This window comes from Taurulus bubalis (assembly GCF_910589615.1).
Source record: "Taurulus bubalis genome assembly, chromosome: 5".
NCBI lineage: Eukaryota > Metazoa > Chordata > Actinopteri > Perciformes > Cottidae > Taurulus > Taurulus bubalis.
In genome coordinates, this window is record NC_136593.1 from 13,531,553 (window position 1) to 13,583,217 (window position 51,665).

The 51,665-nt window shown below is 37.3% G+C and overlaps 4 protein-coding genes across 4 annotated transcripts; 2 read left to right on the forward strand and 2 right to left on the reverse strand.

Annotated features, from left to right (window-relative positions):
- Positions 1 to 2,262: 2,262 nt before the first annotated feature.
- synprb (synaptoporin b) lies at positions 2,263 to 5,706 on the forward strand (the record flags this gene model as incomplete). The annotated part of the gene is made up of 5 exons (XM_079218316.1): positions 2,263 to 2,286; positions 2,801 to 2,922; positions 4,733 to 4,931; positions 5,070 to 5,261; positions 5,350 to 5,706. The coding sequence occupies 5 exons, from the start codon at positions 2,263 to 2,265 to the stop codon at positions 5,704 to 5,706; spliced, it is 894 nt and encodes a 297-aa protein (XP_079074442.1).
- Positions 5,707 to 12,753: 7,047 nt separating this feature from the next.
- On the reverse strand, positions 12,754 to 14,346 carry LOC306736170 (green-sensitive opsin-like; the record flags this gene model as incomplete). Its single annotated transcript, XM_079217775.1, has 5 exons — positions 12,754 to 12,852; positions 12,959 to 13,198; positions 13,319 to 13,484; positions 13,686 to 13,854; positions 13,962 to 14,346. 5 exons carry the CDS (start codon positions 14,344 to 14,346, stop codon positions 12,754 to 12,756), a joined length of 1,059 nt encoding a protein of 352 aa, XP_079073901.1.
- A 6,840-nt stretch (positions 14,347 to 21,186) lies between these two features.
- Positions 21,187 to 22,789, forward strand: LOC306736171 (green-sensitive opsin-like; the record flags this gene model as incomplete). The annotated part of the gene is made up of 5 exons (XM_079217776.1): positions 21,187 to 21,571; positions 21,679 to 21,847; positions 22,049 to 22,214; positions 22,346 to 22,585; positions 22,691 to 22,789. The coding sequence occupies 5 exons, from the start codon at positions 21,187 to 21,189 to the stop codon at positions 22,787 to 22,789; spliced, it is 1,059 nt and encodes a 352-aa protein (XP_079073902.1).
- Positions 22,790 to 34,031: 11,242 nt separating this feature from the next.
- Positions 34,032 to 39,936, reverse strand: LOC306736666 (sodium- and chloride-dependent GABA transporter 2-like; the record flags this gene model as incomplete). The annotated part of the gene is made up of 14 exons (XM_079218317.1): positions 34,032 to 34,199; positions 34,755 to 34,925; positions 35,237 to 35,337; positions 35,540 to 35,642; positions 35,836 to 35,973; positions 36,056 to 36,168; positions 36,265 to 36,389; positions 36,487 to 36,590; positions 38,010 to 38,144; positions 38,253 to 38,385; positions 38,464 to 38,548; positions 38,648 to 38,788; positions 39,365 to 39,499; positions 39,741 to 39,936. The coding sequence occupies 14 exons, from the start codon at positions 39,934 to 39,936 to the stop codon at positions 34,032 to 34,034; spliced, it is 1,848 nt and encodes a 615-aa protein (XP_079074443.1).
- Positions 39,937 to 51,665: the final 11,729 nt, after the last annotated feature.

Here is a 51,665-nt window from a genome sequence, read left to right on the forward strand (position 1 = left end):
TAAAAAAAAAGCCAAAATCTCCATACTTTTCTCATCTTCTAAAAAGAAACAATTGTGTGCAGGGACTTTATCTGTGGTTAATGAAACCACTTGTTTGAGCTCTATTCCCCTCTTTGTTACCATCCTTATTGGACAGTAAATTAATGTGTTAGGATTTTGATCATATTGGGCTCTTATATTGTTTATTTTCTGTCTCTTCATTTCAAATTTCAGTGGGTACGTTTGCTTAAAATATGTGTGCGTTGTCTCGTAATTTCAAAGTAATTTCCACGGTCTCTGAACATGAGACATACTGGTTTTGAACTATACCCTATGTAATACTTTTTAATAATCTACCGGTTGTAGATGCGAGTCCGGAGACAACGGCGTCTGGGTCCAGACTCAGACTCCGCCTTTTAGTGACCCCTGCACTAAAGGAACAACATCACCCCGTCCTCAGGTGTTAATCGCACAACCAAGCCAGACAAGTGGACAAAACTCAGCAAATAATCTAAAATAAATAACCTGTCAATATAACAGCAGAATAAATCATCCCCATGGCAGCCAACACAGAGGTATAGAGGCAATATAAACTTGACAGCAGCAACAGATCACAAACATTCACCTTAGCAAGAGAGAGAGAGAGGGCATGTTCTACACACCGTGTAGTGTGACACACACAATGCTACATGTAGGCAACGTAGTGGTCGTTGACATCCTCCTCTGTACAATGAGTTACAACAGTCGGTGTGTATTCACTCTGGACTCCATCTCAACAACATCTCTGCTTGCTTATTCTCAAAGCATAATATAACTGACTGTAAAAAAAACATAAAAACATGCAGTATATTATTATATTATTAATTATTATTATAGCAGTGAGTGTTTTTTTTCTTCTTTTTTTTTCGCACTCTGTGGTGAAAACTAGAATTTACCAAGACTTAAGTTGGTTAATAGATTGACTCAGTAAAAGTTTAAAGTAATTAATATACGGCAGTTTTTTGACACAGATATTTGCCATTTAAGGACATCAGAGCAAATGTATTTCAAGGCACATGTGTTAGTCAGTGATGTGCACAACAATAAAAGGAAATCTGTAAAACAGACTTGCTACCAAAAGAGGTCAGCAGAATCCTTTTTATTACAATTCAAATGGGCCGATCATCAACGGATCATTAGAAAAGAAAATGTATTTAAAGTATACACGTTAATTACAAGAGAGTAAAATTGTTATTCTATTTTTTCACATTAAGCATTAGTTCAGTCACACAAATACGTGTTGATTTATTACAAATATTAGCTGTATTGTTTGAAATCCTATGATTATGCTATTCAAAATCGATGTCCTTGATTACTTTGTATCAAATACCAACACAAGTTATGAAACACTTTGAACACTTCAATCTGATTATGCATTGGACCTTGGTGTGATATGTCTCAGGTATGTTTTTTGCCTGCTGATGCAGCTAATGTATATGAGTCACAGTTCAGAGCCTTTCTCTGTGTCAAGTTTGCATGATGATTTCATCTCATGGCCTGACATGGTAAGTCATTTTAAATGAACCCATGTTAATATATTAACTTAAAGGTGCTGAGAAAGGTTGTCGTAATGTTGAAAAAAAGTGACTTTTTTTGTGAAGGAGCATAAATGAACATTTTGTAACACACTGCAGTTACTATAGCAACACAGGATTTGGGAAGGAAATTGCTTGGTGTAACGTATATTCAAATACAATTATTGAATTACCTCCAAACACAAAACTGTACGTGAATTCAAAAAGAAAAAGAAACTAATTTACTCAAATAATTATATTCTAATAATTGTATTTTCCAACTGACTTCTTCTTCTTCTTCTTCTTCTTCTTCTTCTTCTTCTTCTTCTTCTTCTTCTTCTTCTTCTTCTTCTTCTTCTTCTTCTTCTTCTTCTTCTTCTTCTTCTTCTTCTTCTTCTTCTTCTTCTTTTGAGATACATAGTTTTCATTGCAGTGACAAAATGCGGCTGAAGCTTTAATAAAACAACAATGTCCTTACGGTCTTACTATAAAAAGTAAACAACAAAAACCTGTTCACACACATTCATCATTGCATTTACAGTGTATTGCAGTCTGTGTGACCTTAGAGGTACAGTACAGACTCCTCCCTGGGGAAGATGTCTCGTGTCAGCCCTCCCCTCCGCTGGAACAGCAGCTCTCTTTCTCCCTGTCTACATCAGTAGCGCTTCAACCCTGATGACAACAGCTGTCTACACTGTGTGGAGTTGGACGGGAAAACTGTGATTTTTAAATGTGTATGGTTATATTTGCTCCGGTAAGTTTCAATTCTCCAGTCTTGTTCTACATTTTTCTTCTCGTGATTTCTGCTTCTATACACAGCATAATACATTGTATGAATTACAATATCACATTGGATCTTGATGTTTTGACTTGCTGATTGGTGAAATGTCTGCCAGGTCTAGACTCAGTGCTGCTTGTTTATGCGAAATGTGCCACATAATTAAAAGTAAAGAAAAATCTATTCAGAATAGTGAACATGGAGTAAATCTGTCATTCTTAACGCGCATATTCTGCATAAGATCTATAAAGATAAAATGACTCCCAACCTCAGATTTAATCAGTACTGTACTGCTGTGGCCACCCTCCAGCACACAGTCAGCAGCTCCGTTAGTTGTCTTCCGACCTTTAAATTATTCAGGTTTTGTTTTCAAAGCAATTATAGATCTTAAACAGTCCAGTAATTTATTGATGTTATACCTAATACTGGATCAATCAACTGTATGAATTATGAAAAGTTCCTCAACCTTTTGTGACATTGTTTTTCCTAGATTTTTGCCATCTGTGCTTTTGCAACATGTGGAGGATACTATGGTCACCTCCAGGTTAAAGTGGACTGTGCCGACAGGAGGAGTAACCTCAGCATCAACATTGAGTTTGGCTATCCTTTCAGGTAAAGTACATGTTTGTGCATTCCTTTCCGTACATTCTTTGATCTCATAAGGTACTTAACTTGTGAATCTACAAAGAACAAATATTAATTGTGATTCAATATTGTTTGTTTGTGACATTTCGTATCATTTCATCTTTTACAATTGACTAACATGTTTCGATGTATTCAAAATGTGAATTAACAGACTAATTGACGAAGAGTGAAGATTTTATTGGACACCCAACATGATGGTTTTGGACAAACAAGACATGACCAGACAATCATCATGTTGTCGGGCTCCTCAGAGAGCTGTCTCTTAAAGCTTAGAAACAGGAAGCCAGGATTGTGTAATGTGACAGCACTTTGGCACTGGCATCTTTCTATGTCCCTGTTTCATTTTGACTCCTGCAAACCTGCATGTACTTGGGGCCGTCTGGGATTTTATGCTGAGAAAAAAGAGTGACTCTATTTGTCATCCTTGCTGCTATTTTGAGTGAAGAAAATATTAATTTATAGCTACAGAGCTATAATATATTATCATTTAATTTAGTGCACAAAGAAACTTTGCTGTTGTGGTGCAGTAGTGCAGTTGTGTGGTTGACCAAACCCAAACTGTATCCCTCAGAGTCAGTGATGGCCAAACTAAACTGTTAATTAATCGTCCAATTAGAGTAAGATGGCTTATCTGACTTGACACTGGTGTCAGTGTCTTAGTTCAGTGGTACCCACATGTATAAATGGACTAGTAACTCAATTACTTCCAATATAATTGTATTGTACTTCAGTTCTTCTAAATGTTTCGATTCCTTGCAGTTTTTTAGACTCAGCATAGGGACAAGAAACATGTTTGTGTGTTTTGCACATTGCTTGGTAAAATAAAGCAAAGACTAAAATATTTTAGATGTGTCTTAAGACACGTCATACATGCAACAAAGCCACATTTTTGGAAAATGTTTTTAATTGTGTTTTTATTGTTAACTTATAAAAAGAAGATGCAAGCTGTACCCTACTGTAATTATTGAGTAAACCCTCCTGCCTATAATTAAGTCAATATGGTCACGGTAACACAGTAATTTAACTCACTTAAGTCATGCAGCATGATAGACCATGTGGCCAAGGAATTTATGATTTATAAAACAAAATAAGATAAAACAATAATTATCCAAAGAGAAATTGTTATGCAGCAGTTGCAGTACAAGGAATAAAGAGTGGTGCAAATGTAAATAAAAAAGAAATACACTACGGCAAAAATAAACACACACACTTTTGCACACACACGCACACACTTTTGGCATTTATATACACATTTTCTTTTTGCTGTGGTGTTTTTTTTATGTACATAAGGTCAAATGGGCCATTGGATGCCATGATTAATCCAATGTGTCAAAAGGAAAATACAAGTTACAGAACTTTCCACTGGCAGCTTCTTCATAAATCTTGTAGAATCTGTTCCTTTGTACGCAACACCAAATAAAGGTTTCTCAGCTGTTCATCTATGTTTTCTGATCTTGAACTGTACTATTTTTGTGTGCTAAGGAAAGGGCTCTCGGAGCGCCAGTGAACAATGGGCAGCTAAAGTGATGTTTTTCCTACAAACTGAAGCTCATTGCATGCCAGTTTTAATAACCTGTTTTTTTCCATTATTATTAAATGGTTTATTTGATAAGGGGACAGTGCACATTAATAAAAACATTTCTGAGTTATCCAAGAGGCTATTTTCCATCTGTAGTCCCAAGAGGCAGATGTTAAAAAAACAAAAACAAGCCAAAAAACAGAAATAAATATGCAAGGTTATAAAATTTGCTGTAAACCTCTTATTTCTGTCTTGTAGATTACAAGAAGTGCATTTCAAGGCTCCCTTGTGTGAGGCAACAAGGGAAGAGGTTATTTTCCTGGATGGCAACTTTTCCTCATCTGCTCAGTTTTTTCTGACTGTGGGGGTTTTTGCTTTCCTGTACTCTCTGCTGGCAACGATCGTCTATGTCTTCTACCAGAACAAGTACTTGAGAAACAACAGAGGCCCGCTTGTGGTCAGTGAGTTTATACCTTCAACAAACATTCCTTTAATGTCCACACCTGATATTATATCCAATATACTGTGTTTATGTTTGTGTTTGTATGAAACAAAACAATGATTTGTTTCCTCTCTACTCTTTTGTCCTGAGCAGGATTTTCTTGTTACAGTCATCTTCTCCTTCATGTGGCTGGTTAGCAGTTGCTGTTGGGCCAAAACTCTTTCTGAGATCAAGACGGCCACAAACCCAACACACGTGCTTCTGCTCATCTCGGCCTGCAGAGCCCAGGAGAACAAATGTACAGCCACCCAGGAGCCTCTCTGGTCACGACTCAATACTTCTGTGGTAGGTGTTAGGTCAACAAATAAAGCATCAAAACACAAAACTGGAAAAAAGCAAAATCATTCACTCCTGTCCCATCTTCACTCTACAGGTGTTTGGTTTTGTAAACGTCATCCTCTGGGTTGGAAATATTTGGTTTGTCTTCAAAGAGACGGGCTGGTACAAGACAGGTCATAGATATCCAACCAGGAGTGCTTCTGGGAAACGCGCTAGTGAAATGCGACAGCGACTTTACAGTGAGAGCAGCTTCGAGCAGCCGGAGGAGGGTTTTGGTCCACAACTCAACAGACAAGAGAGTTTCAATCAGCAGGTCACCAGACAAGTTAGCTTCAACCAGGCACAAGTAAGCTTGAGCTTACCACACTCATATCTTGGCAAACCGGTAATTTCTGTGAGAGAGAATGAAGTGGCTTCTCAAGGCCCGATTATACTTAACAACAAGATGTGATTTAGCTCTTAGTATAGTGCTGTACATGGACATGATTATTATAAAATGCACGAGTGGTAAATATTGGGCAAATATGGTGTTCATAATGTGATGAAATATTTATATTATAACTTTTGAAATGAAGAAATTTGAAGTGATTACTTACAGCTTTGTTTGTTTATATTAATTTTCAAGGTGAGCTTTGTCACTAAGCAGGCATAGCTGTGAGCGTTTTGCTCTGCAATAAATCATCTCACAGTCAAACTGAGTGGCCAATGCAATTAAGGCATTAAAAAAAGAGAAAAATCATATTAATATTTTGTGATATTATTGCCATCAAAATGTATGTCCCATTCATTGATGAGGACATAAATCATAACAAGACAGTTTTTAAATATAATAATTATACTTGATGAGCAATGCAATATTGACATAATATAAAACAATAGTGACAAAGTGGTTGCAAAGTAAAATAGAGCTTGCATATAACTGCGAGAGTTTAGACAACATTATAATGATCTCGTATTTTTGTCAACAACATGTATGTATATTATGTAGGTATAGTGTAATACAATGTATTTACAAGTATTCATTAACTATGTTAAATCAAAGATTTTACTCAAGTGATGCAAAGTACTGTTCGCACTCAGATCTGATCTGCAGGAAATGCTCTGTGGTGCTGTAACTTAGTTCTATTAACTACTTTATTAATTATTATTATTAATTATGTATTGATGATTTTACAAGCTAATCCTTTTGTAGCTCATTGGTATGTCTCTGTGTCGCAGTGTGATTTCCTTATTTATCCTGAACACTTTAGGATTATTTTTTTTAACATTTTAACATTCTTTTCAACTCCAAATCCCCAAATAGCCATTTAAACAACAGCATTTTATTTAATAAATGCCCAGTGGTGTAGTTGTTTGAGGATGGCGTTATAGGACTTACATAGTGTTGATATTTAACTAATTTAATTTGCAGCTGTTTAATCACACGTCCTAATTTCTTACCTTTACATCGAAAACGTGCAGTATCAATATTAGTTTGAAAATATGTCTAACCAATTTGCTTGAGTCCTCTATAAATATCTAATATTTGATTGTTACATACATTCACTTTGTCATTACTGATAGATTTTGTTAAATGTGGCATTCCAGTGTTTTTCTTAGTCCTTCCTTTTTTAATGAATATTGATTTCAAATGGATAATAAGTATTGCTTCAGTGGAGCCTTGACATATTATTATTATTTAACTTTTTTTCTTTCTGTATTTCCATGTAAATAAGTGTATATTCACATTGTATGATAAATGTGTCAAAGCTGGATAATGTTCTTGTTTTTCAGTAACTGCTATCAAAGTGAGCGTATCCCCTGTGTTGCTGGTGTTGACATGGTTTTGTATGTTGTCAGCCTCTTCATTTGCATGGACAAATGAACAGAGCAGAGGAGACTTAAAAAGTGAGAAAATACTGAAAAAGAAATGTGGTTAACCTATATAGAGATCAGTAATGAGTATTAACTTTCATGGAGACATTACAGTATGTTTCACACCATTAGGATTATCTTGATTGCAAAGGCTGGGATAATCCCTGAGGGTATCTGTTTCATTCTAACTAATGCCCAAAACCTCTTGCCGCTCCAACTATCGTACAACCAGCAAAGTTTGAAATGTGTTGATGACGAATAGTTGGGTTTGCGAGTTCATAAAACATAAATTCAATATGTTTCTACGTAATTCCGAGCAAAATGGAGACTAAATATCAAAGTTACGAACCTGTAATGATGTTTTTTTGATAATTACAATTTAAAACGAACAAATGAGTGGTGGGTTAATGATTTACGTTAAAACTTAGTAGGTTTCAATTCCAAATATTTCTGATTTGTGATGATGATTGTGAATAAACTGTGTTTGTCATTGACTTAAAAGAGACTCTTCACCAATTATGCACGTGAAGTTCAATATAATCATCATGAGTATTTTATTGCTTCTTTTTTTAGACTGTCCAATACAGTAAACGGTCTGAAGATGTACACATTGTAAAGCTCTCTGAGGGAGGCAAATTTGTGATTTAAGGATGTATAAGTAACATTTTGTTGACTTGGATATGGACAGTAGTTTCACTACCAGTTTTTGTTCTTCTTCTCATTAACATCACCTGCTGCTGCTGTTTAGAAGCTTGACCGGAACTTCTGGAGCAAACAATTGTGTCTATTTCTTTATTGTCTGTGGAAAGCTTACATTTGCAAAAAAGTAATAATTTCAGTCCCCAATAACCAAATTAACAATAAAGAGAACAAATAAATAATGATTAGTTATATTAAAATAGTATAGAGCGCATACATGATCGCATAAATAAAGTGTGTGCATCTGTTGCTCATCCAGCAGAGCCAGTGTATTTTTCCCACAGTGAACATTAGTCTGTAAATATATTCAGTACATCCCCAAGTTGGTTATTAAAACCTCTGTATGCAGCTTTTCCTTTCTGATCCGAGCAATTAGAACAAAGAGAGCCGACCTTGCCTCAGCCCCGCCCCCTGACAGAGACACTAAGCACATGCAGGTGTCCAGACCAGGATCTTTCAAGAAAATTACAGTGCATGTGCAACAGCATGACAATTAGGGTCAGATTATCAGCAGGAAATAAAGGGCTACATCATGAGATAAATGGCCTATCTGAGATGGAACAAAGGTATATTTATATGTAATTATTCCCCTGTGAGCTGCAACATGTTACACACTGGTGCATGAAGCATCTATATATTCTAAAAGGAGCACAGTGTGGAGCATATATGGATAAAAAGTATTTGCAGACACCTGCAGGGGGCATCATCTGCCAGTCTTATCATCGGAAACCTCTCCAACGGAGGATTTAGCTTGTTTAAAATAATTTAAAAACATTCAATGAGCTTTCGTTTGCTTAATTTAGCACATTTATTCAACTAGAGCAGAAACTATGTGTAATTGTCCACTTTCAAAATATATACATGGTACTTGAAACAAGTATGTCCAAGGTAATCACACATGGTATTTTTCAGGTAGGACTGCCTTATTTAGACCTCTATCATTGCTCATGTCATGAATCATCTCAATTAACTAAAATCGCAGAAAGACTGTAACCCAGTGGTTCTCAAACTTTTTCTGTCACGCCCCACTTTGGAGGAAGAAAAATGTTCGGGCCCCACCACCCTAACAAAATTGTAACAAAAAGGTCCAACTTGTTGTGCAATCACTTTGTTAGAACAATGAAAATAAAGTTCTATCTGTGCAAACAATAACTAATATTTAGCAAAAAAGATTACCTATTGTGGCTGCAAATAACCTGTTTTGCACTGAATATATTTTCAAGATAATAACAATAACGTTCAACCTGTGCAAAACAAAATGAGTGCAGATATGTGAGCCATCATGTTTTATCAGTATTAGTGGCTGCAATAAACTGCTTTCCTCTACAAATCGTTTAAAACGGGGTTGATATGGCCGCTCTCAATTCATGCTCAATGTTGAGCTTAGATCTGTATTTTTTTTTTGAGAGACACAACAACGCAAAGAATTGCGCATGCGCAAGCGTAGCCTGTTAACGTAAACATTTATTAATGACGTTTTATGTCCATGTACTTTGTACTTTTGTAATATGTAAAGTTACTTGAGCAAGTGTCCTTGAGCAAGACACTGAACCCCCAGTGCTTCACAGCAGTACACTGCTCCTTAATTATTAAGGATGGTTATCTTAAATGCAGAGAATAATTTCCTCACTCTGGGATAAATAAAAGATTTCTTTTTTTTTTATAAAATAAAATAAGGATTATTTCTTTTCTTTGTTTTATGAATCTGCATCAACTAACCTCTGCAATTCTCCAGCTGTGATCCGTGTAGATTATTTTGCCGCACGGTGCGTGGGGTCAAAGTACACACACGTCCTCTTGCAGGCTGATTCTTAACATCTCCTGTCGTTTTAAATTTCTTAATTATTGCCTGGACAGTGGACATGGGTATTTTCAACTGTTAAGACATTTTCTTATATCCATTTTCTGATTTGTGCAGCTCAACAACTTTTCTTCGCAGATACTCACTGTTTTCTCAGGTCTTTCCCATAGTGATGAATGACAAAGGGAATTTGGCTTGTGTCACCTCATATTTTTACGTAAGAGTTCCTAATCAAACCGGTGAACTAAAAAATGTAAAATATGACTGGAAATATACTTCAGTTAGATTTGAATCATGAGATGTTGGGGTGCCAATAATTGTGGCACACATGTTTATGAGAAAAATATTTTAAAAAAATCTTGAAAAGATTTACTTACGATTTGCTGTACGATTTTTGTCAATATTTTGAGTGAAAGACCAAGAGGATAAACCGCAAAGAATTTTTTTCACAGCCTGTTTTGCTCATATTTACTCAGGGTGCCAATAATTCTGGAGGGCACTGTAGCACTTAAAAACAACTACACACTATTTAGCATTAGTAAAACATGAGTAAACACTTAATTGATCATTTATTAAGCATTGTTCCAACATGAACACTCATTAGTAACTCCATCCATTATCCGAACTGCTTATCCTGTTTAGGGTCGCTGGACGCTGGAGCCGATCCCAGCTGTCATTGGGCGAAGGCAGGGTTCACCCTGGACAAGTCGCCAGTCTATCGCAGGGCACACATAGAGACAGACAACCATGCACGCTCACATTCACACCTACGGGCAATTTAGAATCCAATTAACCTAAGCCTCATGTCTTTGGACTGTGGGAGGAAGCCGCAGAACCCGTAGAGAACCCACGCTGACACGGGGAGAACATGCAAACTCCACACAGAAGGACCTGCCAGACTGGGATCCCAACTCCGGCCCCCCTTGCTGTGAGGCGACAGTGCTAGCCACTACACCACCGTGCAGCACACATTAGTAACTCATTAGTATGCAATTCATAAACACAGTTATACATGTTTTATTCTTGATTAATAAGCTTGACTATTATGTGTTTCATGATTGAGTTTTCATACTTTATAAATGATGGATTCCCCATTTGTAAATTAAGTATTTAGGACTTATAGATGATTAATAAGATAATTTATAAAGTGTTAGTAAATGATACAAAAAAATATTTAAATTCATTTATGCATGCCTTCATTTATACATATAATTATTTAGATACTAAACAAACAACTAGTAACTACCTGAATTATCATGAATTGCAGTAATAATTATTATTATAATTGGTTTGTAATATATATTACTTAATTGGTTTGCAATATATATTACTTATTTTTCAAATGGGGAATCCATATTTTATAAAGTATGAAAACCCAATCGTGAAACACATAATAGTCAAATTAAACTTTTCTCAAAGAGGACATTAATGCAAGAATAAAACATTTATTACTGTGTTTATGAATTGCATACTAATGAGTTACTAATGAGTGTTCATGTTGGAACAATGCTTTATAAATGATTAAGTGTGCATGCTTTACTAATGCTAAAGAGTGTATAGTTATTATAAAGTGCTACCGATAACTAGAAGTGTGTTCAGAACTGTTGTATATTTTCAGAGGACCCTGTACTCAGCTTTGAAAGAAATGTAAAAATCTGACCTTTACCAAGGAATCTTGATTCCAACTGTTGACTTGTGGGAATTTTCCCAGAGTAGGATACTTTACTTAAGAAGATCTAATCCTTCACTGAATCTAGTGACTGATCTAAACAACTATGAATTTGCTGCTAACTAAAATATGTAATTTAATGTTTTTTTTTTTAATAGCATAGCTCAGGAAGTCTCTGTTGCTTTAAACTTGTGTTCATGTTACACAAAGTAGTAACTGTAAAACAATTACTGTAAATCTAACACAAGTAGGTGGATGAGCAACAGTTTCTAGAACGCCTTCTGTTATTATGACTCTTTCAGAGGATTTACAAGAGATTTACAAGAGAGGGATTAGCGTGGGAAGACGTGTGATGCCTTTTAAGTACACTTAGATTAGTGGTTCTCAACCTTTTTTCAGTGATGTACCCCCTGTAGAATTTTCTTTCAGCCAAGTACCCCATAACTAGGGAAAAGCATTTTTAGTTGAAAAATAGCGCTGTGCCATCAGTGTCTGATTTGATATAGATATATACAATTCAGTTTAAGAACTTACACTTATATTATTGAATATTTATTAAATGAATAGTTTTAAAGGATTTTTGAATTTATGCTAATTTTAAATATATATATTTTTTCTTTATCTCACTCCCGGGGTGCCTTCAAGTACCCCCGGGGGTACTAGTACTCCCATTTGAGAACTACTGACTTAGACTACGGATTGTTCTCAACCGCTTGACAATGAGGAGGTGACACTGAATGTGCCATATTTTACATTTCTAGATAAAATCCAAAAGGAATACAACCTCTGCAGATAAAAAGGGATGCATCAGCTGTTCTTCCTTTTTTCTTATCAATGGGTTCTTAGTTTTTTTCCAATTCGAGGATAGATTCTCTCAAATACTTTGGCTTAAACAGCAGGTAATCCAATCAGCAAAGTTAGAGATAGTTCAGAAATGAAATGAATACAGGAGTACATTTCTTTTCATGCATGCATTTATTATCTAGTCAATTCTTTATATTTTTTTATTTTCATATTATACCTGAAAATGTTGCCACTGGTAGCCCAGTAAAACACATAATTACAAGAAAATAACTCATGTGTGACACAATCAGCATAGCAGAAAGCGTTGTCACATTTCAGCAGGTTTAGCTTGACTTGAGATGTTTTGAGTGTCATCAAGTCCTGCACAGTGAGTCACACTTCATTCTCTCTCACTCACACTCACTCACTCACTCACTCATATATGCTCTTGCGGGCACACAGACACATAAATGCTGCGCAAGAAAACCTCCTGAGCAAATGCATTTCATTACATTTGTTAATTTATACATATTAACAGATTTAATTCCTCATTGTGTTTGGTCCAGAGTCCGTTCATCGAATCCATAAATCCATTTGGCAAAAGTTTAAGACTTTTTTTTCACTCGACCTTTTTAAAAATCTGGAAGGGATCAGTAGGAAAAATGTCCACAGATTTGAGGATGTCATCGTGATTATGACACAGAGGACACTTCTGTCTTGCTGGCAGAGACTGAGGTCTCATCATCCACCATGCCGCCCATTCCAATAGTGCTCAGCATGCAGTTACGGAACTGAAAATGAGAGGAAAGACAACGACTTCAGAAACAAGTTCACGGTTGTAAGATTGACCAAACAAAAAAGGCAAATACTAGAAACTAGACAATATATTGAGCCAACCTGTTTGTTCAACAGCACGTAGATAACAGGGTTATAGAGGGCTGAGCTCTTTGCAAAGAAGGCAGGGACAGCTGCTGTCATGGCTGAGAAGGCAGCTCCCTTGTTCATGAAGATCCAACCGGCAAAACTGGCATATGGCACCCAGGCTACGAGGAAGCCAAAGACCATCAAGATGCACATGCGTGTCACTTCCCTCTCAGCCTTCTGGGTAGACTCTGACTCCTGCTGCTGGGCTGCGGCCTGAAGGGTTTGATATAATAAAAGATCAGTTCAACAGTAGTGGACATTTTTGTTGTGAGTTTATCTGGAAGTCAATGATATTAACAAAGGAAATGCCTAAATAACTTCAACTTCACTTACAGCTTTGACTGTCAGCACAAGGCTTCCATAGGTGAAGAAAATGGTGAAGACGGGAACGAAGAAGTGGACGACAAACATGTAGATGACGTATGATTCATTGTTGAAGCCTGGAGCCAGAGTGTAGTAGTCCGGTCCACAGGAACACTGCATGCCCTCAGGAATGTACCTATGTGAAGTTTAAGAAAAACAATAATGCACACATTTATTCAGTTTTATTAACAGATATTTACCCTGTGCATTGGCAGTATCAAGACAATCTGAATGGTGCGTTTGAGAGGTTTAAAAATATATACATCTTTGCAGAATACTTTAAAACGGAAATTCATATTAAACTAAAATGTAAGATTTAAAAGAATGTGCTAATTACCTGGACCAGCCAAAGAGAGGGGGAGCAGCACATGCCATGGCCATGATCCAGGTGAAAAGGACTCCAGCTCCTGCATGAGTACCAGAGAACTTGAAGCTTCCCATGGGTTTGCAGACTACGATGTATCTTTCAACAGCAAGGACTACCAGGGACCAGAGAGCAACTTCACCTGCAGAGAGAAAAGTTACATTGATTATATGAAGCAATTTCTTTTTTCTTTTTTCAAATACATTGAAGACACACTGAAGAAGAAACTTTTTGATTCGTCTTTCTTACCTCCTAGTGTAGCCATGAATCCCTCAACAGCGCAGGCAGTGGATCCGAGAATGAAGTAGCCGTTGACAGCAGACGTGATGGTGATGGTGAATCCAAAGGCGCACATGATCAGTCCAGCCACAGCCAGGTTGACCAGGATGAAGTTGAGAGGTTGCCGGAGCTTCTTGTTCTGAGCTGTGACCAACAATGTCAGAGCGTTGATCGGAGTTCCAGTGCAGATCAGGAAAAACATGTAGAAAGCTAGAAGCTTGAACATGATGGGATCAGCCAAATAATACTGTTGATATTCGAATGGATTTCTAACAATCCCAGTCCTGTTGGACATAGGGATGTAGAAGTTCTTGCCCTCTGTGCCATTAGCCTCGATTCCTCCTTCCCAAACCATCTTCAGTTGCCTTTTCTGCTTGAGCTTCAATCGATAGACAGTGGCGAAGTGTGCAAAGTTACTCAGTCACTAGTGGTGTAAACCAACTTCCACAGCTTATGGTGCTCATGGGGCTGTTTTATACCTACCTCGGGTTATCCTCAAATTGACAAAATTAGATTATAGGAGGATTGTGAGTAAGTGGACAGCTCAAGCCTGATTGATAATTGACTTAAAAGCACTAATGGCAGTGACGTTTTTACCTTACAAAAATATTTCTTCAGTAAAATCAGTCATTTTAGGACGTAGTCAATATCTATACAATATATTACCAATTAAAGTAAATGTTTTTAAATCAATACATAAAGTGAAAGTAAATACTAATTTATCTTTATTAATGGTCCAAATGTTTCATGTTCTTAACTTCAGAGTTAACTGTTAAATTGTTTGTTGTCTTTTATTTTTTATAAGATCTACCACTGCAGCTATGTATGTGTATTTATGCACTGTTAGTTTGGACTGAGCTACACAGTTTCAAGGCCCTTTAAGTTAGTTTAAAATTCAAGTAATTTTTTCAGATCGGTGAATGCACTTCATCCGTTAGCGACCAAGATTTGCGAAACGTTTTGAAGGGAAAAATTCTGTTTACCGTGTAACTTTGAACGGACAGGAAAATCTTTGTTAAATCTAACACAAATTGAACATTCTAAATGCATTTAATACTATCCTACCCTTTTAAGAGTAGTCGAGAAATAAAGATCCCTGAACATAGTTCTGTTTTTTTGGTGTCATACAATGTCACCTGCCTACACAGATGAGAGGAATGGTTAATGCATTTACTGAGTTCAGGAGGTCAGTGAAGGTCTCATGACGCTTGTTGCTTTTAAACCAGTCAATCATCCTAGCTACCTGTGGGGGTGGGTTGTACAGTTGAGCACAATAAATCCTGGGGGATTTAATTTTTTAACAATGACACATGGAACTGAACATTTATTGATCCACTCAAACTATATCAGAATCAGATCAGAATCAGATCAAAATCAGATAATCAGAATCATTTATTGGCCAAGTACGTTGCACATACAAGGAATTTGATTCAGTGCATAACAATAAACATAGACATAGAATAAAACAATAACAATTAAAATATAATAAAAACAATACATAGATACATATGGTAAACAACAAACAGATAACAGTACTTTAATATCAACATTCATGCAGTCAAAATTCCTAGATGCATTAGTCATAATGTGTGTTGTGCTCACATATCAATGGCCACAGTGCAAAACCTCCTATCTGCAAAATGATCCAGGAAAAGTGGGGGGAACCTCCTAAGTTTTTTTTTGAAATCTCAAAAAAGTGAATTTATCAGATAGGAGCTTTTGCTCTTCGGCAATCAATATGACTCATTTCCCTCGAATGAGTACAGGAGAGTGCACCTCCAGCCGGCTATGCGTTGCTCCCGGCCACCTCTAGCTGCATCAAACCTCTCATGGCAGTCCCATTAGGAACTTATGGGCTCGCTATCTCTCTTCCCTGGCAAGAAGCTTTTTATTATTTTTGGCATTCCTCATTCAAACATAAGGAATTAATAAAAGTATAATTTCAACAACATTGTTGTAACGTAATTCAGGGATAGATTCACCTGTTGCAGTATGATCCTTGCCCAAGATTCACAATATTTCTTTAATGTGATTTTCTTGAAGAACCAATTAATGCATATAATGCATTATTACATTAGGAATTATAAACCATAGCATTACACTTTGATTTACACATTTTTTGTGCAAGACGTAACGTGTCAATGTCATTAATCAAAACTTCATCGACACAAATAGTAAACCGCATCAGGGATCCTTTGTTCAGTGGTTCTCAACAGATAGTGAGCATATTAAGTTGGTTGACTCACAACTTTACTCGCACAAATTACATATTTGCTGCAGAGGGAGGAGCGGCTCTGAGACATTCAGCTTGACATAAAACCAAAGAGCTTTACAGTTAAGTAGGCTAGTCTGCTTGTGGGTTCGGGTTATTTATATGCATTTAACAGCAGTGGTGGAAGAAGTAGTGAGATTGTTTATTAAAGTTAAAGGCTGACTTTAAGTGGGAAAAAAGGTATGTATCAACCTAACCTATTTTCTCATGTTTTTGTGTCTAATTGACTAATGACAACAGTTTTTGAAATTGTGCAATAGTGTCAATGTAACATATGGTAATGGACTGAGTGACATGTAATGGTAACCTGTGTTGTTATAAGTGTTATTGTGTTTACAAGAAGAAGTTGTTCCAGACATAACCTAGTGGGAAAAATGATATCGCCACTAAAGCCACTAGAGCGCGCTGTAGAGTGACTCCAGAAAAAGCTACAGGAAGCACGAAGTGAAATCCTTCTTTTCGAGTGACTAACCTGTGGCGTTCATGAGAGGACTGCAAGGCTTATAACATTTAGCATCTTAAGACATTCATTATGTTATCATTCGTATGTAATGTGTGTGCATTGTAACGGAAATATTGTTTATTTTCATTGTCGTAGTGCTGTATGGGATTGGTGTCCGTAACCGCCACATGTGCACTTGAGCTAGTACAAAGATTCAATGTAGTGAGTATACTGCATCAGGGGCTGCGAAGAAAATCAGTTTACTACCTGGTGTGGGTTGCTAACCTGGAGGACTGGATACTGGGACTGGATATTCTCGAGGCTTTGGACTGTGTCATAAACACAAAGAGATATTGCGGCGACCGGCCTGGCTGTGTCACAAGCCACATTGTTGCCACACTGATGGCTGAGACAACAAACTCTGCTGCTACCAGCACTTGCATCCCTTCAAACGAGCCACCTCCACTGCCCTCCACCCTGCCAGCTGCTGAGCTGCACACACCACCAACCACTGTCCGGCCAGCTGCAGGTTCACACACACAGGTGACAAACACCTCTCCACCTAACGACAGTGAAAGAGTCTTGGCAGTGAGGGAGGTCTGGCAGAAAAGTTGTGATGGTCTGACTCCTAGTGAGCAAAGTCTGCTGTGGTAGCTTCTACTTGAGTTCAAGGACTGATTTTCACTGTCAGAGGACAATGTGAGCCGCACAGATCTCATCCAGCATAACACCGAAACAGGAGATGCACAGCCGATAAGGGTTAGGATGAGACCTCGTCGCCTCCCACTGGCCAGACAGGCTGTGCAGACAGAGCCCTGTCAGGGATACAGCGAGCTGGAATCATTCAGCCTTCCACCAGTACTGAGCTTTCCAGTCATTATGATCCCCAAAAAGGAGGAGGCGTGACATTTCTGTGTGGACTTCAGACCCCTCAACAAAGTGAAATATAAAACATAAAACAGAAATATAGAAACACTAAAGTGAAGTCGGCTAGTACCTCAAGTTTGTACATGAGTAAATATTCAGATACTTTCCGCAGTAATGCTGTACCCCTGTTTTGCAGGTAGTGTGTGAGTTTTGTGCACCAGCATAATAGTGTGTTATTGGCTATTAAAGCAGAGTAAACTGTTCAAAATGGATAATGTGTAATATACTCAAATGTGTCTTACATTGTCCTAAAAGAAATCTCCCCATTTTTGATGATTTTGTCAGTTTAATCATATATCTGGTCCTGATCACCTATACTACCTGTTTTCAAGGTTAGATTAAACTGTAAACATATTGGATCCAAATTTTAATTGAACCAAAGTAAAGAATACTGTAATAATTGATTTTCCACATTAAATCCTTCCACAAACACGAGTCACAGACCTCTGGTTAATCCTCTGGCTTTAAGGATACTTAACATGAGGGTTAACTTCACAACTGGGGTCTGACAAACCCTGCAAAGTCTGTCTGCGAGTGTCAACTCAGCTCTCTAGACTTCAGTCTATTAATAAGTGTCTCACATATGATATCTGTGTGGCTTCTAAAAAAATAATTATTCTAATAATAATGTACACAATTACAAAACAGTAACATTCATTTGTCACAATGTTTTAAAACGTTAATTTTTCTCAAAGTAAAACAGTTTAAATCAGTCCACAATAATACAGTCAGAAAATGTACTTTATTCTTAGGAAGCAGTGGAGACTTCTGTCTTACTGGTGTACACTGAGGTTTCATCTTTAACCTATTAGCTAATATTAGCTGATCAACCCAAACATCTGAATAGGATTTATTAAATAGTATGTAGGCAACTAATAGCTCTGCACAGCTTCTTCAGCCACCGGCTGATTCATCCCCGGTGTCTGAGGGAGAGGTACCGAAAGTCCTTCCTTCCCGCTGCTGTCAGGCTGCATAACAAGCTGAGCTCATAGTAGACCTCAAACACTTAACACTTTAATCACTTTTGGCCACTTTAATTGCGTTCATCTTGTGCAATATATAACACGTTTAAGCACTTTTATATACTTTTTGTTTTTATATTCGGTCTGTATATTTAATATTGCTATTGTATTCTTCTTACTGTTTTTATTACTGTTTTACTGTTTATTTATATTACTTGATTATATTTATTTTCTATGTGTCTCTTGTGTGCAATGTTGCTGTAATCCTGCAATTTCCCCACTGCAGGACTGATAAAGGATTATATTATCTTATCTTATCTCTTATCTTATCTCTTATTTTAGCATGGATGGATAACTGGACAGGATCTCTGGACACAGATCCTACAAAATGTCAAAGAGTAACAACTCTCAGAGACTCAAAAGGACCAAAAATAAATATCAAACCACTACAAAGAGACACAAAATGACCTCAAAGAGAAACAGAGACACTCAACTATGACAAATATTAAACAACTATTAAAGTGGACAAAGCCACCACAAAGGGACACACGATGTTTACAAAGAAACACCAATCAACTACAACCAGACCCAACATGTCTACAAGGAGATAGAAAATGACCACAAAGAGATGCATATTGCTAAAAAAGAGACACAAAACAGCTACAAAAAGAATAATCCACCAATGCCTATTAGTCACCATCTCTTGTACTTTACCTCCATGTGTGGCTGTGAATCCATGGATAGTCAGATATTTGGTTTGTTGGAGATGGTGACCCCAAAGCAGCTCATCAGCTCATTCAGTCATACAGCTGAGCTGAGCAGGATTTAGATGAGAGGTTGTTTGATCTTTGTTCAGGAACAATGGAAGTCCAAGTTCAGATCGGAACAAACATGCAGAAATGTATGATGATCGACCAGATAAAACTGCGGTTACTTAAAAAGACTTCTCACACTCACTGTTGGACATGAGAATGTAGAAGTTCTGATCCTTGATACTCTTAACATCTTCATTAAGTGAATGGGCGTAATAAGCTTGTTTGTGGATGTGCGCAATCACCCGCCACTTAATTAAATGAATTACAGTTACTTAATTCGTATTAACAACAACAAACTTTTAAGTGCCCTTCAACTAACCCAAGGCCACTTGGCATGCAGGAAACAAGGAAAGAATAGCACAAACGCAAAAACTACATTAAACAAACATGAACTACATACAATAAGCAAAATAAACTACATTAACAAGCAAAAGCCTAAATCATCAAGGCTGGACTACATTAAACTGGATGAATGTAACAACCAGGTTTTCCTTTGTAGTGAATTCAAAATGGTGGATCATCTTTAACATCGGCATCATTTATGGTGAACATATTGTTTAACAGTGGACTGAGAAATGTATTTCAACTGCAGTCTACTACTACTGGCCAAATTTGCCAGTTTTGTCAGTGAGAGTGTCTTTGACTTTTAAGAATGGGCTCTCTAATTATCACTGTATATTCTGATTCACTGATAATTATGCTGCGGCTTAGTGAAAATAACAAATTACAGAAGTCTGTAACTGACATTTTCTTTCCAAGCTGTGACAGTACGCTTTTGCTACATCACAGCTAGGTCACTGCAGGTGAGACAATGAGGTTAATCCAATCCTGATCATGACAGTTCCTCCATATAGTGGCGGACATTTCAAATGGTATATTACTGGCTGTAAAGATACACACGTAGCCCATCCATCCATCCATTATCAGCCGCTTATCCGGGGTCGGGTCACTTCGGGTCGGGGCAGCAGGCCCAGCAGGCTGACCCAGGCTTCCCTCTCACTCTTTCCAGCTCATTCTTGGGGATCCAGAGGTGTTCCAAGGCCAGCCGGGAGATATAATCCCTCCAGCAGGTCCTGGGTCTTCCCCGGGGTCTCCTACCAGTTGGACGTGCCTGGAAAACCTCTAATGGGAGGCGTCCAGGAGGCATCCTGATTAGATGCCCGAACCACCTCAGCTGACTCCTTTCGACACAAAGGAGCAGCGGCTCAACAGGTAGCCATTCAACATAATGTGTTGAGGGGGAAAAAAGTAGAGGGAAATAAGGAAATGCAGAACCTTTACCTGCCCATATTATTGAAAATAAAGTAGAAAGAAAAGTTATAAAAGAAAGTAATTGAGATGAGGATTTTCACTTTCTCAAGTCCATTATCATGGGCCATCCTCACATCAGAGTGATCAAAGTAGGGTCTATTGATATACTTAATCATAAACGTAGATAGACATGTGATTCCAGATGTAATTAGCTTGTTTAGAATAAGTTTACTAGATGGTGTTAAAAGAGCTGTTGACTGAGCTTAATTCTGATTCTTTAATCAGGATTAGAAGAATTCTCCCGGACCTCTAAAGTGGAGCATATTACTTTGTGCCAAGACCGCTCTATCCGGTGTTAAGATTAATTACTATCCTCTTTCAATGTGTGTCCTTTAATCCCATGTTGGCACGTTGATAGTTAGTGGTGAAGTATAAAAATCAGACTGCGCAACTCTGACTGTTGAGTCCACCAACACTCTTTGGTTCTTGAGGCGAATAAGCTCAACAGGACAACATACTAGTGAAGATGGTTTGGGAAGGAGGAATCGAGGCTAATGGCACAGAGGGCAAGAACTTCTACATCCCTATGTCCAACAGGACTGGGATTGTTAGAAGTCCATTCGAATATCAACAGTATTATTTGGCTGATCCCATCATGTTCAAGCTTCTAGCTTTCTACATGTTTTTCCTGATCTGCACTGGAACTCCGATCAACGCTCTGACATTGTTGGTCACAGCTCAGAACAAGAAGCTCCGGCAACCTCTCAACTTCATCCTGGTCAACCTGGCTGTGGCTGGACTGATCATGTGCGCCTTTGGATTCACCATCACCATCACGTCTGCTGTCAACGGCTACTTCATTCTTGGGGCCAATTTCTGTGCTATTGAGGGATTCATGGCTACACTAGGAGGTAAGAAAGACGAATCAAAAAGTTTCTTCTTCAGTGTGTCTTCAATGTATTTGAAAAAAGAAAAAATAAATTGCTTCATATAATCAATGTAACTTTTCTCTCTGCAGGTGAAGTTGCTCTCTGGTCCCTGGTAGTCCTTGCTGTTGAAAGATACATCGTAGTCTGCAAACCCATGGGAAGCTTCAAGTTCTCTGGTACTCATGCAGGAGCTGGAGTCCTTTTCACCTGGATCATGGCCATGGCATGTGCTGCTCCCCCTCTCTTTGGCTGGTCCAGGTAATTAGCACATTCTTTTAAATCTTACATTTTAGTTTAATATGAATTTCCGTTTTAAAGTATTCTGCAAAGATGTATATATTTTTAAACCTCTCAAACGCACCATTCAGATTGTCTTGATACTGTTGATGCAGAGGGTAAATATCTGTTAATAAAACTGAATAAATGTGTGCATTAATGTTTTTCTTAAACTTCACATAGGTACCTTCCTGAGGGCATGCAGTGCTCCTGTGGACCTGACTACTACACTCTGGCTCCAGGCTTCAACAATGAATCATACGTCATCTATATGTTTGTTGTCCACTTCTTCTTTCCCGTCTTCACCATTTTCTTCACCTATGGAAGCCTTGTGCTGACAGTCAAAGCTGTAAGTGAAGTTGAAGTTATTTTTACACTATTTAGGCATTTTCTTTGTTAATATCATTGACATTCAGATAAACTCTAAAAAAAAATGTCCACTACTGATGAACTGATCTTTTATTGTATCAAACCCTTCAGGCCGCAGCCCAGCAGCAGGAGTCAGAGTCTACCCAGAAGGCTGAGAGGGAAGTGACACGCATGTGCATCTTGATGGTCCTTGGCTTCCTCGTAGCCTGGGTGCCATATGCCAGTTTTGCCGGTTGGATCTTCATGAACAAGGGAGCTGCCTTCACAGCCGTGACAGCAGCTATCCCTGCCTTCTTTGCAAAGAGCTCAGCCCTCTATAACCCTGTTATCTACGTGCTGTTGAACAAACAGGTTGGTTTATATGAAAATGATCTTCATTTTTCAGTGTTTACTTTAAACCCATCATAATACACAATACAAGCTTGTGGTTTTTACAGTCATTGTGCTCTTTTTCAGTTCCGTAACTGCATGCTCAGCACTATTGGAATGGGTGGCATGGTGGATGATGAGACCTCAGTCTCTGCCAGCAAGACAGAAGTGTCCTCTGTCTCTTAAATATAGAGATATTTTCATATACCTGGACATTTTCTTTTTCTATCGTCTCTTTGGTTTGGAATAATCTTGGATGTGGACTGAGTGAAGTTCAGAGATGTCTGGACTACTTGACCAGTGATGAACGGCGCCAGCAACAAACTCTTTTCTCATATTTTATTTGATGGATGGTGAAAACTGTTTGTCACGTCGATGTGAATTCAAAATCATGCAAATAATGGGAAAATCTGTGAACACATGTAAGTGAATGCTCACTTTGACATGAATCATAGCAGCCCCTGAAATGTTTTAGTTATTTGGCACCATTGAATCTACATTATATCCTTAAAGAACATGTGGTTTGATTGACACAATATATTTGTTTTCTCTCTTACATCAGGGGGAGCACATTTTGTACATTTCGAACTGTAAACATTGTATATATATAAATTAATATAGATAAATAAATGCATGCATAAATATGTGTTGTCATATTGAGTTCATTTCAGACTACAAATACTATAAAAAGGTGTTCATTCATGAGACAAACAACAAACTGTTTATCAGGATTGTAATGGTTTCATAAAACTCTTAGAGCAGTTTGGGATTCTGTTGTCCAAGTTGTTCAGAGCTAAACTGGCTGACTAAATGCTACTTCTCTACGTCTCAGTCTGGCCTTATACTGTACATGCCTCTGGGCTCTGTGCCGAACGTTATTTTAAAGTCATCGGGATTACAGGATCATGACGATGTGGTAAATCTAGAGTAGGTTAATCCAATTAATAAGGATAAGATATAACACTTGGGATAAGAACACAATAGTGTTGCAAATGGTATTTGACTTAAGTACATTGGCTCAGGAAAGTGGACATTTAGTGTGTTATGTTGAATGCAGAACCTTGATTATTCTAAAACAAATAAAGTAACAAATTATAAATGGCTCTAACTTGGTACTAACTTTTGTATTTACATCTTTTCATTACTCTTTTAAGTTAGTCTAAATATTTGCTGGTGTATTTTTTCACATTCTCCTTTTCGCAAACCTTCTTAGTGGTTCGGAACATTAGCCCACTAATGTACTATTTTACCATTTACACAGGGTTACCACTTTTGGGTTTATTGAATAGTATGCTTAGGTATGCATTGATAATAGCTTTATATATTCCTATTTTCTGGCCAAAAAGTGAAAAATAAGGCGATACAATCATATGAACTGTGAGGGCCGAGGGGTTATGTATTACATTATGTTTTTAATGTGGTAATAGGTAATATGGTAATAATTATGGTAATAGCCAATGTTTAAATCAATAAATGTTTGAGGCTCAAGTTTCTTTGGATAAGAACTTCCAGACTGCATGAGTCTGTTTCAATGTTGAAATGAAACATACTCCATTGGTGATGGGTTTCTGTTCAATAGATAAACATACATTCTGCGTCAAAAGTGTTGCAAAGGTATTCCAGTCAGACTTATATATATATATATATATATATATATATATATATATATATATATATATATATATATATATATATATATATATATATATATATATATTTTTTTTTTTTTTTTTTTTTTTTTTTTTTTTTTGCCTTTTAAGAATTTGAGCCCTGAGAGTAGGGCTGGAGAATATCCTAACTCAACATTGTGCAAGAGGTGTAGTACAACTGGACAGATCACCAATCTATCATAGTGCTGACACATATGGACAGACTACCAAAAACTTACTTTAACAGTTCACCTGATATAAATGTCTTTGTACCGTGAGATCTGCCACTCAGTGTGGCCATGCAAATCTTTGCCCCAATATAACAGCTGCAATAATAATAATAATAATTGCCAAGGGTTTTTCTTGTACAGTGTGTACAGCCAGAAGGACTACAGTTTAGCAACACTTTAAACAACTGTGATTTATCAAAATGAACAAGAAAAAAAACACATGTGCATGCATTAATGTATTAGACTACATTTAAAATGTAAAATAAAAAAATAAATGTGGGATGTAAGATAAAAAATGTTGACATTATATGTTGCAACCTTTCTGTGTCTAACCTGAGAGCAAGCAGGAAAATAATATGAAAATAACTAACTGCAGTTTCAAGTGGGACAGCAATTGTGTAACATCTCATGTTAAAGGCCATTGTACAGTGAAAATGTTAGGATTGTTGCATGAGCTTTAAAAAATGTAAAGCATAATGGCAGTGTAAACACACCTATTAAAACTGTTTTCTCCAATATTTTGGAGCATTATATATTAAGGCACTTTGTTCACATTAATGGTTAAAAACTGATTTGAGCTAGGCTGAAGAATAAGCATTGTATCCACGATCGTGAATTTGTTTTGGTTTTATGTTGTTGTTGTTGTTGTTGTTGTTGTTGTTGTTGCTTTTTCGAATCTGGGTCGCACTCCCCTGATTCCTTTGAATCATGTTTAGATTTACTCACCAACATGATTGTTAAGATCTCTCGCTGCAATTGTTAAGGATATTGGTGGTTAACAAACCTCTAGCTTTAAGTTGATCATCTTAAACATTTTGATGTACGCCTACACAACTTTGGGAGTTCGCTTGGTTAAAGTTGGCCAGATAAATATTATGTTTTCAAAAGAAAATGAGTCGTATAATCTTTACATTATACATGATTACATCATATTGTTTATTTTCTAATTCAGTGGTGTAAATAACATGGCTTACCTGGTGTTTCCCTGACTGTGATCATGTGACTGTTGTGTCCCTACTTAACCTATTCTAGTAGCATCACTACATCCCAACATCTTGGTTGTATCTCTCAATAGCTAGAACCACAAGAGACCACAGAGCAACTTGACCTGTTGATAAAAGAAAAAAACAGAAGTTATGATGAGCACCTTTAAATTGTGCCATATGTTGTACTAGCTTAGATCTGTCTTACAGCTTTGATTTAATATAAATACAAATAAGACAGAACTCTGGTACAATATCAATGATAACGGCCAATAAACATTTATTTTCCTAAGGTTTACCTCTAAGTGTAGCCATGAACCCCTCGATAGCACAGCCCATGGGTCCCAAGGTGAAATAGCCCATGAGGGAAGTATAAAAAGTGACTGTGAATTCAAAGCTGACCATGATCAGTCCAGCCACAGCCAAGTTGACCAGGATGAAGTTGAGAGGTTACCGGAGCTTCTGGTCCTGAGCTGTGACCAACAGTGTCAGAAGGTTAATGGGAAAGCCAGTGCACATCAGGAGAGAGACAGTAATTTGAATTGCCATGGCTCTGCCAAATAATACTGTGGGTACTCAAAAGGACTCCTCACAAGCCCCGTCCGGTTGTTCAAGGGGATGTAGAAGTTCTTGCCCTCTGTGCCATTCTCCATCTTTGCTAGGTTAGGATTTGGATTGTATATTGTATAAAGGAAGCTTGAAACACTTTCAATGCAGCCTGAACTCTGAAACTGCTGCTATTAAATAGCATGGATCAAGAGGATGAGCAAAGATGATATGCATGAGAATTCATCATATAATCTGATGTCACTGTAAATCCCTTGTTTTCCAAACCAAACCCATAGTTTCTTAGAATGTGTCTCACCATTGGATGTCACAAAGGCCACTTAGGATTTGAGGGATTCTTGCCCCTTTTTGCAAGTATGCAGTACATTATACTGCATACTTTAAAACATTTCTTGTCATGGACATAAATTAAACATATAATTGGACTAGCTCACTGACAATTTAGATTTGATTCAACTATAAATAACTATAATAACTTCTTAATAGGATTTCAGAATGCAAGTTATGTACGTGGTGAAGCCGTGCTGCAGCTGCACTAGTACTAGGGAAAGACGGGGTGTTATTCATGTTTCATCGAGAGAGAGAGAGACTTAAAAGTCGCAAGAAAGAAAAAGTAAGAAATGGCTTTGTTTCTCATTACGTTTCTGTTGATATCCAAAAAGAAAACAAATCAAACAGGTCCTTTTATAGAGGTACTTGGGTGTAATGATAGACCATCTGCTATCCTGGAAAGACCACACTGAAAACAAACATATAATATATATATATATATATATATATATATATATATATATATATATATATATATATATATATATATATATACATATATATATATATATATATATATATATATATATATATATATATATATATATATATATATATATATATATATATATATATATATAATTTCATTAGGCCGTTTGGGCAAGTAGACATATTCTTCTTCAAAGTGACTACCCAAAACTTTAAAATAAAAACTGCTTCATCAAGTGAGAATCTACTCTAAATGCAGATCACATGTACGTTGAAGGGTCTTAAATACATATTATCTCGACAGTGTCTGTAATGTTGGATGTATTCTTGTTTCTTTTCTAAAATTCTGTGCCTTTGTTGATGAAGAGAGAAAAATTTGATGATGTTGATCTGACAATACAGAAATATCACAAATATGTTCGATGTTAATGATAGGAGACTCAAAGGCAATAGTAAAAAGATGGATCTTAACATGGATTTCAAAAATGCCAAGATAAGGAAGACCTGCAAAATTTACAAATTTGAATTCAACCGTATGTACTTATTGGTAAGCAATGGGATCACATTGGTCTCTTTGCTATACTGTGATCTGAAGTTCCTGCAGGTCTGTGTGATTATTACGTCTGGGTTAATCCACTTATTGTCGTAATTTCTCCAGCATATAATGGGGATTGTCTTCTTACTTCATTAGTTAAGCCAGAACCTATGACTTTATTTGCCTACTATTGGCTTGCAAATGCCATTAGTTTATGGTAAACCATTTATGTCAACCGGCTTTTTGGTGTGGAGAGTGTTGTTTGAGTTTAACTATCCCAGATAATCTATGAAAAAACAACATCAAGCCAGACCAGAGTTTGCTTTGAAGATGTATGAATTAAAGGCAATGAATGCAGCTAAAAACAGTTATCGTTAGCTAAAGCAACTGACGAAACTCTGTTCAGTTCACATCCTGTTAGTGTTTAAAAACTAAAATTGATGATGTATGTTCTCGTCTTAAATAACCAGAAGCCCATCCGTCTTCAATTCAGTCTTTCCAAAGATGCTGTTTTGTGAGCACAGTATTACATATTTAAATGTTTAGATATCATGCATAGTTTCATACATTCATTGTCTTTAACTCAATATGAAATACAATTGAATCACCACCATGTGGACAAACATTTCTACAGCACTTGGCTGCTCAACATGCCTTTAGTTTTAACACTGCAACAGGTTGTGCATTCAGGATGACAGACTGTTTACTACACACTTAAACACCCAGATTCCCTCATCTTGTTGCCAGGTCTGCAGTTGTTCAGACAACTAATCCATTTACTGAATCAGAACCAATTACCTAATTATTACTGGCCTGTAAATTAATTAAACACGTCTTATTCTGAAAATTAGCTCTGGCTGACTCAGTACCCATTGCAACCAAGATCAGTTTGATTGGTCAGTTGTTCATGCGTGACTTTGCCATCCAACTTAACTTTGTTTTAATGTTGGATGTTGTTCTAAGCTATCAATTAATTCACCATCATTTATCTATTTAGAAATATTGTTATTGGTTAAGGCCATTTTCCCATAAAGCCAATCTCATATAGTCACGCTTTATACATTGTTTGTACTATTCACCTGCAATATTGGAAGGTTAAGACAATTTTTATATTTGAGGCTTGTAAATTTGGTTAGGACTTGAACAAATTAAGTCTTCAACATTTGAATTGCATTTGTGCTGTTTAATAATGGTTCAATTTAAAAAATGTATTCTTGTGAATGGAAGTGAGCCTCATCTACTTAAAAAATTACATAATTATTCATATTTTAAAAACTAATTTATCTTTGGTCAAGTTGACCATTTCATGATGTTTGTAAGTTTAGAATGGCTCATTTATTAAATTTATTATTTAATAGAGTTATATGGATTACAAACATTTTTGTTTATACAGTATACAGAAACACATTCTAAAGTGTCATCATATAAGCATGTAAGTGTGAAATTTAAATGGAGGTTGTAATGTATATCATGCTGCAATCCATTGCATTGTTGTGATCCATAAAGATATTCTTGCGAACCAGCATGTGATGCAGTTATCATTAATGTTACATGTTGAATAGCGTGGCAGGAATGAGTCTTAAAACCCGGAAAAGAGTTTTATACTGTATACTTGTGCTCATGCAACCGTGGTGTAGTTGGTTTATAGCATTGGCTTTTTCTTCTTCGTATTGCATTCACACAACAAAAATATTAAAATAGAACATTATCTTTCTGTTTAAAATGTGAAAGTATCATGAATTTGTATAATGCTACTGAGTTTATTTTCTGCAATAATTCAAAATCATATGGACAAATCCCATTGGCTCAGGTCGAGGGTACCAGTGAGATGCTTACTTCTGGGTTGACCTGTAAAAAATATGTTATCCCTGCAGCACTTTATACACCTGTGCTTTTCCTACTATGGTTTCCTCTATGAATATTAATATTTTATCTTGCACAGAGGGAAAACAGACTGTTTGGCCTGCAGATGCAAATCAGTAAAGATGATACTGCACTTTGTATTGCTAATAGATCATCTAATAACATCTCTCCACAGCAAATGTGTACATTTCTTATATTAAACAATCAATATAAGGAATAATTTTATAAGGTCAGGGAAAATATAATTTTAGAAACATATTAATTTAAGGATTTGACTATTTTTAATATGCAAATATATCAAACTACTAAGTTATTTTGACTAAATATATGATACTTAATTATACATGTAAATACATATCTATATAACAAAATTGAGGATTCACAGTTTATGAAAAAAAACACTAATCAGCATACTTTCAGTTTCCAGCAAACACAAGTGAATTCAATTATCCTTTAAAAAAAAGATATCTTTGAGGCTATCATTTAATTAATTAATTAATATGCTTATGGCTTGTTGGATTTAGTATTTCAAGGTTAATTAATAAAATATGTTTTCTTGACAACTGATCTGCATATGTAGAAAAGAAAGAGTGTTCACTGCTGGTTTGTTTTGATGGGGAGTAAAAGTGATGATGTAAAGTATTTGAAATAAAGACATTGTGTGTCTTTAAATAAAACATTCAAATTGTTGAACCTACATAAGAAAGTGATCTGGGGCAAAATGATAATACAACCGTGGTAATGCCCTGGATGTACAAACGGGAAACCATCTGTTACACAGCTTTCATAAGTATATGCCAATTCCCACATGGGATTTCCAGACCAAGGAGCTTGTGTTTATCTGCTTAGCATCCAAAAATTGTCACTAGCAAGCTGTTAAACCGGAGGGGTTTGGCCCTTTCTAATCTTCAATCCGAACAAATTGGATTCACACCTTGTACGTAATTCAAAAGCGTTGAGCAGGTTGTCTGGGAGTCAGGGCACATGTTAGAGGTGATACCTGTCTCCTTCAATTCACATAGTCTTCACATGTGATTACAGTGGTCACACACTGGCAGTTCAAGGACCTCAAAGACATTGAATGTCAAGTATATTTTACCTTACTTCTCTGATGATGATAATGAGATGTATTCTGTTTAGGGGACACTCTAGGGGCCAATATTGCCAATATAAAATCTAAGAACAATAAAATGTTATGCTGGCTGCTCTGTTTTTGTGATTTAAAACATTCTCGTCTAATTAGTTAGATGCAACGGTACATACTTAATACAACATACAGTGTGTGTCCTTGTCAGCAGCAGAGGAAGTACTCAAAGCTTTACTTTCGTAAAAAGTAGCAGTGTAGAAATACTTTTTACAAGTAAAGATCCTGCATTTAACATTTAACTTTACTAAACAAGCATCACAATACATAAAAAATTAAAGAAGTAAAAGGACTTATTATAGTCGACCTAATAGCCAATTATATAATCAATATATTATTGAAATATAAGTATTTACATATTTTGTACATAACTTTAAAGTTGCAGCAACAGCTTATTTCTGACTTTATATACTGTACTAATATTTATAGATACACTATTCAAATAGACCTACTATACACTAGGAATGCATATTAGTTTTCTCATACTGAATCATGGCAATGTTTTAATTTGTTAATTCGCTTCAACCTTAAAAATTAAACGCAATTCACTGAAAACATTTTATAACCACTGATATGATTCAGTCCAAATGTTTTTCAGTAGAGTTGCATTTTTCTTGAATTCTTGACCTGCTGAGCATGAAACAATCAAACAAAGAGCAACGGAAGAATACACTTCTTGAAAATAATGACAAATTCAACTACAATTATTCATACAAGAATAAAACCTGTTTAAGAATGGTTTAAAGAGGTCAGAGTGGTGATTTGCTTACAGTGTGCATCTGGTGCAACGACAGCTGAGCTCTAAATGAGATTGATATAGAAGCTTGGAGATACTCTCAAGCCCGAGGCAGGTGAGAAGTCTAAAGCTTAGATCAAAAGGGAGCCTGCTCGTGCGTAAAGTCACAAGTACACAACACAACAGTAATTGGATTAGCTCTCTGCTTTACAGCTATGCAAATACTAAACACACTCCTGTGCAGGTTAGGTGTTGAAACTATAACAGGAAGTGCTGTACCTGAGACAAACAGGGACAGTAGCTAATCTGTTAGTAGGTCAGGAAGACAATGTGTGACTGATCTGGAGCGCATTGTGCCACATTACAAGCAATCAATGAACACACATACATGTTGCAGAGCACACTGACGAACACTATTTTAGAGTTTTCTATTCATTTCCGCGGGTGAGAGCAAAAAGTGATGTTTTGAATACAGGTAAAGAAAGCTGTTTTTTACTGTGTGCAGATGCTTAGTGGGTTGAAGGTTAATATGGCTAACAGGGAATATAAAGTGAATACTCTCCTGAGAGTAGGCACCATGATGATAAACTAGTCTTTTTAAAATATAGTGAAAAAACAGAGCTTAGCATTGGAATGTATGTGAAGCATCCTTACTGAAAGTATGAATATCTTTTGAGTTGACTCTTGTATAATAATCCTGACAAACATAATATTGATTACAAGAAGAAGATATACTTTAACATTCATCGTAAATTGAATCTTTAGACACATTTTTCCTGAAGAACTCAAACGTATTCTACAAGGTTACTGTGTTGCACTCTCTGCTAAATCACAACCTCCAGATAATCTCTGCTCTTCAGAGTAGCCCAGCCACTCGTTTACACCAAAGGATTAGTTCTGACGATCTCCTCTCCCCACTTCATATACACCATTGATACCTGGTTCAACAAATTATACTCTTTAAAAACAAAGATCAACATCATTTATAAAGTATGAAAACCCAATCATGAAACGCATAATAGTCAAGCTTATTAATCAAGAACAAAACATGTATAACTATGTTTATGAATTGCATACTAATGAGTGTTAATGTTGGAACAAAGCTTTATAAATGATGAATTACGTGTTTACTCATACTTAACTAATGCTAAATAGCGTGTAGTTATTATAAAGTGTTACCGAATTTCTTTCCTACAGTGATATATGTCAACACAAATGTAATGATCTATATCTATATATATATATATATATTATATCAATACAAAGTTTTCAGTTTGATTTGTTTAACACAATATCTTGAATCCTAAATTAGCTTCAGGGGGCAGAAGACTCTGCTGGACTGTTAAGAACAATGATTTGAGCAAATTTTGATTTGCTGTTGTAGCACCCTCTAGTGGTATATACTGTTCAGAAACGTTCAATATTAGCAAATTAATGCTGGTGAGTGTTTGATGATGTTGTATGTTGGAGGGTCAGCATTAGTGCCAAAAATAGGAACAACATTCAAATATTTATTCATGCTGGTTCTATTATTGGTTCAAACAGTCCAAACCACCACGTTATAATTACCTGATAAGAATGCTTCACATGAGTACATATGATATTTGAATATATATATATATATATATATATATATATATATATATATATATATATATATATATATATATATATAGTTTTTAAGGTTTCATTTGATGTACATTGTCAATTGTATAGTTTTTTTTAATGTGATTTAATAGGATTTGCATTTTACTAATTAACCGTTGTATTTCTATTGTTTTCTATTCTCAGTATTCCCAGGTAGGAAGACAATGCTACAGTGATACATTGCGTATGTGCATAGATATACGCCTACAGAAAAGGACCAGAGGTTGGACACCTTAGTACAGCAGGATACATTGTTATTAAAGCGGGGTGTTTTGAACACTGACCGGCAGCGCCTCCATGAGGCCAAACCTTGGAATCTGCACTGGACTATACAATAGGGCAAATATGTCAGTTACTTGTATAACACAAGGTACACTACTACTGTTGCAGATTAAGAAAGTTATAAATATGAACAATTAATATACTTTACCAAAATCACGAGGTACATTTGACAAAGAAAAATTATAGATTTTAAGCAAATTACACAAAGAAATTTAGAAATATGGAGTGCCTTGGGTAAGGGGTAAATCAATCAATCACGTTTATTTATACAGCACATTTCATATGACAGGCTCAGATTCAAAGTGCTCCAAAAATAAAAGCAAAGGCAAAGATCATATGACGTAAATATAAAACTCAGTTGAGTGCAGGTCTCTGCCAGTTGTGTCTGCAACAACCACTGTTGTATTGTGATTGAATTAATACAACCAGTGCTAACTGAGATAACATAATTTAAGATAAGAAAGTATTTACATAGAGAGAGAAAATACACAAGATAAGAAAAATGTATAGTAAAAACGGAATACAATAAGACGGTATTATTGGAATTATTAAAACAGTGATAATAATAGATTCTAAAACAAAAGTTTGACCTGTTAATCACACACTAAACATAGCTAAAGGTTTTTGGAAAAATATGTTTCTCGTTTCCTTCAAAAGCAGACAATGTTTCCTCAAGATAACTAGTTCCTCAAGCAAAAATAAATGCTTCACAATGTAAATCTGTACCACTGAATTTGTTATGTTGATAGCTTTTATACAATGCATTTTATATTGCTGCCTACACTATTTTTATTTGCACTGTAATTAAGGTGTGACATAGCTGAACAAAGACGCTTTTTACTCTGAACATGCCTGCAATGTGTTATAATAACAGTCTGCATATCAAGTTTTCCCTCAGTTTCGGGTGTTAAAGCAAACAAGTGTGGCCTCATGAATTACAGAGGTGTCTTGGCAAGTTTCGCACTCACCTAACAATATTCTTTACCTCTATATGTGAGGCTTATTGTTCCATTTCTGTACCTTTTCTTGCGGTTTAGATAATGGATGATCTCTGAGCTCTGTCACCTTTGTCATCAGGACTTACTGTTGTGCGTAGTGTGTACAAGCCCGTGAAAGTATGAAATGTTTCTTTATTCGTTATTTTATTCTTTGACGTTGCAGTGGGTAAGTCCTTTGCTGGAGTGCAGAGAACTTTCACTCTCTGTGTGGAGAAAGAAAGGACACTTACCTATATGTTAACAGTGGTGAAATAACAAATCAGCTGAACTATAATCATAGTAAAAATGAACTGTCAGTAGCAACTACAATACAGTTGGGTCTTCTTTTTCAAGTAAATCCACAACATGTCTAATTATTACATTAAAAAAAGAGTAAAAGCAGAGCAACAGCAGCAAACACCACAAATCTTTGAAATCTTTACAGACTTTTTACTTATACATAACACATATACATACTTTGGAAAAACTTGGGAATAGGCATCAACTAAAGGTTCGGCAGAATTTTAACTGAAAACTAACAGAAAAACCTAGTAAACAATTGTTTGTCTTCTTTGAAAGAAGTTTGCCCTCACAACTGTGATCTACTTATTCTCACATACTTCATTCAACTTCACTCAAAACAGAAACAACGTGTTAATGTAGCCTCAGTTATCCTGTTACAGACTCAAAACTGAGGTGTTCAGTAAGTAAATTATACCTTTATTGTTTTTAGTTTCTATTTTCTGATCAACCTTTTTTACAGTAACATGTTACTGTACCTGTCTGAGTGTTCCTGGAGTTACACTCACAGCATACAGCATCCACAGAGGAACCATGAGGGTTGAAGAGAGAGTGAAGAATCCTCCAATGGTGTAGCCCCACCAGGGATATTCATACGTGTTGTTGAAGGTGAGCGGAGTATATTTGACCAAGGAGAAGAGAAATGTGAACTAAAAAAAGACCAGCAGAGTGAAGAAGGCGTAAAAACTCTCAAAATGAACAGATTACTCATTCTTATGACACACAGCAAAGACAATTCACAATTAGATATTGTGTATTTAATCACTTGGCAAAAACATACAATGGAAACTGAGACTGCAGTGTTTAGGCAGATTATAAATAGTATAATATCCGATCTTATTAACATAAGCATCCATACATATCTGTCTAACTCCCATCTGGCAGCTGCCAAATACACGTGTTTGTAGGTAAAGCATGAACCACATTACAAGGCAGACATGTCTTCATCTCCAGTACATACAGTGCAGAGAGCTGGTGTGAAGTACTGCCAACAGTATTTCATAAAAGGCCATGGTCGATAACCAATCATGTCCTTTATATTTTCATACTGACGATCTGCACCTGAAAAACCCAAATGTTAGTTACATATTATGGCTATCAAATAAAAAAAATCCCACTGTTGAATGATTTTTTATACATCTCCTCAAAATTCAGCCACACATAGTAGGAACGACAGGAAACTTTGGGATCTCATCTTGCATTCAAAATAATAGTTAAACAGGTTCAAACTATCCCATTTTACGAGGTTAAAAGTTCCCCTTACCATAGACCCATCCAATACAGAGTGACTGAAGAATAGCAAAGAGCAGGAGTGTCCTGCCACTGCAGGCATAGTAGTCAAACAGCTGGAAGATATATAGGCCTCCCTGCAAATGACAAGAACCAGGTCCTTCAATGAAAGTCAATGTCATTGCATCATCCACACTCCGTTTGTCCAATATTTTATTGTAAAAGTATTTGTCATATTCTGCTATATATATTACATATTTTATTTCAGTCATACTGGAAATGAATGCTTAATTGATTCAATAAATCAATATTACAAAGTTTAACTCTCACCTCTGTGACCATCAGAAGGCCAACAAAGAAACTTCCAACAGAAATGGCAAGAAGTAGGAGTTTGCGGCGACAATTGTTTTGAAAGAAATCAGGATACATGTCCGTGATGGTTGTGACCAATGACTCTTGACAAACAAACTATGGTGAAAAAAATGATGTCTTAACACAAAATTGTAGTCTGTGTCTAATTATTACATTCCGAGCAGATTTGTAATCCTACCTCACTATCTAATCCTAAAAAGATGATCATAATGAAGAAGAAAATAGCCCAGAGCTGGGGAAGTGGCATTAGAGCCACAGCACGGGGATAAGCAATGAATGCCAACCCTGGACCTGCAAAGGGGATGGGGAAAGAAATGGTCATATTTTCTTAAACTATTCAAACTGTATCACTCTGGGTTTCTGTCAGGGAGTATTGATCTTCCATACCTGATTCAGCCACCATCGATATATCCACACCTTGCTCCTTTGCCATAAAACCGAGCACAGAAAAGATGGCAAAGCCAGCTACAAAGCTGGTTAAACTGTTTAACAGGCAAAGGTAAACACAGTCTCTGTAAGAGAGTACAAATATAGGAAAATTAGACCCATGCTCTGATCCAAACTAATTTAATTTTGAGTACAATCTGTGTAGATGACAGAAATACAAACCTGTAGCAGTTGTTGCTGTACTTGTTGTAACTTCCTAAAGATGTCAGAACACCTGTGCAAACTCCATAGGAGTAAAAAACTTGGCTTCCAGCATCCATCCATACCTGAGGGGTTTGGATGTGTTTATGTTCAGTTTAGCTTTGTAGAGATGCAGGTAAATGCCACATTGCAAAATGTTCATATTTAGTGTATCTGCACAACGTTCACATGACATCATTTGTTTTGCTTCGATTTCGCAATTGCAATACACTATCCGCTCAAAGTAAATTAAGCAGTATGGACATTTTTAGTTATTGTGTTGTTTTTTAACTTAGTATTTTAAATTAGCCGCAAGTCACATGAGTTAAAAAGTTATCTTAATAAAAGGTAGTAACACACAATTAAATTAATTTACGTTGGTCAGAGGCCAACAGTGCTGGATTAGTGTTGTTGTTGTCTAATGTGTGTAAAAATAATTATGAAGCACAATAAAGGAATGCTATGCTAAAAATGTTTCTATTTGTAATGGGGAACACTTCATCCATTTTATCTGTTTTGTTAAGTTTATTTTGCTGTATTGGTTTTGCATGGGTTTTGCTGTGATTTGATTTTGCATGCTGTGGCTTTTACAGTAGAATATATATTCTTTTAATTCCTGAAATAAACTTTTGGACAATTTTATAAAACACGTCTCCGGCCCAATATCGGTAATGAATCTGTGTCCTTAGCGAATCCTAAACTGACTCTTAGGGTTGTTAAACGGATATTTCTTGGGGTGCAAGTCCCCAGGTGGCGTTGTAGGTTCCCTTCCATTCCCCGAAGACCCCGTCACATATTGTTTTAGTAAAATGTTTGCTAGCTGGTCGTTTCAGTTTTGTGACTTGTAGCTGTAGGAGTTGAGCTGCGTTTCCATGCAGTGCAATGCTCGCTTTATACTGTTGTCATTTTGTGTTTACGTAGTTATTTATAATACTTAAAAAAAAGGAAAAGCAAACAAGACTTCATGGAAATACAAGAAAATGTAGGCCTTCTGTGTTTCTTAGAGGACTTTTTAATGGTAAATGTCTGTCTATCTTTGCACAAATATGGAGGACAGAGTAGAGGTGTTTTCTCTCTGTAGCCTGTTACCTGTTTAACAAACTGCATACAGTACATATATTGTGTTCTGTGTCATGTTTATTAACGCAGATCAGATTTTTAAGTCAGAGTTAAGTTCTGATTAGCTAACCTTTTTAATGTGTCCAGAACTGTCGCATATTTAGTCAATTGTATCTTTCATTTTGGGGTTAAGGAAGTTATATTTTTGACTATTTTTGACTCCTCAAGCCTACCATTATGCTAATAAAGACTATGAACATGGTAAACATTATGCTTGCTAAACATCAGCAAGTTAGCATTGACACAATGAGCATATAACCATGCTGATAGCATTTTGCTCAAAACACAGTTGTGCATATGTTCAGCCTCACAAAGCAGCTAGCCAGCTGCAGACTCTTTTGGTTATAATAAGGCGCTCAAAGCACTTGGTTAAGGTTTGGTCGTACCTCTGGATCAGTGAGGCGAGATGGGTCTGGGTAGAGGTAGAACATGATTCCTTCTTTAGCCCCCGGTAATGTTAGACCACGAACAAGCAGCACCACCAGCATTACATATGGAAATGTTGCAGTAAAGTAGACCACCTAAGACCAAACCAACAGCATTTCTGTTAGTTTTTTAAGTTAAATATTTTAGGAACAGGGTTTACATGAAATCCAACATTAAAAAATAACATTAAGCTTGTACTGTACCTTTCCTGTGGATTTCACTCCGTTCCAAACACAAAAGTAACACACAATCCAGGCAAGAAGTAGACAAAGGGCCAGGTCCCAACGGACATTGCCAATTTTCTCAATCCCACTGGACAGGCCCAAGATTCTCCTTCTGCAACAAAGTTTATTTAGGAAAACACAGCAAAAACAATACCTGCCTTGTTATAAAGCGTTCATTATTGCTACTTACTCCCAAAATTCTACAACTGAAGACGTGTTATTTCCATACAGGTGCAGGGAGGATGTTTGATTGTGACCATGCTCAAAGCAGTCATCTTACATGAAAGAATAAGAAAGGTTGTGAAAACCTATTAAAAAAAGTGAGCACATTGCAGAGTTGTATGTGCCATTGCTGAGAAATAAATGCTGGGTACCTGTGTTCCAGCTGTTGCTGCAGGTCGCCCATGGAAGCTCTGACTTGAAGGATGAAAATAGATAGAGGAACGTCCAAGCCAGGATGATGATGTAATACACCCCAGTGTACAAAACCACCACTTGGCTTCCATAACCTAAACCTGCAGAGAGATACAAATGTCAAATTGTAATACCATGAAAAATCTTTATTTGTGAGGCACTCGTACTTTACTTGTACTACTTACTTACTACTCTTTTTTTGTTACGAGTTTATTTTCCAAAACATTTTTTATATTTATAAAAGCATTCCAGTATATTAAGATTATAAAATACAATTTATTGTTAAGGATTAAGCCTGTAGTTCCCAATCTTTTTGACTTGTGAAATGTAAAAGTATCTAAAATAGAGTATTTAAAAAAGAGAGAAAAAAAAAGGAAAAAAAGATTAATTGTGCAGCAGAACTTTTGAGGGGTCCGACCCCTATATTAACAGTGAGCCTTCCCACACACAAATAATCATTTTAGCCATTGTTTAGATGAAAATACAAAACTTTAAGTACATAAAACAGTAAGATAAATAAATAAAAACACTTCATACAGTTAATATATTTTAACAGCAGATTTATTGGGTTTTACTCTTAAACACAATCCAATCCAATGTACTCATATGCAGCCATATTAATTATACATAATCATTTTGAGCTGATAAAATAAAGTGCTTAAAAGCACTAGACTTACCTTCAAAAAGAGGGCAGATTTTTCTCCAACATGTAATTCCACCCTGACTGGTGTACTGGCCCAAAGATGTCTCCAGGAAGAAGAGGGGGATGCCACAGGTGAACAAAAACAAAACATAAGGTATGAAGAAAACCCCTTTAAAACAAAAATGAAATATCTCGTTAAAATATTGATACAATTGCACAAATGTGTGCATTTGCATTGCACAGTTACGCGGCGAGAAGAAACCATACTGAGTTGTAAAGTTGAGTTGTAAGGTTTCTTTTGTAAAATATTGTCATACAAGACAATTATTAACTGAATACAATCTTAATCCCTTCCAAGGCTGGCTACAACACAGTATTTTTTACATCTGGCCACAACAACAAATATTTACCTCCTCCATTTTTGTAACAAAGGTATGGGAACCTCCAGACGTTTCCCAGACCGACAATGTGTCCGGCAACTGCCAGGATGAACTCAATCTTACTGCCCCACTGCTCTCTCTCCTGAGGTTTGTGTTGAACATGTCCTGGTCTTGTCCCACAGTTCATCAGATTTTGTTTCACCTGTGAGTTTTGTCTTCGGTCCATGTCAACCTTTGGTAAGAATCTAATGTATATATAACATATATATGTATATATATATGTATATATATATACATATATATATATATATATATATATATATATATATATATATATATATATATATATATATGTATATATATATACATATATATATACATATATATATATATGTTATATATACATTTTTTAGGGTCAAACACATTTCTGATAAAAAATGAACAATGACATTTCAGATTTCTTGAGATGCAGTAAAAGAAAAACAGATTCAACTGGATAAATAAAAATTGCCTTCAATACCGTAAACAATATCTTAAACAATAGCTAAACAAGACCTACATTTTAATGAAATATACAGTCCTATAAAATCAGTCAAAGTCAAACCTGAAAGAAGTTTGAGTATGTCTTCCTCTGACAGTTGTATTCTGAAATAAAACACCAGCCCTCTCCAAGAATAAGTTGAGCAAAGTGGGTTTCTGTGAGGAGTGGCCACTGAGAAACTTAACCATTCTTTTCTTTGGAACCAACAGAAACCTAAAGTGCAGGGCTACACTTAGGTCATCTCTTGCTCTTGTTGTACATTTGAAAAGGTATCATCGTTGCTGTAGTTCGTTTTTCATGAATCAATAGAAGCCTACAATAGGAAACTCTGTACTAATCTATCTAAACAAGTATTTCAAGTAGCCACCTCAATCAGATACAACAGTAAAATGCTTTGATGCACAAGTATTATCAATCTAATAATGTAAAATAATAAATACCGCACTAACAGTCCTGATAATACTCATTTACTTAAGGATTTAGATTGAAGGACATATTCTACTTGAAAATGAATATTTAAACGTTGTGGTAGGCCTACTATTAATGTGTGTATGTTATCCATAATTCTGTTCAATAATTTCAGACAAAAATACACAAAGTACTGTTTAAAGCTACACTTTCACCTGAGTTTGAAGGCTATATTGGACTGGTTGTCCCCTTCTTTGTGTCACATTGCATAACAAGAGGAACAAAAGCAGCTAATCTGAGGATAAGATTTCTCACTTTTCTCCGTCTTGTTGTTCTTCCAATCCACGCCCCAAATCAATCATTTTTATGTGGGATTTGGGGTTTGAGGCATGGGTCGTGTTGCGTCTTTACATAGTTCTAGTGCATCTCTGAAGGGCTACCGTATTTCAGGTTTAAGCAAAGGAAACTGCTGAGTCACAAAAAGTCACACTTTCACTTACTGATTGTAGACACTTAGTATCTGGGGTAGCGCTAGCTGCTAAAAGCTGAAACTAGCCCAGCAGGTAGTCCGATCCAGGGAGTGTTAGACTACAAGGGACATGATGACTGACACCATATGGTTAGTTAAGACATATTTACAACCTTGATCTGAAAAAGTGTAGCGTAAGATGTGGCTAAAATTGAATAAAAATGTAAATTCGTGAAAAGAAAGGGGAGCAGAGAAGCAGACACGACACTACACAACGCTAACGCATAACCTCTGAAATTGGAGGGAAATTCTCTCTGACGTCAAATGACAGGGACTCAAAGGGGTCGATAGCAGCGTCTAATGAAACCTGATGGCGTGTTCACACCGGACGCGGCGCGAATTTGCGGCGCGACCAGATTACATGTAAAGTCAATCCACAAACACGCTGCGACGCAAATTGGTGATTTATTCGCGCCGCGGTGAGATAGACGCGTTTGAGGCGGCGCGAACAGAACGTTTGACCTGGGGCGAACAAAGCGAAGGACGCGGCGCGAATTCTAGTGAGTTGAATTCTCCCAACTTTGGCGGCGAAATCGCGTGACGCAAAGTTGAAATCAGCGCTGAGAAGCTCTGCCCGTCACCACCGCCGTCTCCCCGTTTCTGAATGAAACTGCTGCTGCTCCGCCTGAACCAGCGCTGATAGCGGCTTCATTGAGACGCTGTTGTGGGACTACGGATAACATTATGAACCCCAACACCATAGAGTTTGATGTTCCGACATATGTGGAGTTTACACAAAAAGTATAAAGCAGAACTGGTGGTTATTTCCATGGTGGATGGCATAATCGGTATCGTTTTACGGAGATATGCGAGACGCAGTTCCTGGAGGAGTCGGTGAAATTCATCGAGTTGTGTGCGGCTACGGATGATGTTATGAACCCAAATACGAGGGCGTTTCATGTTCCGACATGTTTGGGACTTCCACAACAAGTATAAAGCAGAACTAGTGGTTATTTATTCCATGGTCGATAGCGGAAATGAAAGCTTCGTCGCTTGTCTCTCACAGAGGCAAGCAACAGAGCTAAGCCACGCCCCCTTGGCACCGCGATTTTTCGCATCTGGTGTGAAGCCTCGTTTCACTCACGCGAGTAAACTTCCGCGAGTAAACTTCCGCGAGTAAACTTCCGCGGTGGACGTGTTCACACCGGACACACCGGACGCGGCGCGAAACTTCGCGCCGCGTCCGGTGTGAACACGGCATTACACTAGGCTCGTTTGAAAGAGCAGCGCAGGGGGGCGTTGACAAAAAATTGCGATCAAGTCGGACAGTTTTCAGCTGCCTTCAAAGAACACACAGAAAGTCCTGTTCAGCAATATTAGGAACAGTGACTTAGTTGTTAGTTCCGATCTGATCTGACTCATATAGGGGTTCCGATCTGATTCATAAGGGTGTGGCAGACAGATTCAACATTTCAAAATCTACACTTTCAACACATCTTCACCACTTCTGTTCCATTACATTACATTTAGCTGACGCTTTTATCCAAAGCGACTTACAATAAGTGCATTCAACCATGAGTACAAACTCAGAACAACAAGAATCAAGTACAATTTCTTCAATAAAGTTAAACTACAAAGTGCTATCCGTAAGTGCTATTTAAGTGCTACTGAAGTTGTTGTTCCCTGGTTACATCTGTCCCATCGCATCTTGTGGCAGCTGGATTTCCAAATACAGTCTGCTGTTGATGGAGGTCATATTCTCATTGTTAAACCACATTGCAACAATCCCATAGCCTATTATAACAGAAAATTATATTGCATCATCCTCACTGGTTTCTGTGACAGTGAACGGCGCTTCTGTCACATACAAATTGGTCACCCTGGTAGTTGGCATGATGCCAGAACATTTCGCAACACAGATGTTGCACAACTTTTGGAAGAGGATCCTCAGGCCCTGGTGATTTGCCCTTTGGTGATTCAGCTTATCCTCTGTTGAGATAACTGCTGAAACCCTACAGGGATAATGGGCACCTAACCGCCAGGCAGAGGTGCTTTTACCAAAAGCTCACTGCAGCTCGTGTGGCCATTGAGCATGCTTTTGGGATCCTGAAATCCAAATTCAGGATAATCAAATGTCTACACATGAAATAAGTGGCACATATCAGTGCAACTGTCTTCACAACATTTGTTTGGATTCAGGTGACCAACTGGATGAAGATGAGCAGGGTCTTCTTCATTAACTTAAACAACAACCAAGATGCATTTCAGTACAGAGACATGATCTGTGCCCAGATGTAAGGATAGTATACACCTTCACACTATGTTTAGTTAAAACTTTCTTTACACATTTTGTGAGCTGGTGTGCAGTATCCCACAGGGTGATGAGGCATTTCAGGGCAAATGCCAAGTAGAAAACAACCTTGTAATATTTGATAAAGCATTCCCTTTTGATTGTAGTGCCTGTACAGCATCCAGACTCCTGCTGTGCCTCCACGTGGCAGATCATGGTAACTGGGTCCAGAACCCAGGCAAAATCAGCAGGGGATCATAGAGTTGTGGTTAGGGTGAAATGGGCAACCACTTCTCGTTTTGTCGAGTTTTAATTTATTAATGACATTTCTCAAAAACACAGACACATGAATATTGTTTTTAACATTCTTTATGGGCATCTTTCAATAATGCAATCAATTATTGATGCTGCATGCCAATTTCCTTCAGTTGTGTCAAGATTTGAACCATACAGGTCACCATTTTTTTTCTCAAATCTTGCCCTTCTCTTTTCTTTAAGGTGCCTCCACCGCACTAGTTCCGACCTCACCAGTGACTCCAGTGCATGGGTTCAGTGCATAATCCATTCCAAAACAAGACACTATACCTGGCATTCATGGCATTCTGACTGTGATGGCAATGGGTCCAAGCTTTGGTAAGAGGACTGTGGTGGTTCCAGGTTTGTTGGCTGGGTCCGAACCTGAGTGAAGGCAGGGGGAACTGTGGGCCTGGGCACAGGAGTGGGGCAAGGAGTAGAAGTGGCTGGCGTCTGGGTCCGAACCGGAGAGAAGGCAGGGGGAACTGTGGGCCAAGGGTGAATGTTTGAGGTTTAGGAATGGGGAAGACAGAAGACTAGGTGACAACACTGTTTAGAATACAAATGTGATGCATTGCCTTTTAAGAGTTTACTGCAGAGAAAGTCTAAACATTTAAAAGAACGATCTTTGTGCATTATTTACCTGGATTCTGTTCTGCAGCTCTTATTTGCACCAGTATGCTTTTCGCAAACATTGGATCTGGAAACAAATCAAAGGTAATGATGGCCATACAAATGAGAAAACAAATAACAAAGTTATGAAGTAATCATACTTTTTTTTTAACTCACCAGTTGTCAGTTGATCGGCAGTTTCCCTGCTCACTTTTAACTGTATGGCACCTCTCTCGTCTCTCAAGATAATAGTGTTGTTCTCCATTGTTGCAGGTCAAACTGAGGTTCTGCAGGTGCCTTTTATACCCAAATGCTTGACGAGAATTTACTAAAGACACCTGCTAGAAATGTAGCATATCTACTATGTGGGAACTGATTACAATTGACTACAGATTGTGCCCGTCACAGTGACTGCTGTTGTGTTGCTGATTTTCCAGATGATGACGTTCAAATAATGTTTTTCTTATGCCTGAGAAACTAAACCTTCTAGTTGAAATGTATAAGTGGAGAATATGGAAGCAAAACTGCATCATCTAAAGAATCAAAAAGCTGAATTACAATGCAGGTGAAGCTGGAAGCTAAACTGTTAAACTGTAGAAGTTGTTGTCATAGTAGAAGTGGTTGTAACAAGAGTAGTATATTCAGCAGCTGAGGTTTTAGTAGTGGTAGTAGTAGAAGCAGCAGCAGCAGAAGTGGCAGTGGTTGAAATAAGTAGCAGCAGTAGTATCAAAAAGCTGAATCATGCCGTAATAGTTGGAGATTTTGTCAACATTTAAAAGTTGAAATGTGTCTGTAGCTGAAAGTATGCAGGAGGAGATGAGGTTTACTTCACAGTATTCCAACAAATATATTTAATAGAACTAATCATCTTAACTGGCATATTAAGGGTTGGAATATCTGATATTTAATCTCAAATGCATTTTCAATCTGTGAGGTCACACAAATGAGATTTTCCCAAACAATAAATCTACTTTTCACAGTGGTCTAAAGTTGGGTATCTTTTTATTTATTCAACTGTTATTATTATAATTGAGGACAAAAGGTTGGCCATATTGTAGTTGTTGGATGTCATATTCATTTAAACATTTATATAAATAAATATATGTGAAGATAGTTGTCATTTCTCTATAAATATATTTATTTATAGATGCTAAATAAATAACCTTATATATTATTATTATTAACACCCACATCTTTGCACTACATGAGACAAATAGCCAACAATCGAGTGTTAAGTATTACAACTACACATGTTTGCTGTCAAATCTAAGAGCCAATCAGCTCTTTGATGTGGCGACAGCCAGGCGTTTCCCATCATGCACTGGGCCACGCAGTCGGTGGAGAGCTACTGCGGCGCCTGGCTCTAAAATCGACGGCCGCCTTGCTCTCGTGAGTCGATGATGTTGAAATCATGTCTTGAACTGGAAAAGAGCTTTGTCATTAAAGAGGCTGAGGACATAGCGGGCGGAACACCAAAAGCAGCCATTGATGTCTGAGCGTTGCATGGGATAGCTTTTTAGTCCACAATGATGAAGAACCTTTCGATTGTCTTTGTAGCATCAACTTTCTCCTTTCAGTTTGAATGAAACAGATTCATACTTAGAATAATAAGTCATTAACATGTTTATTGTGATTTATTCAAAGCCAGTACACAGGCTACTGTGGGCCGTAGCCTACGCTAAACAACAGTCAACACCGTTAAACATTCTCATAACATGCCTCACCCTCTGCTCCCAGTCATAGCCTCAACTCTCAACCAGCTAGCAACACAAACAACAACATCCCACTTCACTCTCTGCCAATCCCAGGTACGCTCATGTGTGCCACCCGCCCCTGTTAGTAGCTAGGATGATTGACAGGTTTAACAGCTTCCCATGTCATGAAACCTTCACTGATCTCCTGAACTTAATTAATGCAATGACCAATCTTCCTTTCAAGAACACCTTCTTCCTGTAAACACAATAACGCTTATAACATAACAGCTTCACATTAAATGTCACTCAGTCCGCTATACTACCCTCCAGTCGGGGACCCGGCCTCTGTTAATGAGCCTGACTGCCGACGGGAAGAAGCTGTTTGTGTGGTGTGAGGTCTTGGTCCTGATGGACCGCAGCCTCTTGCCAGATGGAAGGGAAACGAACAGTTTGTGTCCAGGGTTAGAGGGGTCGCCTACAATCTTTCTTGCTCGCTTCAGGGTCCTCGAAGCGAACAATTCCTGGAGGGAGGGAAGATTGCAGCCAATAACCCTCTCGGCAGAGCAAATGATGCGCTGCAGCCTGCCCTTGTCTTTGGCAGTGGGTACAGCGTAACAGACGCTAATGGAGGAGCAGAGGATGGACTCAATGATGGCTGTGTAGAAGTGTCACACATGGCAGCAAAGACACAGGACTCAAAGTTTCTGCCCTGGTCTGTGTGGATGACTTCAGGGGCCCCAAATCTGCACCATCAGAGCGTCCACAATAGTCTCTGCCTCCTGGTCTAGCAGGCAGTAAGCTTCGGGCCACAGGCGATGAGAGGACTGGGGCCTCCACAAGGGCTCTCTACAGTGAAGGGAAAGCTGCATGACACTCCTCTTTGTGTCGCAGGTGGAACAAAGGTGCAGCTTTGCAAATTCGCGCCGCGTCCGTGTGAACACACTGTTAGAAGCTCCACTTCATTACAGACAGGTGCACTTGATGGTATTGGAGTGTTGTATTGCTTTGCAATATCCTTAATCCTAGGGAATCAGGGCCCTATTTCTCGTACCTGGCTAAACAAAGTCAAGCAAACGTCCTAATCTCCATCTTAAATTAGCGAGATGATTGACATCAAGCTATCTGGGTTTCTTCACGGCTGATCCGCGCTGAAACGGTCTCGTTAATTCTAGCCAGACGTGAGTCATCTGGATAAAGGGATAATAATGGAGCACTGACACCACGATGTTCTAACAGTACAATGGCAAATAAACTCAGAGGAACCTCTTTTTATTTCTCTACTGAGAAGCAGGAGATGATCATCAAGGCATATGAGGAAGTCAATACCGTAATCATTCACAGCAAACGCATTGCGAATATTCCAACGTTTTTGCAACATTGTTGCCGTGAACGCAACTTTAACAGCGCCCCCGCTGCGAGACACAAGCGTCACAAATATATCAGACAAGTTAAATGCGTCAGTGTTGAGAAAATGTATCGGCTAATTTGAAGTGCTTCATCACCCAAATCAACCAGATTATATTTACGAATAAGTATATACTTATGAGGATATATGTACTGTATGCACGTATGAATCATGTACTATATATGTGTATATGAGCTTGAATATGTGTATGGGCGGATCAGTATGTATGCATTATTCATAATCAGAAATTCAATCAATTGAAGCAGTGAAAATAAATTATGTGTGATTCTCTGTATTCTCATCACGATCACTTTAATTATGTTCTACAATAATGATATGTATGGTGTACTAATAGCACTGTCATATAATTATGAGTGCTTTCAACACATCCATAAGTTTCTTAAGAGCTAAATAAACTTAAGAACAGCGGCATGCAGCGGCTGATAGTCTGTGTCTGAGACGGGCGATCAGCTGCGCCTGTGGTGATCAATGTCCGCGGCTCGAGAAGCTCTCGTAAATAAATTATTTCTTGCCGGCAAAATCTATATCGCCGCGTACAGGAAGTCATGATGAGGTAAAGGATGGATCCTGGCGATCTGGAAGAACTCTCTCCTTATAAAACTAATATAACTAATATCGCTCCTTCATCAATGAGGAAGTGAGGTGCTTTTTTTGTCCGGTGGGAGTGTCCAGCTTATCCAGTGAAGTTCAGTAAGCCTGCCCAGGAGCAGGTTTAAATTTTTGGATGTGTTGCTATGGTGATTAATCTAAGCTTGCTTCGAGAAACCGAGAACGCCTGACCTACGTCATATTATCCTGACAATTAGCCCGCTAACTCAGTAAGCCAGGTACGAGAAATAGGGCCCTGGAGAGAACCTCCCAGTTGGATCGGGCACTCCGTCTCCGTCTCCGTCTCATCCATTCCCCGCTTCCCTCCTTCTACGCACCAGCAGCTACATCACTCAAATCACTCAGATCGAGTTCTGTTCAGTGTGTTTACACCGGACGCGGCGCGAATTTGCGAAAAATCGAAGGCACGGAAAAAAATATCCTCCAGCATCTGGTCATCCACAGGGACTTTCTGAACCTGTGGACAAAAATCGTTCCAGAAAATGGCCTACGATCGCTGGATAAGATCCTATGGCTTACTACTCACTAAACAAATCAGTCAACTACTATACTGTATAGTTTATACAGTCTATCATAAATCAGCAGTATTTGTATTTCACGTAATCTGTGCAGATTACCATTTTAAAACAACTCCAAATTCAGATGCAATGCAGTGTTGGTTGACTAACATTGGCATAAAGCCATGCCTTATCTATGGTACTTTGAATTAGCACAACTGTATATTAGAGTTGAATCACCTTTCTTGAGAGAAGTAGAGAGAGGTAGAGATATACACAGACATAAAGTGATCTTCATGAGCGGACACACATGAAGATCACTTTATGTCTGTGTGTGCCTCAAAAAAAATTAATTTACAATACAACATTTTGTCAGTTTGCTTGTGCACTTACCTTCGAGTTATTGTACAATATCAATTTTCAACATAATTTTAGTTATTGTCTTGTTATGTTTGCGTTTTTATTTTGTCTTTGTATGTACTTTCTGTCTGTAACTTTCTGTCATTTTAGTGTTGTGTCAAAAAAGGCTGGACAGCTCCTTATCTGTATCAATAGTCCCAACACTCATTGCCTCTGTTTCCAGAAAGTTGTTTTGCAGACACAGAAAAATAGGTCACTTGTCAGTATCTTGCAAAAACATTCATGAGCCAAAAAGGCCAGAGAGGTTGTGGTCATGGCTAAAATTATGCTGGGGCAGGTTAAAAGAGGAGATGGCATATGAACCACAGTCTCCCGTGTCAGTGTCAGACAATCCAGGTCAAACTTTCCAACCAACTGCCTTGACAGAGACAAAGAGCTTTTGTGGCTGGACAACAAGAGGTTGCTTGTCATGAAACATCTACGTACAGTTGGTCATTTTAAACATGTAAAAAAAATTGTCTGTCCCTCTGTTTTACTCTTTGACTGTCATTTAAATGTGTCTTATTTGAACATGTGAAATAAATAAAGACTGAAACATGTAAAGTAAATATCAACACAAGCATAACAAATAAATTGCTAATCCAATTATGTTCAGTCAAGACTAGTTTTGGAATGACTCACTTTCTAGAAACTACAGTCTAACTCAGTGTTTCAGATGTATTATATCACCTCAACCACATTGGTTTAGCTTAACCAAGAATTGATGTGCTACATAGCGTACTATAAGCTCCAGGGGTGTAAGTCAAACTGAATCAGTTTTATTGACCAAGTATGTGTACACACACACAGGGGATTTATATATAGCTTTCTGAGTGAAGACAAGAAGATCTCAGAATATAGCTTTATGCCTTTTTACAATTAAAAATAATTAGAAATATCAAGAGAAAGTGTAGACTTTACTATGCTAAGTAATCTTGGTCAGGGACAACATTACAAATCTTTTATCATAATGGTGAAAGTCTAAGTAATAGACACAGAGGTGTACACAATACCATATAAACTTACACTTTAAGATGACAAGTATGTGTACGTTTGATGAAGAATTATGTTGTTGCCTCAGGTGGCAGCTGTGTTTCCTTGAACTTGAGTAACCCTGGTCAGTCACTTCGACGAAGTTTGCCAAAGATAATCCATTTACAACCAGTACAGTGATCTGTCCCGTATGTTGTTCTACAGCCTGCACACTTGTTGCAAGCTCCTTCGTCAGAGATACGCAGAACGACTAAACTGGACTGACAAATATTTTTACATGGAAAAACCTGAAATAATGTCAGAACACCCACAAGGATGTCAATCTGCTTCAGACAATGGCAAATGGTGAGTATACGTATCATCTGATTTCCCTTTTTACTGAGAAGGAACTTTACTGTTTTCAGTGTCACATCTCTCCCCAAGAGCTGTAAAAACCAACTGTACTGTACCTGCTTCGCATCAACCAGCAGGCAGTTAGTTACTATCTGCTGAACATGGTGGAGCATTTAGCAGCTGAAGAGCCAGATATTTCAGTTTATGTACAGTTGTTCAGTTGCTAAATCTTTTGTCAGATCAACTTAAAAGGAGATGATATGCCAATGACATGTTCACAACTTGTTCCCACTGCCCCCAAGAGACCAATTAGGAACACAAATGTTCGTGGAGAAATCAGTACAACTATACTGTGTGTGTGTGTGTGTGTGTGTGTGTGTGTGTGTGTGTGTGTGTGTGTGTGTGTGTGTGTGTGTGTGTGTGTGTGTGTGTGTCCACATACTGCATACATTTGTGGTATTTCACATAGCATGTGTTGAGATCTTCTGTGGTGAATGTAACATAACGTTGTGGCTGTGGATGCTGGACCTCAGGGTGCCTGTGTGGGACAGAGACTGGCACAGAGGGAGGGAGTGAAAGGATCATCTAGGGTCACCAGCTGTGTCTTATTTCTGTGGCTGTGGGAAATGATTTACCTTTCATTATAATTATGTGAAGTTATAATCATACCTTTTTGGTGCTGTAGTTTTGTTGTACTTTTTTGTGGCTCAGGATTTCATGTAATAATGACTGTTATGTGTCATATTAGATTATTCAATCTCAGATTAGTGTGTTCATTGTTATGTTGTCATAAAATATAAATATGTTGTTCTATTACAATTTTTGGCAAAATAAAGGGTACAATTTTGTAAAAAAACGGAAAAAAAAAACAACCAAAGTTGCCATTCTAGAAGAGACAAACATAAAAATGCTGATAGGACACTTGAAACTGCACACATTATCTTAATCCTTGTATTGTGAATTTGTACACTAGGAAGGTTTACTTGTAAACTTGTTTGTAAGTATATATATATATATATATATATATATATATATATATATATATATATATATATATATATATATATCCACCACGTTACTTCCCCATAAGTGACAATAATTTTGACATTTCCGTGTATATACAAATTAAACAAACAATACATCATGTAGTGAGTGTGTTTTGAGCTTTGGAGACATTTATGCTAGCTTTTCTTCCTGCTTTTAGGAAGAAGCTAACATTGTGCAATGCAAGTAAAATGTCAACCTGCTGAAGAAACATTAAGAAACTGTTTTTCAACCTCAGTGGATCGCAGTTAGTTATTCAGATTGTTCTGTCTGGACCAACGTGCTGAACATACTGACGACAGATATAAATACCGACAGAGCCATGCAGCCAGCCTGCCACTGTGCA